Source organism: Rhinolophus ferrumequinum, chromosome 9 (assembly GCF_004115265.2).
Source record: "Rhinolophus ferrumequinum isolate MPI-CBG mRhiFer1 chromosome 9, mRhiFer1_v1.p, whole genome shotgun sequence".
In the NCBI taxonomy this organism is placed as follows: Eukaryota; Metazoa; Chordata; class Mammalia; order Chiroptera; family Rhinolophidae; genus Rhinolophus; species Rhinolophus ferrumequinum.
In genome coordinates, this window is record NC_046292.1 from 65,161,020 (window position 1) to 65,233,108 (window position 72,089).

General features: G+C 37.1%; 1 protein-coding gene across 6 annotated transcripts; it reads left to right on the top strand.

The window, feature by feature from the left end:
- The first annotated feature begins 12,324 nt into the window (after positions 1 to 12,324).
- On the top strand, positions 12,325 to 46,736 carry SH3GLB1 (SH3 domain containing GRB2 like, endophilin B1). Of its 6 annotated transcripts, none has more exons than XM_033113838.1 (11): positions 12,325 to 12,717; positions 22,830 to 22,971; positions 25,439 to 25,567; positions 27,899 to 28,032; positions 29,491 to 29,583; positions 33,227 to 33,313; positions 35,155 to 35,178; positions 39,005 to 39,094; positions 39,489 to 39,592; positions 45,676 to 45,904; positions 46,278 to 46,736. In XM_033113838.1, exons 1-11 carry the CDS (start codon positions 12,646 to 12,648, stop codon positions 46,383 to 46,385), a joined length of 1,212 nt encoding a protein of 403 aa, XP_032969729.1. In that variant the 5' UTR covers positions 12,325 to 12,645; the 3' UTR covers positions 46,386 to 46,736. The 6 variants fall into 6 exon arrangements, with proteins under 6 accessions (XP_032969729.1, XP_032969731.1, XP_032969730.1 ...); XM_033113840.1 differs by having other exon boundaries at positions 12,328 to 12,717; positions 33,227 to 33,265; XM_033113839.1 differs by having other exon boundaries at positions 12,338 to 12,717; positions 39,489 to 39,589.
- The last annotated feature ends 25,353 nt before the right edge of the window (positions 46,737 to 72,089 follow it).

Below are 72,089 nucleotides of genomic sequence, written 5' to 3' on the forward strand. Positions count from 1 at the left end.
TACAATGTATACATTCCTTTTGAAAAACACTAAAACTGTTTTTAAGTATACATGTGAAACTTCCTCTTTATCCTCCCAGTCCCTTTCCTTTCTTTGTCTCCTTTAAACTTGTATGTATCATTCTGTACCACTGTGGGTGTATGAATATGTATACATATATTCTTTCATAATAAGTAAATAAAATCAGACTATAGGTATGTTATATGACCAGCTTTTTTCACTTTAACAATATAATTTAGAGATTTTTTCCATTTTAGTACATATTTGTCTCCATATTTCTTTTAACAATTGTATAATATTCTACATTATGAATGCACTATACATCATAAAACAATTTCTTTTTTTTAGTACTAAAGTACTAAATTTATTTCCAGATTTTTAGTACTAAAATTAGTGCTGCAAAAAATATCTTTGTATTCTTATCTTTGTACAAACATGCCTTTGGATATGTTCTACAAGAAGAATTGCTGGGTCAAAGAGCTTATATTGGCCAGTGGAACTTACGCTTGCAGTCCCACAGAACTTTATATATTTGCATACTTTAAAAGATGCTGCCTAATGGTCTGGCTTCCAATCAGCTTCAATGTAGGTGCTGACTGAGATCGTCCCCTTTGAAATACTAACAGATTTTGGCACACCCTCAACTACTGTGAGCTATTAAATATAAAATAGGTTGCTTGGACAATCGCAAAGGTTTGCGAGACAACAAAGAGCTAGCACAGGGCTGAATGACAAGATTTATCTCCTACACGAAGACAACCCTTCAAGAGTGGGACAGGGGGTTGTTTCATCTAAAGCATACCTATCAACAGAGATAGTCAAACAAAATGAAGAAAGAAAGGAATATGTCCCCCCAAAAGGAACAGGATAGAATGCCCGGGGTTCTCCTCCACCCCCGGGGAGGGGGGGAACCCTTAATGAAACAAAGATTAGTAATTCACCTGTAAAAGAGTTTTAAAACAATGGTCATAAAAATGTTCACCAAACCCAAGAGAAGAATAAATGAATACAGTGAGAATTTCAACAAAGAGACAGAAATATAAGAAGGTACAAAACAGAAGTCAGAGCTGCAGAATACAATAACTGAACTGCAAATACACTAGAAAGATTCAACAGCAGATTAGATAAAGCAGAAGAAAGGATCAGTAAACTTGAAGACAAAGCAGTGGAAGTCACCCAATGAATCAGAGCAGCAAAAAATAAATAAATAAATAAATAAATAAATAAATAAATAAATAAATAAATAAATAAGAAAAAGAGAAGATAGCTTGGGAGACATATAGGAAAAGTAGAATAACATTTGTATTATAGGGGTCTCAAAAGAAGAGGAAGGGGGTAATAAAAATTATTTGAAAAACAATGATGTCAGAAAACTTCCCTAACCTGGGGAGAGAAACAAACATCTATATCCAAGAAGCTCAGAGAGTTGCAAAATGAAGAACCCAAAATGATCCACAACAAGACACATTATAATTAAAATATCAAAACTTAAAGACAAGAAGAGAATCTTAAAAACAGCAAGAGAAAAGAACTTTTTATATAAGGGAAGCCCGATAAGCCTATCAACAGATTTTTCAGCAGAAACATTGCAGGCCAGAACAGAGTGGCATGATATAATAAAAGTGCTGGAAGAAAAAAATAATTCCAACTAAATAATTACCCATCAAAGTTGTCATTCAGAATTAAAGAACAGATAAAAGAGTTATCCAGACAAGTAAAAGTTAAAGGTTCATCATTACTAAGCCAGCCTTCCATGAAATGTTAAACGGACTTCTTTAAGCTGGAAAAAAAGGTGTTAATTAGTAACAAGAAAATATATGAAATAATAACTATCATGGAAAAGCAAATGTATAGTAAAAGTAGTGAATCAATCACGTATAAAGCCATTAAGGTTAAAAGACAAAAGTAGTAAAAATAACTAGAATTATAATAATTAGTTAAAAAATACACATAATAAAAAGACCTAAAATATGACATCAAAAACATAAAACAGGGTGGGGTATGAGAGTAAAAATGTAGAGCTTCAGAATACAATCAAACTTAAGTTGTTATAAACTTTAAATAGATTGTTATAAATGTAAGTTGCCATGTGGGAGCATCACAATGACCACAAAGCAAAATCCTATAACTGATACATAAAAGATGAAGTGACAGGAATCCAAGCATACCAGTAAAAGAAATCATCAAACCAAAGGAAAAGCGTAAGGGAAGAAGAAAGAAAGAGAAACTACAAAATAGCCAGACAACAATTACCAAAATGTCAATAAGTACATACCTATCAATAATTAATTTAAATGCAAATGGACTCAATCTCCAATCAAAAGACAGAGTGGCTAAATGGATTAAAGAAAAAAACAAGACTCATCTATTTTCTGCCTACCAGAGACTCAATTCAGATGTAAGGACACACACAGACTGAAAGTAAAGATATGAAAAAAGAGGATGACATCATAGGAATGGCGGCAGCGGGGCGCACTTTCTGAGTTCTCCTCCGGATCTTATTACAAACGGGACCTATAACCCATCAAAGAACTCTTTGCTTATCACACAGAACAGCTAAGAGACTCGTGGAAGGATTACTTGAAGGTGCGCTAATTGGGCGAGCAGGGGAAGGAAGGAAGGGAGCGGAGTGAAAACGCGCGGGCCCGCGGCAGGGTCCCGGCCAGCGGCGGCAGCGGCGGTGGGGGCAGCGAAAACCACGGTGGCACCCGCAGTTCCGGGCACGCATGGGATCCCAGGGCGGAACAGAGAGCACAGAGACCAGGAGGGCCCAGCTTAAGAGGCACAAGATACAACATATCCAGAGGCCAACTCCAGACCAAACCAGAGTACCACCGAATTTGACCTACAAGTCACACACCCAAAGGGAATTCTCTGCAGGCACAAGAGCCCATAAAGGCCAAACCACATTTAAGTGGTCAACCCTCACGCAGCAGAACACCCTGCGCTGGGCAGAGCCAAGTCTCACAACGAGTCAGCCTAGGAGTTAACCCCACCTACTCACAAGCAAAAAGCAATTAAAGATCTTCTTGAACAGGACAATATACACAACACAAGAGTCACCTTTGGAGCACACACAGAGGAGAAGAACGACGTAGTGCAAGTCAAATATAAAGGACACATACTACATAAGATAACCTAGCAAGAACTAAGAACTCTAGGGGATCTACCTAATACATCAAAGCAAACACAGAGAGTCAGCCAGAATGGGGAAACAAAGATCCACGTCCCAAATAAAAGAACAGAAGAAACCTCCACAACTGGAACCAAATGAAGCAGAGGTAACCAACATTTCAGAGACAGAGTTCAGAACACTGGTGATAAGAATGTTTAAGGAGCTTAGAGAAGACATAAAGAAGGATGAAGAAATCATAACGAACAACCAGTTAGAACTAAAGCACACAATTTCTGAAATTAAGAACTCACTTGAAGGAATTACCAGCAGGTTAGATGAAGCAGAGGATCGAATCAGCGACTTAGATGACAAGGTAGCAGAGATCACCCAAACAGAACAACATAAAGAAAAAAGAATAAAAAACAATGAGGATGGCTTAAGAGACCTCTGGGATAACGTCAAGCACAACAATATGCGCAGCATAGGAATACCAGAAGGTGAAGAGAGGAAGCAAGGGATTGAGAACATATTTGAAGTAATAATGTCCGAAAACTTCCCCAACCTGATGAAGGAAACCAACATACAAGCCCAGGAAGTGCAGAGAGTTCCAACCAGGATAAACCCAAACAGGTCCACACCAAGACACATTATAATTAAAATGGCAAAGCTGAAAGACAAAGAGAGAATCCTAAAAGCAGCAAGAGAAAGACAGAGGATTACATACAAGGGAACTCCCATAAGACTATCAAGTGACTTTTCTACAGAAACATTGAAGGCCAGGAGGGAGTGGCAGGAGATACTCAAAGTGATGGAAAACAAAGGCCTACAACCTAGATTGCTTTATCCAGCAAGGCTATCATTTAAAGTTGATGGAGAGATAAAGAGCTTTCCAGAAAAAAATAAGCTAAAGGAATTTATTACCACCAAGCCAGCATTGCAAGAAATACTAAAAAGACTTCTGTAAATAGAAGAAAGATCAAAACAATCTAACTACAAATTTAAAAATGGCAATAACTATGTAACTATCAATAATCACTTTAAATGTAAACGGATTAAATGCTCCAATCAAGAGACATAGGGTGGCTCAGTGGATAAGAAAGCAAGACCCTTGTATATGCTGTATACAAGAGACTCACCTCAGAACAAAAGACACACACAGGCTGAAAGTGAAGGGTTGGAGTAAGATATTTCATGCAAATGGAAATGAGAAAAAAGCTGGAGTTGCAATACTTATATCTGACAAAAAAGACTTTAGAATGAAGAACATATTAAAAAACAAAGATGGGCACTATATAATAATAAAGGGATCGATCCGACTAGAGGACATAACCCTAGTAAACATCTATGCACCCAACATAGGAACACCTAAATATATAAAACACATACTGACTGATATAAAGACAGAGATCAACAGTAACACTATCATAGTCGGGGACTTCAACACACCTCTGACAACAAGGGACAGGTCTTCCAGATAGAAAATCAATATGGAAACAACAGCCTTAAATGATACATTGGACCACTTGTATTTAATCGATATTTTCAGAGCATTTCACCCCAATGCTGCAAAATACACGTTTTTCTCAAGTGCACATGGAACATTTTCCAAGATAGACCATATGTTAGGCCACAAAACAAGTCTTAATAAATTTAAGAAAATTGAAATCATACCAATTGTCTTCTCTGATCACAGTGCTATGAAATTAGAAATGAACTACAGGAAAAAAACTGGAAGACACACCAATTCATGGAGGCTGAATAACTTATTACTAAATAATGAATGGGTCAAGCAGGAGATCAAGGAAGAAATCAAAAGATATCTCGAGACAAACGAAAATGAAAACACGACGACCCAAAATCTATGGGATGCTGCGAAAGCAGTCCTAAGAGGGAAATTCATAGCATTGCAGGCCTACCTAAAGAAACAAGAAACATCACTAATCAACAGTTTATCTTCACACTTAAGGGATCTGGAAAAAGAACAGCAAAATAAGCCCAAAGGGAGAACATGGAAGGAGATAATAAAGATCAGAGCAGAAATAAATGAAATAGAAACCAGAAAAACAATAGAAAAGATCAATGAATCCAAGAGTTGGTTCTTAGAGAAGATAAACAAAATTGACAAACCTTTAGCCAGACTCATTAAAAAACAGAGAGAGAGGACCCAAATTAATAAAATCAGAAATGAAAGAGGAGAAGTGACAACGGACACTGCAGAAATACAAAAAGTTTTAAGAAATTACTATGAGCCACTATATGCCAACAAATTTGACAATCTGGAAGAAATGGACAATTTTCTAGAGGCGTACAACCTTCCAAGACTAACTCAAGAAGAAACAGAAAACCTGAATAGACTGATTACCACCACGGAAATTGAATCAGTAATCAACAATCTCCCAACAAACAAAAGCCCTGGACCAGATGGCTTTAAAGGTGAATTTTACAAAACGTTCAAAAAAGAATTATCACCTATTCTCCTCAAGCTCTTCCAAAAAATCCAGGAGGGAAGACTCCCAAACACTTTTTACGAAGCCACTATCACCCTGATCCCAAAATCAGACAAAGACACCACAAAAAAAGAAAACTACAGGCCGATATCTCTAATGAACATAGATGCAAAAATCCTCAACAAAATATTAGCGAACAGAATTCAGCAATACATTAAAAAGATCATACACCATGATCAAGTGGGATTCATCCCTGGTATGCAAGGGTGGTTCAACATCCGCAAATCAATTAATGTGATACACCACATTAACAAAATGAAAAATAAAAATCACATGATCATATCAATAGATGCAGAAAAAGCATTTGATAAAATCCAACAGCATTTATGATAAAAACCCTTAAGAAAGTGGGAATGGAGGGATCATATCTCAACATAATAAAGGCCATATATGACAAACCCACAGCTAACATCATACTCAATGGGGAAAAGCTAAAACCATTCCCCCTAAGATCAGGAACAAGGCAAGGTTGCCCGCTATCTCCGCTTCTATTCAACATAGTGCTGGAAGTTCTAGCCACAGAAATCAGACAAGAAAAAGAAATAAAAGGCATCCAAATTGGTAAGGAGGAAGTAAAATTATCATTGTATGCAGATGATATGATACTATATATAGAGAACCCTAAAGACTCCACCAAGAAGCTATTAGAGCTGATAGATGAATTTAGTAAAGTAGCAGGATACAAAATTAATATTCAGAAATCAGTTGCATTTGTATATACCAATTATAAAACATCAGAAGGAGAAATTAAAAAAACAATCCCATTTACAATTGCTCCAAAGACTATAAAATACCTGGGAATAAATTTAACCAAAGAAGTAAAAGATCTGTACTCAGAAAATTATAAGACACTGAAGAAAGGAATGAAAGAAGATATAAATAGGTGGAAACACATATCATGTTCATAGATAGGAAGAATTAATATAGTTAAAATGTCCATACTGCCTAAGGCAATATACATATTCAACGCAATTCCTATCAAACTACCAACGACGTTTTTCACAGAAGTAGAACATATAATCCTAAAATTTATATTGGACCATAAAAGACCCCGAATAGCAAAGGCAATCTTGAGAAATAAGAACAAAGGGGGAGGTATAACAATACCTGACTTTAAATTATACAAGGCTACAGTAATCAAAACAGCATGGTACTGGCATAAAAACAGACACATAGATCAATGGAACAGAATAGAGAGTCCAGAAATAAATCCATGGCCATTTAATCTACGACAATGGAAGCAAGAATGCACGATGGGGTAAAGACGGTCTATTCAATAAATGGTGCTGGGAAACCTGGACAGACACATGCAAAAAAATTAAGCTGGACCACCTCCTTACACCGTATACAAAAATAAATTCAAAATGGCTTAAAGACTTAAATGTAAGATCTGAAACCATAAAATACCTAGAAGAAAATATAGGAAGAAACTTCACAGACATTACCCGGAGTAAGATTTTTACAGATATATCCCCTCTTCAAGGCCCTCACACAGACTCACTCACTTGCAGGCACTTACCTTGGTCTCCAGAGGAGGGATGTTGAATCACAGGGCATCGTAGGCATACAGGGGGCAGACTGAAGTCTGTGGCTTCCAGACAAGGGCTAGAGAACAGTTCCCATTTTCCCTGTGTGGGGTCCTTTTCCCATGCAGCCAGCAGGCAGGCACCATCTTTCCTGTGCTGAACCCTCCCCCATTCCCCCATTGGCCAAATCTGAATCTGAATTGGTCTGGTGAGCTCAGCCACTCCACCCTGATGACTTCCTGGAACCCTGCCCCACTCAATTCCCCCAACACTGGAGGAACTTTCTCAGCCAGCAGTCAGCCACCTCCCAACACACACCCCCACACCCCACATTGCACTCTTCTTTGGAAAACTATTAGAGTATGTGGGCCCTAAGTGAGCAGTGACTGGACTTGGTGTGTGCTTTGAGACTTTTGCTACATAGCTCCAGGCTCAGAACTGGCAACAAACCAGAATCTACATTACCCTGGTGAACACAACTCTTCCCATTCTAGTGACTCCCTGAAACCCTGCCTCACCCAATTTGTGTACTGCACAAGGCTTTATCAGTGGCTGAATCTTAAAGGGGCCAGGTGCAGCAGGTTTCAGGGTATCCTAGCTTTTTGTGGAGCTATGCAGTGCCCACTACTGGTGGCAGCTATCCTCAGTTTGCAGCATGGCCTCTCCCACACACCTCCAGGTATAGCACAGTCAGTGAACAACAACAGAACACTTTATAGCTCTTACCAGGTAGTCCCTGGCCAGTCACAGGCGGTGGCTGACCTGGACATGCACCAGAGCCCCTCCCAAGAGGTCCCAGAACCAACACACTTGGAGGCTGTCTTCAGAGTACAGCAGAGCACCACCCAATTAGCCCCATAAGTGGCACATACAATGGGCGACCTCAATAGGCACCAGAGCCTGCTGGGGCAAATCCCGTTCAGTGGGGTAAGCCCCCTGCACAACAGCCCGTAAGCTGTGGATGTGGATAAACTGCACAGCCAATCAGGCTAAGGGTCAATCCCACCCACTGATGTGCCAGTAACAATCAAGTTTCAACTGTAACAGGAGAGCACACGTAACCCACACAAGAGAAACTCATGGAGCACCCAGTGCAGGTGACCAGGGAGACTGTGACACTGGGCTCCACAGGGTACCTACTACATAAGGACACCCAGCCAAGACTGCGAGACATAGCAAACCTACCTAATACATAGAAACAAACACAGAGAGGCAGCCAAAATAAGGAAACAAAAAAATACGTCCCAAATGAAAGAACAGGAGAAAGCTCCAGAAAAAGAACTAAACAAAATGGAGACAAGGAACCTACCAGAATACAGAGTTCAAAACAATGCTCATAAGGATGCCCAAGGAACTTAGTGAGAACTTCAACAAAGAGACTGAAAGCATATAAAATAACATAGAAACCATAAAAAAGAACCAGTAAGAAATAAAGAACACAATAACTGAAATGAAGACTATACTAGAAGGAATCACCAGCAGACTAAATGAAGCAGAGGATCGAATCAGCGATATGGAAGATAAGGCAGCAGAAAACACCCGATCAGAGCAGCAAAAAATTATATTAAAAAAAAAATCTTAGAAAATAAGGATAGTTTAAGGGGCCTTTGAGACAACATCAAGCACACCAATACTTGCATCATAGGAGTGCCAGAAGGAGAAAAGAGAAAGAAGGGATTGAGAACGTATTTGAAGAAATAATGACTGAAAACTTTCCTAACCTGGTGAAGGAAATAGACATACAAGTCCAGGAAGTGCAAAGAGTCCCAAACAAGATGAACCCAAACAGGCCCACACCAATTCATATTATAATTAGAATGGCAAAGGTTAAAGACAAAGAGAATCCCAAAAGCAGCAAGAGAAAGGCAACTCGTCACTTATAAGGCAGCTCCCATGAGACTGTTAGCTGATTTCTCAACAGAAACTTTGCAGGCCAGAAGGGATTGACATAAAATATTCTACATGATAAAAAACAAGGCCCTACAACGAAGATTACTCTACCCAGCAAAGCTATCATTTAGAATCAAAGGACAGGTAAAGAGCTTCCCAGACAAGAAAAAGCTGAAGGAATTCATTACCACCCAACCAGTATTAAAAGGACTGTTAGAGGGACTTCTTTAAGAAAGGGGGAAAAATCAAAATTATGAGTAATCAAATGATAATTGCTACATATCTATCAACAATTACTTTCAATGTAAATGGATTAAATGTTCCAATCAAAAGACATAGGAGGGCTGAATGGATAAGAAAACAATATATACTGCCTACAAGAGACTCCCTTCAGACTGGAAGATACACAGACAAAAAGTAAAGGGATGGAAAAAGATATTTAATGGAAACGAAAACAAACAAACAAAAAAGCTGGGGTAACAATACTTATACCAGACAAAATAGACTTTAAAACAAAGGCTATAACAAGACACAAAGAAGGACCCGGTAATCTCACTTCAGGGTATTTATCTGAAGAAACCCAAATGCTACTTCAAGGGAATGTGTGCATCCATATGTTCATTGCAGCATTGTTTACAATGGCCAAGATATGGAGACAACCTGGGTGTCTGTTGATGGAAGAATGGATACAGAGGAGCTTATACATATATATGGAATATTGCTTGGCCAAGGAAGGGAATGGGTTCTTGCCATCTGTAGTGGCCTGGATGGACCGAAGGGATATTATGCTGAGTGGGGTGTCAAACAGAGAAAGACAGATGCAATGTGATTTCATTTACATGTGGAATCTAAAGATCAAAACAAACAAACAAAACAGAAACAAACTCATAGACACAGAGAACATATTGATGGTTGCCAGATGGGAGAAGGGTTGGGAGTGAGTGAAAAAGGGGAAGGGATTAAGAAGTACAAATTAGTTGTTACAAAGTAGTTATGGGGATGTAGGGTATAGAATAAGGAATATAGTCAATAATCTTGTAATAAGTATGGTGTCAGGTGGGTACTAGATTTGTTGGGGTGATAGATGGGAGAGGGTTTGGGGCAGAATGAAAAAGGTGACAGGATTAAGAACTACAAACTGATAGTTACAAAACAGTCAAGGGAATGTAAAGTAAAGCACAGGGAATATAGTCAATAATACGGTAATAACTATGTGTAGTGCCAGGTGAGTCCTAGACTAGGCAGGGGGATCACTTCTTAAATTATACAAATGTCTAACCACTATGCTGCACACCTGAAATTAATATAAACTAATATTGAATGTCAACTATAATTGAAAAATTTTTAAAGGGAGAAAAGGTGAAGGGGAACAAAAGGTCCAAATCTCCAGGTATAAAACAAATAAATCACGGGGATGTAATGTACAGCATACGGAATATAGTCAACAAGATTGTGATAACGTGGTACGGTGTCAGATGGTTGCTGGACTTGTGGTGATCATTTCTTTAGGTATATAAATGTTGAATATATGGTGCACACCTGAAACTAATAATATTGTATGTTAGCTATATTTTAATAAAAATCTTTTTAAAAACTTTTTAAAAAGAATATAATTGGCAACCTCAAAAATGGTTTTTAGGTATAGTTACAGAAGTGGAAGTCAACTACGTGGAATTAAGCAGGAAATAGATGATAAGAAAATTGAGGCAGTACACTATAGTCGTGTGACTCTGTCAGTGAAACAAGAGAAACAGTATTACAGCTATAGTGGGCTCAACAGGAAGATGTGAAGGCGTCTTCCAAGTCAGGAAGATCTACACCTTTGAAGAAGAGGACCCAGAGTTTCTTCCTATAAGGGTGGATGTGATGCTATGATTCTTTTGTAGAAATGGACATAGATTATGGCAAATGTACTTATTGTGAAGATAGACATCTGTGAAGAGAGAGTGCTTTTCCACATATAAATCTAAAATGGACAATAAAAGAAAAACAAGATTACTAATTATATATTTTCTGTCCCATATTTCTGGAAAAACAGGCTTATATGAAAGACACATGTAATATTTTTGTCCTGTAGAGTCATTCTATTGGAGTTATCTTAAAAAGAAGTGGTTGTTTTTGTCACCACCATAAATAATAAAAGAACACAAATATTATCTGCTGTTCCTTATAATACCTTTAGGAACTAATCTTTCAGACTTTAACAACAGCCACTCTTTCTGTGGTTGCTGTTTCAGTAAACCAAGCATGAATCCAAGCTAATTTTATTGCCTGCTGGGCCTGCATTTTCCCAGCCCTAATGTAACAAAAGGGCACAGCAACACAAAAAATACAGTGTTTTCTTATTCTTGATATACTAATGTCTTTCTCCATGCTTGCACCTGTTCTAATTTAGTTCAACTATAGGCTGTATCATGAAGACTGGTTAGGAAGTTACTCGGAATTAGGGGGTTTTGAACAGATTTCACATCATATTATCATTTGTTATTAAATTCACTACCCTGAATCTTTAAGGGTTATTCTATCTCACTCACCATTTTATAATTCTTAGTGTCCCCCACTTGGCACTTTGTGTCCCAGGCACCATACTCTGGACAAAGCAGGCACCTAAGATTGGTCCTGTATCTCAGCAGGTGCATGCTGCCTTCAGGCAGTCACCAAGTCCTGTGGCGGCAGCAAATAGTTAAGAGCTTCCACTGGGGATGGAGAAATCCCTGAAGGTTGTTAAGTAAAGGAACGGAGAGCTTCTTGAGGGCAAGGACAAAGTCTTGTCCAGGGATTACCCCAATTTTATCTCAGCATGATATCTCCAACACTAGATTCAGTCCTGTACACAATAGATATCAATAATTTTGAAAGAATGAAGAAACAACAGGCCCGGCGGGGGCCTGCAAACATAGGCAACCGAATGCCATCCAGGCGTCAGAGAGCAGCTGGGCACAGGTGCTACAAGATGACGGAGCTGTTGTTTCTATTTCACAGATACTGTAATTCTTTGCTACAATTTCCATATTTTGTCTTAAAATAAAGAGGTGGGTTTGAGTTGTTTCTGCTCTTGGTTCTCACGGACTTAACTACAAGCGCGCAGCACTGCTGCGGCCCTGTGGCGCGCCCCTCGCAGCGAACACGACACTCCTTGGGGAGGAAGGAGCAGGCCAAGCTACCCGCACGCCCCGCGGCTATACCGCGGCGGTCCTGAAGGGGTCGCTGTTCCCGCGATAACCTCTATAAAGGCCCCGCCCCGCGGCCGGCGCCCGCTTGCTCCGTTGGGGCCCCGGCCCCACAGGGTCAGAACGCCAGTCTGTTCGTCTTCTGCTCGCCCCCCGCTGCCAGCGGGACGTTAGCGGCCACCCTCGGGACTGGACAGGCCCTACCTCTCGGCCACCGCCGCCGCCGCCCGTCGGGCTCGGAGGCGTGCGTTCTCGCCCCTCGCCCCGCCCTCTCGCTCCCCCTTGACGGAAACGACAGCTGCGGCGGCGGAGCTGGCGCCGCCTCCCTCCACCTACCACGTCTGCCCCCGCCACTCCCTGCCGGCGCCCCAGCCCGGCCGAGGCGCCTCCGCCTCCCCGCTAGGTCAGCCGGCAGCTCCGCCCGGCTGCCGCCCAGGATGAACATCATGGACTTCAACGTGAAGAAGTTGGCGGCTGACGCGGGCACCTTCCTCAGCCGTGCTGTACAGGTACTGGGGTTGGGCGGGTGGCGGTGAGCCGCGGGGCCAAGGCGGGGACGTCGGAGCGCCCAGCCGGAGGCCTCCGCACCCAGTCTAGCTGACCGCACGGCGGGAGAGCTGCGGCCGGAGGCCCGGCTGATGGGTGCGGCCTGGTGCCCCTGAGGGCCTGGCGTCAGTTTTCTGTACCCCTTCTGCCCACCCTCCGCTCCCGGAAAGCGAGGTGGGGTGGGGACGGAGCCTGGCGTCTCCTCCCGCCCCTGGAGGACACCTTGGGTTCGGCCTCGAGCCGAGGCACCGCACCGCCCGCCTTTCTGACCCCGACGCGGCTGCTCGTGTGACCTCCCTCCTGGGGCGGGCGGAGGCCTCGCGAGTCCCGCGGGGGTAGCAGAGAGACAAACTGTTCTTGCACCACCCCCACTCTTTCCTTTCCTCTCTTTCGCCCTCCCCGCCGAGTGAGTCTAAGAAGGAAGTTTTTTTCCTTTTCCTGCCCTTCAACCCAAAGAGCTGCCAACACAGTTCCTTCCAGCCCTCTCTCTCCATGAAAGGACGGCCCCTGGGCTTGGCAGCCCGCGGGAGAAATGGAGATCGCCAGTTGGCGTCCCGACTTTGCCAAGGCCAAGGGGAAACAAGGAGTTTGGGGCTTTCCACTCATTCTCAAAATGGGAAGCACCGGCAGTAGGGCGAGGAGAGCGAGGGGAGAGATTTATGTTGTGCCTGTAGTCACAGCGGTCTGTTTCAAACACACTTTAAGGGGCAAAGTTAAGCATCTCGAGGACCCCCACAAGGAAGTGTCAGTACTGGAGAACTTGGACAGTTTCCTACATCACCCACATTATGTCAACTCAGTGAAATCTATGAACAGATGTAAATTTCACCGCAACATGGGTTATAAACGATCTGGTGTTTAAGTTAATGACATAGTCACAGTAGCAACAGCATTCTCCTTTGTAAAGAGAAAACAAGTTTTCTAATACGGGTATCAAATGGATACTGAAATGTAAAACAGTTGTATTGCTTTACTACTTTCCTTGTCTCCATTACCCCAATTTTACTGGCACAGTGGATCTTACATTGCACTAGGCTTGGCAAAAGCATGGTAGAACTAGAACAAGGTACTAGCTGCCTGTGTTGTGAAAAAACTGTCACACATTTCGCTAGACATTTATCGAATTATCTCCAGTCCTTTCTGTAACTTTGCCAGATAGATGTTACTAACGTTAACCTCCTTTTATATATAAAGAAGCAGCCTCAGAGAGGTTAACTAACTTGCTTAACTTGCATGGCTAGTAAATAGCCGAGTACTTGCTGACCTACTACTTATTGCAAGCCACTTCTCTCTTCCTGGATAAACACTGCAGGTTTAGGATATATAGAATAATAGAATGTTACAGCCTAAAGAGACCTTCAGGATCATCTAGTACGATCTAAGCATTTCCGATCTAAGCATTTCCGTAACACTTAAGTAACAATTAAAAAATGGGAAATTCCTTCTAGTTCTTGATTTCCAAGTTTTAAAATCTGCATGGTGAATCTAGCTGCCTTAACCCTCTCTCCCCCATCTTCCATTAAAATATAAGATACATTGTAAAGACATTGAACCTTATCGTTAAAATAATTTCTTGATTTAAATTAGCCTACTTAAAATAGTTCAAAGACAAGGTACAAGAAGAGTGAGTGAATTGAGAGTCTGAAATTAAGTTTGATTTTGAGACTTAATGTTGACGGCAAAAGAGGCAGGAGAGAGGCAGAGCCTTTGGTATTGCTTTAGTGCTGATTCCCTATGATTCTAGATGCTGAATGCAGATTTTACACTATATAATGCCACTCTTTTAGATAGCTAGATACGTTTTCAGGTATATAATCCACACTGCTTAAATAGTACACATAGTAGAATTTTCTTTAGCTTGTCAGTAGACTCACTTTTTAAAATCTGGCAAAGCTCTCACAAGATGTACTACTTTCCAGATGAATTATAATTACTCATTGTTTCAAATTCTTTAGGAAAAAGCTTTTAAATTGTATTCTAATCTGTGAACTGTCGAATAATTTTGAGTCTTAAAAACTTAAGTGTTTACTTCATGTCTGCTTATCCCTACTATTTTGGACATTGGTGATACTGCAGTGAATAAAATCAACAAAACATCTGCCCTTCCAGAGCTTACAATCTAGCAGGAGATGACAAACGAGTGAATACATCAGGTGGTGATGGAGAAAAAGGCCAGAAGGGATTGGTTAATGGCACAGGTGGCAGCTGTTGCCATGTTGTATAGACATGATCAGGGCAAGCCTTTCTAATAGGAGGGGACCTCAAGGAAGTCACAGTTCACAGTTTTTTTGGAGAAAAGCACTTTAGGCAAAAGGAACAAGTGCAAAGACTCTGAGGTTACAGGGGTACTAGGCAGACCCGTTAGGGAACTATGGCCATAGGACAGGCAAAATGTGACTTAGTAAGAGTGATAGCAGGGAAGATTCAGAATCTATCCAGTACTCCTTAGACTGACTCGGGGGTATGAGAGGAAGATAGTCAAGGATGACCCCAAGGTGTTGACTTGAACCATTTAATAAGAAGGGAAAAAATTCAGGAGGAACAGGTTCCTTTAATATGTGTTTTTATAGTAAATCTGTATGTTAGAGATACATTCTGAAATATTTATAAACTATCATGTCTGAGAACTGCTTTAATAGATTTCAGAAGAAAAAAGAGGGGTAGTTGAAACAACATTGACAGAATGTTCATAGTTGAAGCTGGGTTATGGGTTCATGAGGTTTCATTATACTGGTATACTTTTATATGTGTTTGACATTTTCCACAATACTTTTTTAAATAAAATATGTTAGAAAAAATAAAAAAGGGTGGTTACAAAATGTAATGTGTGAAATTTGGAGTGCTGTGTGGTAATTTTCAACAAAACACTGCTTTTTTTTCTTTTCAGTATTTAGTCAATAACTGAATTCCCACTCTAAATTGAGTTGACATCAGTATAGTGCCAAAGTGCCAAGTTTCATGCTAAGAATAGCATAAGAACTATGCCAGTTACTCATTATAAGTAATAAGAACAATAAGAATGGAATTCAGCGTTCACATTTCTAAAGAACAATTTCTATTAAAATTATACCTTAAAGAATAGGACATTCTCCAGTTTGCCAACTGCCATACATTTTTTTATTTTACTTAAACATTTTTAAGTTAAAAATTAAACATGTTCCCTGTTTTAAAAAAGTAAAATCAAACTGTTAAAGTATCTAAATGGGTCTCACAACCACTCTTACCTTTCTAAAAATTGTTTATATTCCTTGGTACTTTAAAAAAAAGAATGTTAAGGTAAAATATATAAATAACTTGGAAAATCCATTACTTAACAGTCTATTGAGATGCCTTTGTTGTTCTTAACTCCCTCAAAACAATGGAATACAAAAGCATCAGGCAGTTTATCCTTGATCAGTTGTTCCTTTATTAGTCTTAAAAGCCATTTATTAGTTCTTAGAATCTGTCTTTAGTTGAGCATTAAATACTCCCTTCTGGCCTTGTCTTTTCTCTCACTTTCATATAAACACTATTTTTACCAAACTATTTTTTTAATTTCAAAAGTATCTTGTACTTTTCTAACTCTAGACTTTTGTTCATAAGCTAAACTCATCTCGAATGCCCTCTGTCTCCTCTCTGTGTAGTCTTTCCTTCGCTCATAATACAACTTCAAGTCCATCTCAGACCACAGAAGCTTGGTGTGAATTCGTGTTATTTTTCAATTCTGTATGATCATGTGGCATTTTTCTTCTAATGAACTGTTATTTAAGGTCCCTTGGAGCTCTAAAATTCTGTTACTTTTTGGTTTTCACATCTCTAATAAAGACTGAATGTCCTAAGGAATCGAATCTGTTTCTTTCTTATTTACTTCTCACACTATCCAACATGGTTCTTTTAGTTATTTATGTCATTTTAGCCAGGCAAGGTAGTTAGTATACATCAGCAAATTTCACTCTTTGAATCATTTAGCATGTTAAATAATTTTGTTATTTTTTTTAGTATTTTTCTAACATTATATATACTGACTTTGAAGTTGATTAATGCCAGTCTAAAATATTAAACTGTTTAATTCAATCTATATTTATTGAGTACCTGCTAAGTGCTTGGCATCGAAGGCTACTAAGATGAATGAGACCTACTTGCTGACCTCAAGGACTTCATAGCCTAGTCCGTTTGTCATAATTAACTATTAATAAATATCCATTTTATAGTAAATATCCATTTTGTGAATTATTTTCTTTGTTTAATCTTTCAAGTGGGCACATTTTTAATTCAGAATTGATATTGAAGTAAAATTTTGCTCACCATCTTTAAGAATGTATACTTTCTAAAAAATATATTCTCAAATTACATTACTTAGGGAGGGAGTTTATTTTAAATTTCTAACATTTTCTTTGAACTGACTACTAAAGTTACACTATAAACGTCATGACTGCCAGCTATTTCCTGAAAAGGAAATTCTTTAAAATTTAGTTTCAAGCTTGGCCTTGATCTCCCATTTAATTTAGCAAGCATTAATAGTGTGTCTAAGCTGGAGATCTAAAGATGAATACAATGCCACCCTCAAGTACTAGCTCCTGTCAGCTGCTGTCTGGATGGAATTCCAACTTGGCCAAATATTCTCGCAAGCCCTCATTTCCTTTATAGAATTTAAACTGCAGATAACTTCACCATGTCTCTCAAATTCTAATAGATAAAACATGTCACATTCAAGTCCATGTTTTCTCATTATGTAAAAACTGTGTGTTTAGTGTTACCCCAAACTGTTCTCATCCATTGATGTATTGACGTTAATTCAGTAAACACTAGGTAGAAGATGTTTTATTAACCTGATGATAAAATAATTATGTATGAGTTTACAACAGTGGTTCTCAGTCTTAGCTGCACCTTAAAATTACCTGAGGAATCTTTACAGGCTGCACCCCAGTCCAATTTAATTAGAATCCTTAGGGTTGGATTTGACATTTTAAAAAAAAAAAAAGTGCTTTTGAAAGCTGTCCCATGTAATTCCAAAGAGCAGCCAAAATTGAGAACGATCTACGTTAAAGTTTATTACTACGTTATATTCAGAATTTGTTACACATTTTCCCCAAGAAGTTTGTTACTTTTAAACTATTACTTTACCGAAAGAATTGATGGTTAGAATTTATATCAACAGATGTCTTTAATCACACAATCTTTTTACTTGTAGTGCAATTTTCTTTCTAGTAAGGAAGGATATGGAATCTGGGCTCCTTGGTTCATGCTATAGGCTACATTCCTATCCTGTAGTAAAGGAAGGATTACAGGGCCTGGTATAATGTGGCTGACTCAACGTCAGTCCTTTCCTTAAAGCAATATTTAGAGAAAATTTATGAAGAGAGAGGATTAAACTTTCTGTTCTGGTGTCATTTTACTGTATTACTAATGAAATATTGTGAAAGAATTGTATATCAAATTACATTTTAGAGAACACTGGATTTGGATTTCCATGACTTATTTGCCTTCTGACTTTCAATGTAAGTTATTTTCACAAATGGATTTAATGATTAAATGGTACTGCTGTACAGTCATTAAAATACATGCTTAAAATTAACTGTAGTTTCTAATTAACAACAATTATCAAGAAACTACAAAGTCAGCAATGGTTTTAGACTTAAAGATGTTGAAAACAAATTTTTAAGGGTAAAATTCAAAATTTTTGATAATTAGGAAAAGGATCTTTTTTAAAAAAGAAAGAATTAATAGGTCTTTTGTCCGTCTGAAAAGAGTACCGTTATTATAATTCTATGTTTGTGTTTAAGCAGTATTGTTAAGATCATAAAAGCCTTGAGGGCAAGAACCATGTCATATGCTGATCAGACATCTCATACAGTAGAAGAAAATACATACCATTTTCTCCATAAATATTTTTATTAATAATTTAAACCTTAATTTACTTGACATAACTCATCATTTCCTGCAGATTTATTTTTTAAAAATGTTTTAGAGAAAAATGTACGTATTAAATATTGTACTACTTTGTTATCTTAGCATGTCGAACCTTCTGATTAACAACGGAAACAATTCTGAAGAGTCCCCACAATGATAAAATCATGGGACATATTATATCTTTACAATTATACATTTAAGTAATAACATTTAAATTTACAATTTCAGCTTAAATGTATAACATTAGCGATATTCTGTGTCTTCCCCCCACCCTTTTTTTGTTCATTCTACATAGGATTAAGGTTAGGTCACCCTTAATTTGATGATGATTGACGATCATGTAGGAAGCAGATGTGGTCTGTAGGATACAGCTGACCAGACTGTTGTGAACAAAGACATAAGGGCAAGGACGCACAGAATATTTTTGGAAAATGGTGATAAAAAGCGTTAGTTTTTTTGACATCAGCAAGTATTTACTAGAAAGGGTAGTATAGTGTAATAAGACTATGATTCAAAGAGATGTGAGATTCAGTCTCAGCACTGACCTTGGGGAAAATGTTTAACCATTCTGAGCCTCACTTCATCATTAAAATTATGATTTTTACCTATATAACAATTTTTTTTAATGTTTGATATAAAATGCACAGCTTAGTATGTTGTATGGCATTTTCTAACATGTACTAAGCCCTGACACTGTTAAGAATGCAGAAGTATGAGAAAGGTTTTATAAATGGTTTTATTGAGGGTAAAAAAACATTAAACAAAAAAGTAGAGGATAAAATGACCATAACGTACTGAAATGTGAAGCACAAATGTAGGTAGAGTAAAAAAAATTATAGCTGTTTTCACTCAAAGTGTAAATAAACATCACATAGAATTTATTACTGATACTTAAATACATTGTTCATGTGGGCCTTTCTACAGAACTGCTGTTTTCTAAACAAGTTTTCTGTAATTAGACTATCTCTCTCATACTTAAGCATTCCTTATATTTTTTGCTTTTGTTTTTACCCCTCTGAACTAAAGTAGTAAAAACCTACTATGTTTGTTTGTACAATCTTACTTTGTAATACATATTTTCTTTGTTTTTTGCTCAGACTCCTTAACAAATAAATGACTTGTTAACAAATGCTCATCTTTGCTCTACTACACTTTCACACTCTGTTTGTCTTTTTTCACTAAAAAAAAAAAAAAATGTGTATTTAATGAGAGATACCTGTAAGGTAGTGTTATGAGAATCACAGAGGAAATATTATTAAATAATGAAATAAACAGGCCTTTTGACCTGAAGACTGAAGTATTTTATTTTCCAAATAATTAATTTTCTAATTGTTAGATTCTCTGAAATATTATTGGGAGAAGAGTTGCCCTGAAACCTAACTGTATCAGATAAACTCAGTGATTATTTCTTTAATCACTGCTTATAAACATTGGTTAGTAATTTTTAGCCCATATGTTTAATTCCAGTGCGTTTCTAATACATCTGTTAGATAAAGTTTAACATGATTTTATGTACTGAAAAAAAATAGGCCTGTAGGTTTTTACTGTTTAGATAATATTTTTCATTTAGCTCTCCTATAACAGAAACCATGTCTTCTAGTTCTTTGCAGAGTTCCTTTCACAAAGACTGAGCTAATAAATACTGATTTTTAAATTATAGATCTCCTTCATTGCTGTAGTAATCTGTTCTTGGGTATTAAATAAAATTAAGGACTTCTACCAAAAAATTAATATGCATAAAGGTGGTACTAATAATCCTCTAGAAGTGCAACTGGAAGATAAATTATCAGAGTAATCTATATTCTTACCTTGGATCTTTGTATAGCTCATTTCTTACCATTCGGTCTCAGGTTAGTTGTTACTTGCTCAGAGAGGCTAATTTTCTAACCACTGACATCTCTCAATCCTCAAACTCCTGCTCCCTCTTCCAGGCCCAGGTTGCATATCTTTCTCCCTTTGAAGCCTTCCTTGATTCTTCTGCTCCCTTGTCCCCTTGTAGAATGAGTTCTTCCTTCCTCTATACTTGAATTCATTAATTCACTCAGTTAATCATTTAGTAACTCACTCAAGAAAAATTGGATCACCTGTGTTGGTCTTGAGTCTCCACCATCTTTTTATCCTTGTATCCTTATTAAAAAATTATTGTTTATTGTCAGTCTTCCCCATTAAAATTTAAGCTCCTAAGAGCAGAAACCTTGTCTATTTTTCTAGTTGCTGAAAGCCATGTGCCTAGAATAGTGCCTAGCACATATGTAGGTGCCTAATAAGTATTTATGAAGGAATGAATGGAATGAACATATTAAGGTGCTAAATGAAAAATTTTTTTGGTAGATCCTCCTTTATACTTGTACCATGTTTCCCTGAAAATAAGACCTAGCCGGACCAGCAGCTCTAATGTGTCTTTTGGAGCAAAAATTAATATAAGACCCAGTCACATTTTACTATAAGACCGGGTCTTATATAACATTAAGATTTGTCTTATATTAATTTTTGCTCCAAAAGACCCATTAGAGCTGATGGTCCGGGTAGGTCTTGTTTTGGGGGAAACAGGGTAGGTGATGTTCACCTAGGTGTATGTTTTTCTTCCCCCACCCCTCCTATCGGCTACTTTATCTGGGAGATAATCTATTTAAACATTGGAAGTAGTAGGCTCTGAACATGGAAAATTCTAATCTATACTTCTGTAGGAGTCTGCTGCTTAGAATCTCAGGGATCTGTAGAGACAACCAGAGTTCTCTTAAGAATGACATTGCAGTTACCCAACTGATCTTAGGATCAGGGTTTTGACCTTTTGCCCAGTGCCTCGCCTGTCCTCAGTTACAGTATACTGCAGGCGTATGGGCTTAGGCAATAGCTTTGGAACTGCTTTTCTCAGTCCCACCCATTGGGTCAGGTCTTGGCTACAGGCCAGTCTCAAAAACAGACCTAAGGCTTTACAAAAACTATTGAAGCTGTTATTTCTAGCCCCTGAATAAGACCTGTGGTGGGGGATTGTAACCAGAAGTCTAAGAATAACATTCTAGAGAACATTTCAGCTGAAAGTTCCAACTGATAATTAGTTGAAAGTATTAGACCAAGGAGAAAGATGCTGAAAGAAACAGATAATAAAACTCAGAAAAATGAAGCAGCAGAAGATATTTTAAGAAGGGAGAGAAAAACAACAAAAAGTAAGGTGAACATTACATTTTGTTAGCCAGAAATGACTGAGCATAGAATCAGTGTTGGTGATATATCTCTGTTATGATGGGGGAGCGGCACATATTCTAGAAAAAAACTTATACATGGGAAGCAGCCTGAGTCATTATCACTTCTAGTATTTAATTACAAGTATCCAGAACTCTATAAAATCTACATGGAAATCTTTTTACTTCTTTGTTAGTGTAGGAACAAGTTTTTCTTTCCTCAAAAACCAACACACGTAAGAGAATAAAAAATAGATACACTGAGTATGTTTAACCACATTTTATGATCTTTAAAAGATACCTCCATAGTTTGAATAGGATATATTATAAAAGTTAGTCAACAAATCTGTTGCTGGAACATATCCTGAAGAAACAACTTAAATGATAGTTTCCCAGAACATCGCATGGAAGCCTATCTAACTAGGTGTGATTAAAATGCCAATAATACAAAGCCACATTAAACATAAACAGTCATTTTTAAATTCATAATAATAATTACCAGGCATTGAACAAAGTGATTTACATATACTTACTTAATTCTCAAAGTACTATATGATATGTATTGTCTCTTTTACAATAGAGGATACCTAAGAAAAAAATATTCAAAAGCTTGCTCAGGACACACAGCATTGCAGTCAGGATATGAATTCAAATTAAACTGACTCAGGCTCTTACTTTTCACCTCTATACTAACCTACCTTTATAAGTAAGAAATATTTGTATACTTTATATACCAGGCAGTATGCTAGATTTTCTATTGATTACCATACATTTTAGCAGAACTAAGGATACGTTTTTACTATAAGATAGGGGCATAATAAGTGTCACAAAGAGGTATAAATTACCATAGGGTCAAAAAAATAGCATTCATATGCAGTGGTTTACAAACAATTATTTGTATGTTTGGGATTGTTTGAATTTGAGTTTTCTTTTTAATTGTTGATGGAGGTTCCTAAAATGTATTGAGGTATATTTATTATTTTTTTTTTAATAATCGATAACAGTTCACAGAAGAAAAGCTTGGTCAGGCAGAGAAGACAGAATTGGATGCTCACTTAGAGAACCTCCTTAGCAAAGCTGAATGTACCAAAATATGGACAGAAAAAATACTGAAACAAACTGAAGTATTATTGCAGCCAAATCCAAGTAAGAAACTTTTGTTTACCTTATTGACTGATCTTATTAAAAGGTACTGTTAGTAGGTTTTTTAATGTTAAAAAAAAAATGTTTTTATGGTTATTGGAAAAATAGAGCTTTTTGGTTTGTGGCTTTGAGGTTTATGGTTATTTTTTATTTGCTTTTGGTGAAGAAATGGGTGATAAACACTTCTTTGTGTACCCTCTAACAAATAGGCAAATAATGTTTTTCAGGCATTTGTAGAGTCCTCTTGAAAACTCAATTTCAGACAGTGACTTTGAATTTTAAGTTATAAAGGGCTATGAAAATAAATTTTTTTCACACAGGAGAGAATTATCCATAAATAATTAAGGGAAAATTATATAAAAAGTTAGTTACCAATTATTTATGTTTATGTTTTACATTTTGACATAAATTATTCCATTTGATTTTTACACAACTCTTGAAGGTTTTTCAGATCACTCAACTCAACCTTGAAAATAAGGTGCACAATAATTGTTTATTAACTACAACTCACAAGTTAGCATTTTGTCCAGTGTTAATTAGAAGTGAAACTTGAACTAGAACCAGGTGTGTTGACACCCATTCTTTTCACTATGAGCTTTAGGTTTCAGAACTGAAGATCAAAGACAACAATGCTTTCCTTCCCCTTTTCCCTAGTGTTATTGTTACCATGTTGTGAATACCATAAACTTTTAGATACTAACTTAAAATTCCAAGATTTAAATTTTGTTGCTATTAGGTAAACCTCAAGCACTATAAAAAATATTAGTAATTCTGTACTATTTTTAAATTGTGGTGATCTTTTAAAACAGACCTTTTACACTATGAGGTCTATTGTCTTTGGATACATGTAGTACCTCTTACTCAGTTAAAGCTACTTAAATTATATACAATGGCACCTTAAAAAAAAGTATTAGACAGTTTGCCTCTTGTTCCTTTCTCTACCTACCCATCGTTCCTCCTAAATGGCAAATAAGCTCATACATGACTGACAAATGGGAATGGTGTCAGTATAAAGAAGTTACAGTGGCTCATATAATACTATTTTACATTAGTGTTTTAAGTATGAAGTAGTAATGATTATTTTTGTTTTTTCGTGCTCTGGTAATAAAGTTACATAGATTTTGAGTGGTCAAACCGAACTCTATTTTCTTGTTAAGTCCTATTATTTTTAGTGTATGATTTTTCAGAACCTAGAGTTTTTCAGAAATACATATACTGAATTATAGCAGAATTGCCTACATATTTTTAAACATTTTATTATGACTTATTGAAATGAAACACTTATTTAAAATATACCAAATGTTTTATTAACTGAATGAAATCAACATGGGGTTCAACTTTAAACTTTTGACCAGATAGGTAGAAAGCAGCAAAGCTAAGAATCACTCTCACAGTCAGAAAAAGAAATTCGGAAATTTACGTAACATTTTCTAAATAATTGTTTTGAACTGACTTATTTTGGTTTTAACTAATTTAATGGTTTTAAAATGCTGCTTAAAAACTCCTGATGCTGCACCAGAGACTACCACAAAAGCAAGTATTATTCCAACAGCCTACTTTATGTATTATCATTAACATTTTTCCAAGTTTTAAAGTGTTTCTGTTACTGGTTCAGCTCAATATCGAAATTTTCAGTGCATTGTATGAAACTTCCACTTGTGGAGGAATACCTCACTGTTAGGCAGCAGTGTAAATGTGAATTTCTTAAATATTATACTAACAAACTACTTATTTAGAGTTTACTGATGTTTTTTTCCTTTCCATTTATGCTGTTCTATAATTGCTTTTAACCTTTTGTATTTAAATTTATTTTAATGATGAAATCTTTTGAGTCAATACATGCTCAGAGATGTCTATATACTTTAAACATAATTAAATAAAATGAAGCCAAGGCATCATATTGCTAATTTCTGTCTATATAGACTATTCAAAGCGTGGATTGTTCTCTTCTTTATAAACTTCTATGCCTATATTTAGACTCTAGAAAGAGAGTGCTTGCAAGCAAGCAAAAATGCGAAAAAGGCATCAGAAGTATGTCACTTTTTAGTTTTGGATACCTTATGTCCATATTTTCATAGCTGTAAATTCCTGATTTTGAAAATAGGAACGTATACTCAAAGTTAAAAGTTAGACATCATATGAATGGGGCAAAAGCAACTTCACTATTCATACCAACCTTTTTCTGGAACATAGAATTCCATAAAATACTGATGTAGTAATAATAGTTTTACTTTATTTTAAAATATTTTTGTTCCAAAATATTTTATCATATTTCTAAAATATGTTTTTTAGAGCTGTATAATACTCTAACATATAAATAAAAAAATTATACAGTAAGATATATACTTGAAAGCATGCTAATTTCATGTTTATTTTATAGGGCGATAAAAGGCTAGTAGTAGACACAAAACAGTCTTTTAAACAGTTTTGCTTTTTTGAAATCATTGGTAATTTTAAACCTTTCTCTTAGATGCCAGGATAGAAGAATTTGTTTATGAGAAGCTGGATAGAAAAGCTCCAAGTCGCATAAATAACCCAGAACTTTTGGGACAATATATGATTGATGCAGGCACTGAGTTTGGCCCAGGAACAGCTTATGGTAAGTGAAAGTCAAAAAGATCTGTTTAGAAATATCTTTACTTTTAGATTTTTACTATGTAGAGACATCAACATTTAGTAGAATCCATTTTAAGTTCACATTTTTTATGTTAAAATTTTGGATGAAGTGAGAATTATAGACAACGAATAAATATGTACAGTTCAATTTAATACTTAGTATATGTAAGTACATATTGTTCTGAGAATTTACATGCTCTTTTAGGTAAAAGATTAAATGCATTCTTCACTTGTACTCCCTTTGAATCTTGTAACATCTCTGTTGTACTTCTTAATGATACATTGCAGTTTTTGTTTACATATGTCTCCTCTAGTTGATACATATTTCTTTCATATCTATATACATATATATGTACAAACATATGTACACACATGTATGTATACCTATATGTATATATACGTATAGGTATACGTATAGGTATACATTAGGTATATGTATATACCTTATTATTATTATTATTATTATTATTATATATTATTATTATTAGGTATATATATATAGGTATATATACATGTGTGTACATATGTGTATGTACACATATGTATATACGTATATACATATGTATACACACACACACACACACACACACACACGGCTTTCTTAAGACTTACTTATTTCTATGGGAAAGTACCTGGCACATAGTGTTTGAACAAATCACTAGTGCTTTCATTACACAATAATGTCAGTACCACAAAAATGTTCACAATGGTTATCTCTGGAGGTTTGGATCACATTTCTATTTTCTTCATATAATTTAATTTTTTATAATCATATCTTATAGTTATGCCAGCTTTGTTAGTTGCTATATTGACTTTTTTAATGTATAACTGAAGTTCGTTATATATCATTATCCTTCAAATCTAATTTTCTCAGAACATAAGACTAAGATTTCTGTAGCTGCTTTTCCTATTGTTCATGTCTAATAATTTTCTTAAGACTTCTGCTAGAAATTGGTCCTTATTTGAATATGAAATAGTTGGTAAATTAAGTTATTTTCTACATACAGTCCTGAATTATGAAACAGCTCATAAATTTTGAGACTAAATGAACTTAAACTTTAGTAGTTCTCTTTATGTCAGAAGAAAATAACCTAAATATTGTGTAATGAATGCCGTTAATCCATTGACTGGCTTTTAGATATACAACTTTGAAATTTTACATTGTGTTCTTCAAAATATAATTATTTCAGAAGTTGGAAAATGCTTAAAATTTCTCTAGTTTTATTTCTAAATTTTAACTATTAATTTTAGAAAAACTTGACACATTAAACAGATTTTTTTCTAATTTTTTTTTTTTTTGCTGGCTTGTGCCAGACACAGTTAGATGCTGGAGTCATAAAGTACATGAAGGAGACCCAGCCCTTTGCTTCACCCAACTGAAAGCCTGGTGGAGCATGAACATCTGAAAGGCTTCTGAATTTTTTCCTTTTTTCATCCACTTAATCTGTTTGCCTCTGTAATATTTCCATTCAATGTACACTGATTATTAGAATCAAGCTTTGTGAGTCTATTTATTAGTAATTGATAATAGCTGAAATTATTCCAGGCTGTGGGGCTAAGCACTATACAATATCAGTATTATTTCAGTAAATCCTCACTTAAATCTACTTACAGTGTAAATTTTATCATCTCCATTTTAAAGAAGCTAAGTCTTAAGAGAGATTGCATAATTCATCACAGCTAGTAATTCAAATGCAGATCTGTATCCAGAAATTGAGCTAACTACTATGTTATATTATTACCTTCCTTACCAATCACATCTAATCTCATCCTAACAAGAAGGCATTAAAATCCACAGACCTAAAGCTTATTAGTTCCTTTTCTTTGTGGTTCCTTTTCTTTCACTCTATATTCCACAGTACGTGTCCTGGATTATTTTTAACTTAAAATAACAAATATATACTATTATTTATAGAAACGAGATAAGTGCATAAATATAGAAACAGAAGACAAATTTTGACTTGATCTACTTATTAAAATATTTTAAGCATTATACTTTTATAAGCATACCTACACTATTTGAGCTGTGACCATAAATACTTTTTAGTGTATCCATCCTTATTTGTCCCATTGGTAGAATTAGTACAATTAACTATAAGGGGTTCATCTTTGTCATTTTTATTTAGATATTTATAATCTTAAATTTATTTTCAAAATAAAACTACCTTAACTACAGTTAATTCTTCTTGATTTTTACTTACGTGAACAAGTGACAACTAACTTTAAAGTAGATTAAGTTGCTGATTTATCTTAACATGATTCTATTTTCTGACACTACCAGACAATGGTAAAAAGAAACTTTTTTCCTTTGCAGGTAATGCTCTTATTAAATGTGGAGAAACACAAAAACGAATTGGAACTGCAGACAGAGAGCTAATTCAAACATCAGCCTTAAATTTTCTCACTCCTTTAAGAAACTTTATAGAAGGAGATTACAAAACAATTGCTGTGAGTTGAAAAGTGTTTCCTTTTTTTTAAAGTAAACTATTTAGATATAACAGTTTTTCATTTGCCTTCTTCTTGACTGTAGATGTAGCTGATTAGAAAATTTTAAAAATTGAGCTAAGTGTTTATTCAGTAGAACACAAAGCTAACCAAAATAAAGGACTGTTTATGATACAGACTCCATTTTTGTGTCCCTACAATGTTATTGAGATACCCTAGCATCCATTTTTGTTCATTATCAGCACTAAAATCTATAGAAAGTTTCCTGGAATGATTATAAAAATGTGGCACAAAATAACAAGATAGTGTAGTCATGTAACTATTCATTTAAACTGGGATCCAGAAACCTAATTATTAGGAGCTATATTTCTGGCTATTAGACTTCTTGTCTTTTTGCATCCCTAAAAGTCCATTATCTTCTTTTCACACAGCTATGCTTTATTGCTAAAGTATAAGAAATAAATATTATCACTTTCCCAAACCTAATCGATTAGTCTGTTATTTTTTAGTTTAATTTGTTTTTTAGGTGATGAAGAGTGGAGATGTAGGTGAATTTTTCCCCCACAATTATTGCAACACTGCTTTTGTTTTTAAATACTACTTCAAACTCATAATTTGCAGATTTCTTGTTATAAAATATGATAGAAAATATGTTTACAATGAATTTGTCTCTGGGTGAAAAATATTTGGCCTGAGACAAAGGGAAAACCACCAAGTTGAAATACGATTTAAAAGGTATTAGATTTTCAATAGGATGAAATCTATCTAAGGATTAATAAAGCCAACTGAATTCTTATGATCTTAGAAGCTTGAAGTTCCAATGAAGAATTCTAAGATAACATACTAATGTTTATTTGTTATTTGTTCTATAAATTTGAAATTCCATTTTGGAATAGTATAATTGCTTTCAGTGCTTGGGCATGTAACATCACATAGGGTATCAACGAGCTTTACCCTAGGCCCATACCTCCTCCATCATAGGCACTTTCTAGGTAAACTGTAACAGTTAGAAAAAGTTTCTCAAACCTGGGCGCTACTGACATTTGGGGCCGAGTAATTCTGTTGTGGGAGCTGTACTACACTGTAGGATGTTTAGCGGCATCCCTGGCTTTTACCCAGTGAATGCTAGTATCATTCCTCCCCAGTTGTGACAACCAAGAAGATATTGCCAAATGTTCCCTGCAGTGCAAAATCACAACATTGAAACTAGTATTCCTTTGTTTGTACCATCGCCTGCCATCTTTCCTAGATATTCAGAATGTCTCAATCATTTTAAAATTGAAAACAGTAAGAAAAGGGAATCAGATAACTGAATGGTCACTTTACAGCCAATTTTGTAATTATAAATCTTTGTTTATTAGATGATTGATGTATTTAATGGAAAATAATACTTTAAATGTGTATGTTCTTACTGGATTTTAACATCATCAGACTTTGTATTTTTCTTTCCTAAACTTACAGAAAGAAAGGAAACTATTACAAAATAAGAGACTGGATTTGGATGCTGCAAAAACCAGACTAAAAAAGGCAAAAGCTGCAGAAACTAGAGCTTCAGTAAGTAGTGTTTTTTAATAGAAAAATATTTTAGGTTAATATTTAGACTTGTAAAATATTTTACTCATATACATGCAAGCTACAGTCTGTCATTAAGACTAGAATATGACGTTAGAGTATTGTTTTTGTATTTTTAAACTGATCAGAACTTAATACATCCAGATCAGTGCAAAATAGTCATATCAAGAGCCAACATCCTTATTTTAGATATACACCTGTTGCTAAAAAACAAAATTATAAGAGCTTCTCAAACTGTGTCATCTTTAAATTTCCTCAGTGGCAATGGCAAATACATCTTTTGGAGTTAGGTTTATTATATTTGAAATACAAAAACAAATAGTTAAGATGAGTGAATAAGTTTGAGAATGCTGTTTGTGGCTTAAAAATTAGATGTGACTGACTCCCTTTCCACATGTGACTCAAACTGACTAAAGGAGTTGTCACCAGAAATAGTTCCAAAACATTCAAACAGTGGCAGCAGGGACTGACAGGTGGATAAATAAGTTGTAGTATATTTTTCATAAAATCAACCTTAGAAGAGCCTTTAAAACTGAGTGGGTATATATTAAATATAGTTATTCAGTGATTTTATATATATACACATATATAAAACTTTCTTAAAAGGTTTAATTTATAAGCTTCTTATTTAATCTAATATTTACAGTTTACATCTCCATTCCAAAGTCTGCAGAGATTAATCACATATACACAAGTCTGAATTTATTAGAGGAAGCTAATAAGCTAATTCTTAATTTGAGCTAAGAGATGCGTTTTGTTCAGAGCCATGACATTCCTACTGCCTTGACTGTTCCCAACTCACTGCCATGACCACCATTAAGAATCATTGCCTTAAAGGAGCATATTAGCACCACATTGGTAGAAGTCTGTTGTAGTTCTCTTGTTTGGGGAAAGAAAGGGTTGAAACTTGGTTTTGAATGAAATTCAAAAGTGGTAACTTGGTGTTGGACAGTGATGTTGTATGCGATTGCCCCAATACCTTATATGAGCAAAATAAATTATTTTCTTTTAGATGGTTCCCCTTTTGGAGATTCTGTATTAGCTTCTACAGGAGAAAAGCTATCTTTGACAACACAGTAATTGCAGTTGTGGGAGCTGTACTACACTGTAGGATGTTTAGCAGCATCCCTGGCTTGCTATTGCAAATTCACTGTCTATTTCACCTCAAAATATATCATGACATCATTATCAAGAACAGCCTAACTTCCTTAAATAGGCTTTTTGCAGAATCAGACAAGATTGGACATGTTCAGGGTGGTATTGCCGTAGACTTTTTGCAGAATCAGAACTTCAAAATTGAACAATGGCAAGAGATTCAGGATATGCGTTTCTAGTTGCTAATAATAAATTTATATAGTAAAATATAAATTGGTTTTTAAGATACTAATTTCATAATTAGGAAAAAATGTTAAGATAAATAAGAATCATTTGGAAATAAATGTTTGAACTATGACAGAATTTCTTTATTCAAAATGCCTACATGTGTCCAGTGATGATTATAGATTAAGAATATGGTTGACAGTGTTTTGTACACATGAAACTAATAATAAATAAATAAATAAATAAATACAGACAAACAAAATGGTTTACCTAAAAAAAAAAGAAAAAAAGAACATGGTTGTCAAGTATCAGTTTAACTTTCTTTAACAACACTATTATAGGATAATGATAGTCTACTTTTTCACCTGGAAAAGTGCCAAAAATCTCATAGATTTAATAGTATACGAGGTCCTTTGATTATTCTAAATTGTTTTACCACTGCTATTAACATATATAAAAACTAAATACAATAGACAAATTTTGAGAGATGTTGCCTTTTGATATATCCAGAGAAGATCTCGACAATTTTTCTGTGCTGTGTATTTTTGAGGACCAAATTTTTCCATGAGAATTTACATTTAAAATAAAAATGAAAGATTATACAAATAACTTTATTCAGCAATCTCGTTTATAAACAACTTTTCTAGGATTTGCGTATTGCATAAAACTAAATTTGACAGTAGTCAAATATTAAAAAAATCAGTCTGGACAAAAATTTACATTTCCTGATTTTAGTTGTGTTCTTTCCTCCTAGATAACCAACTCGTTTTTCTTCAAACTTTATAGTAGTAAGTCTGAAATACTTCAGAAAGGAAAGATCCTTTTAGTTTGTTATTACATAAAGTTTTGAGGCATGCCTGTATTTTGTGAATATTTTTCTGTATTTCTCTTCCATTTCCTTAAGAATACAGAAAAATAGAAACCACTGAGAGTTAGGGTTGCTTTTTTTTCTTCTTTGACACATTTCCTGGTTTCTAGTTGGCAGCTGAAGAGGTTACTGTAACCTCAGACTTTCTTTGATTTCACTTATTTATAAATTTCCATGGAGTTTTTTTTTTGTTGTTTTTTGTGGGGGTTTTTTTGTGACTAGTTATTCCTCTGCAAGTACGGTTTGGGACCTGAGCATATCGTCCCTTTTTTTTTTTTTTAATTAATTTACTGGTTTCTTGTTACCTCTTTTAAAATTCTGTATTTACTGAATTCTAATTTTGTACAAGGTGCTTTGCTGAGGAGTTCATAGATAAATAATGCAAAATCTCTACTGTCCTTGGTTCCCAGTCTCATATAGTAGATTGAATTTTTTGAGAGTTAGCCCTATCAGTAAAATATTTCTGCTTGTCTCCAATAATGCTACTTTACTAACGTGTTTTATTAGTTAGCATTAGTAACTAGTGGTTGCTAACTACTAATGAAGAATGGTAAAGCTACAGCAAAGCTATTTCTCAAATATACCAATTAAGTAGAAAAGAGACAATCTACTTGAATGTTTCACAATGAACAACAAAAAAAATATAGTTTTGAAAATAGTGTAAAACTTATGTCAGAGAAGCAAAGACAAATAGAACTTCTACATTTACATTTTAAGGCACTGACATTTATTAACCTAATCTTAGTCTTATGTGAACTTAAAAAGTTGTTTTAGAGTTTTGTTAATGGGAAGAAACAAATCATCTGGCTTCAGAGCTCTCTGATATTTGGAGGTTTAGGCCTCTGGCACTTTTGGGTATCGAAAAATGATGGAAGATACGTCTTCAACATAATATAGTTAGTATGTCCCTCTGCCCATTTAAGCATTTCCATAGCACTCTCAGGTCTTTATAAAATGAGTGAATTTGTAACACCATCAGGTAACCTTAACTTTAGGGTACACGTATTAGAATACAAAGATTATTAAAAACACCTTTCATATTTCTTCAGAGTATGCCAAGACCTGGCTGAGGCTGATTGAAAGAGAACATAGATGAAAGCATCAGAATTCATAAAATAGAAATGATCTTTGAATAGGAAAGCTGTGGGTAGGCAGAAGGGCTTTTATAGGTGGAAATTAATAAAAATTACAGCTATTAGTGGCAGTTTTTAAAGTGATGCATTTTCCCTAAATGATTCTAATTTAAAATCAAGCATCAACCATATTTTTGTCTTTGAAAATTCCATAGAATAATATACTTGTGTTTTTTTTTTTTGAGAGTAGAAAATCATTTTATCACTTGTTTTCTACTTGTTTGTGTGTTCTTTATTGTGCAGAAGTAACTTGTTTCACTGTGTTCATTGGTATAATGTGTTCTTTGTCTCTTATATACTTAAGCAACTAAATTCAGCTCGCCTTGAAGGAGATAACATTATGGTAAATTTCTCTCACATGCTCAACTTCCTGCATGTAAAATGGCTGAAGGTTTGTTGGCCTACTGTGTTTTCTACATCATGAATAAAGTGCATTCTCTTGCTATTATCTGCATGTAAATATCTAAAATATTCGAAGCCATGAATTCGTTAGTCTTAACAAAAAATATAGGGAATACTAGCTGAAATAATATTAGAACTTAAAGAAATTGTGGTTCTAATTGCCAAATATATTAGCTAAGCCAAATCCAGATTTTAGAATCTGAATTTATACATAAATAGATTGTGCTTTTCATGTCCAATAAAAGATGTTAATTTAGCTGGAACTTGGTATTTTCACTGTTGGTGAAGAAAATTGATGAAATTAACAACTTACAGAAAGCTATAAGGTACACAAATTTACTTTGCTTCTTGGTACCTTTGTTTCCTTAATTTTCACCCAAACTCAATATAGAATTACAGTGGTACCTCGGTTTTCAAACGTAATCCATTCCAGAAGATCGTTTGTTGAATTCCGGAAGATCGTTCGAATTCTGAAACATTCAAAAACCGAGGTGCGGTTTCCCCATAGAAGGTAATACAAAATGGATTAATCTGTTCCAGACCTTTCAAATCAACCCTTAAACTGCAAATTTAGAGTGAATTTTACTACCTAATGATACCATAGATCCATAAAATTTACAGCATTCATAAACCGAAATGTTCGTGAACAGAGACGTTTGAAAACCGAGGTACCCACTGTAATTTCTTCTGCAATTCCAGGCCAAGAAAACTACTGGGGAGTAGTTCAGACATTTCTGTACTGACAAGGCATATTATTCCCCGTACAGTGTTAATATACTTAGGAAAGTTGCAGTATAGTGATAGCCTTGTGCAAGAATTGACAGTGAGAATTGTTACATAGTACCCAATGTGTGTATTGAGCTTGAGGAAGTTTTCAAGATGTTAGGAATTTTTAATTTTTTAACAAAATAGAAGTTTGTAATTTCTGAACATAGCCTAAAAACTTAAGTTAGCCAATAAAGATTTATGGAGTGTTTACTATTATACTCCTACATTACTTCCTATAGAAATGGCATGGAACCTGCAGTACAGTTAATCATAAATTGATAATTGATTGTTTTTATTCCATTAGCATTGAACTACAAGAAGGGGAGGGGGGAAAAAATCTATGAAGCCCTGGCTAACTTAGGGCTTTCTTTAGATAGCAAGAGAATGCATCCATTTATTTCCATTGTGCTATTTGTAGGTAAATAAAAAGCGTGAGACTTATTTCAATCATTGATAATTCAGCACATAAATTATATGTTTTCTTTTAGGTAAAAATATCCTAAACAATTAGCAAGACTGTTTTCATTTATTAGGCATTTATTTTACTACTGTTGTCATCTACTTAAAGTAAGATGCATTTAAGTCTGGTAATTTTAAATTCATTACAGCTCTGGTTTATTGTGCCCCCTCCAGATGGTTATATCAGTGTTCAGTGTCCATTTATCCTTGTTTTGTTTTAATTTCCTAAAATTCTAGAATTTTAGACCTAAAAAGGAATTAGAAATAATTTAGTCCAAACCTCTTATTTTACAGATAAGGAAACTAGAACTAAGAGAGGTTAAATATTCCCAATTTTAGAAAACTGTTGTTCTTATTAATCTATAGAATTAGTAAAAGATTCAAAAATTGATAGTATTGATACATATTAAGACATACTTTCACAGTATATTCAGCTGCACTAATTTAGTTACCACTATTTAATCTGTTAGTGTAATTCTGGAAAAGGAGTATGCCATTTGAATTAAATTATTTACAATTTTCTGTACTAAGTTGTAGAAAATGTTAAATTCCAGCTTTCTTTCATGCTCTATATTTTTTTCTCTAATTTTTAATGCTGGCTAGATTTGGGCAGAGGAAGTGACAAAAGTAAGTAAATTATTAAACTACAGAATTATGAAACAAGAATTTGTCATTCATTCAGTAAATATCGGGCAATAACCATGGGGCTAGTCACAGTCTTTGTTACTATATCTTATTAAAATCTGACTGATTATGGAAAGCTCAGGTCCATTTGGCTAGTAGTAACTCCACAGAGCAGTAGAACAAAGCTACAGAAATGTGGTTTGCACGCACTCTTGATACCTTTTATATTAAGTGGTAATCTTTACAATGCCTTGTCAGAAGACTTGGTTTATTCATATGACAACTATGTAAAATATAGCTAGCTAACAGCATGTTCTTTATCTTCAGAGAATTGAATGTATCATATGTCACACAAATGAATTTTCTAGGTCACTGAAGCTTGTTCTCTCCAGCACCAAAGCTAATTTTTCTCACTTTAGTTGAAAATATTTGTAAAAAAAGTATTTTACTGCATTAATACAGGATAGCATACATTCAATTTTACTTACAGTTAGGATCTTTATTATGAATATCCATTATTATACTGTATAACAATTGGCTCTGTTGTTTGTTTTTAAAGTATGTTGTCTTCTCCCTCAGTGTTAGACTGTCACTTTTAGAAGCTGTCCATATGCCTGCTACTAGCAGTCCCTCTGCCTGTGTTGCCATTTCTAATCTTTCTGAGCTGGGAAATAAAATAACTAAGCAAGAATTTAATAAATAAAATTACGACTTCAGTGCTGGTTTGTTTCAAATCCTACTTGAGGTCTTCAGAAGCACTTTTCATTTCCTTTTTATGTTCGGGCCTACCAAAATCTGACCTCCAGACGAGGACTGTGAGGTGTTTATGGCCCCTGGGTATTAATAGTTTTACAAACTTTAACTTTTCATTTTCTGACTTTGTAGGATTGCTGACTATTTCATGTGTAGGTTTTAGAGCTACTGAGTCTATGACTTGGAATACCAATGTGAAATTCTTGACTTATGCTCTCATGCCCCTTTGTGGAATCCATTCATCAACTTAATTATGGTTCCACCCTGGCCTCTGATTTCTTCCTGAACCTCTAGCATGAAAAGGTGGCAGAGTAACCTAGAAGAGAATATAGGTTAAACAAGAAAACCAGGGTCTCTTCTACTTTGGTTAGCATGCAGGTACATCTCAAAATTTCTGATTTGATTCTGCAGTCTCTTCAAGTTTGGGAAATATTTGATATGATAGGAAGAAACTCATGAAACAAGTATTTACATTATTTATGTATGAGAAAAACTTAAGAAAATATATCAAAATGGATTTGAGGAGTTTTCTTCTATAATTCTTCTGTTATTCTTATAGTTAAAAAATGTTTAATTTTAAAACTTCCTATTCCTGGAATATTTTAAGATTTAAGCCCATAGAAAAAATAACACCGATTTAAGTTTGTCATAGCAAATGCATGATCTAAATTTCTAGCTTATAGTTAGATAAGCTTATAGTTAGATAAGCCCAGTCCTGATATCACAAAGCAACAAATTCTTGACCTTTTTCCAAGTTACATCCTAAAAGAACTCTTCTTGCTTTCCTAATCCAAGTTATGCTGTCATACATACTGTAGGTCATTTAGCCCAGTAACAGTAATTCTAAGCATCTTAATTGTAAAATTAAGTCCGGGAATGAGATCTTCTGGAGGACAGATTAAAACCCTTTAAATTTATTGCCTTTCTTTAAACTCTTTTTACCTATCTAATAATGGGTCATTTTCTTCCTAAGTAAATTGATTATACTGAACCTAATTTCAGTTAACCTTAGCCTCTCAGATTAATTATTATGTGTCAGAAGTAGAAATGTTTTGGGACTTTTAACTGTTTGCAACCACCCAAAACATATACTGAAACTTGTTCAAACATGAGATTTATTTCCTTCCTGTCATTTGCCTTTTCTAAATATAAAATCTAGATTTTACAGAATGACTTCTAGGCTTTGCTACATGGTGCCTTTCTTCACAAATAATTTTGCTCAGACATTGAAGACAGATCTCTTATCCTTAATAAGGTCATTTTTTTTTTATTCAGTGTTTTAGCTTTAAATCATTATTTCCACGTCAGACTCAAGTTTCCAGGTCACTATTAATTTGCTGCCTAGCTTACTTGCTTATACCTTGTACAAAAATACTGCCATTTAAGTACGCTTTTCTGCCATTTCTACTAAAGGTTTTTAAATCAAGTTGTACTTGTACAATCAAAGTTCTACATGGAAATAGCCTCGTTTACTTCTGAAGTTCATTTATTTTTGATTTGCTATGGTTACTTCTATTAACCACAACCTTTTTGTATTCAACCAAGCAGAACAGTAAATAGTGCTGATGTAACATTGAAGTGATTGGTTTTCCTTAACATTTTCCTTAAGAAGAACATTGATTCTTTTCTTCTCCTGGGATTTTTTTCCATTCCATACTAGCTTCCAGATGAAGCTTACTTCAATCCTGTTATAAAAGCACCGTGTATTCTGGTTTCAGTGAAGTAAATTTAATTTTAACTCAACTTATTGAGTAATTCAAGCTTATTTCCATAAATCCAATCCAGTAATCAATTCTCAGTCCTATCTGCCAGGTCTGTTGCCAGTGAGATGAGAATATAACAACTGATTATCTGTTTTGCTGCTACTTCCTTGTTAACTAGTTCACTAGGTTAACTATCGTCAGGGCAAAGAAGAGGGAGGTGGGGTGTGAAAGGAAAAAGTTCAGACCTTGTTTTTATACTACAGTCTCGGAACTATTGTAATTATTTGGCTGGGGGAAAACAGTTTCTTCTGGAGAGGTAGTAGAAATTATCATTATAATAACATTATTACCAATGATGATTCCCAATGAGAGAGAAAGTTATTTTGAGTGAGCTATCAGATTTATTTTCTCCTCCTCACTTACTACTAACCAACTCTTTAAAGGTTTGAGAAGATGGGTTTTTTTTGCCAGTATTTACTATTTTTAGATCATGTTGATTTTTCAGTGAACTGTTTTGCCCCAGCATTAAACCTGTATCTGACGATTGAAGCTAGTAGTGGTGTGCTATTATACACACTGCTTTCCAGCTCCAAGGTCTTCAGTTTGGTAACTTGAAATCAGCTATGGTAGAAGTATTTATACCATGAAAATCAACACATTAATGCCTTTTTTTTTTTCCTGGAGAGCTGATTTACCAGCATACCACTGATTAAATGTCATCCATACTTGCAGAAAAACCCTAGCATGTGTTACAGATAATATTTCTGCTTAAAGCATATTTTATGCAAAGTTTGGAAAGAAAAACTGAAAAGAAAAACATAAGGAAAAAGAGTACTTTGAAGGTACCTAAGAACCATATACCTGAAAACAAGTATGTGATTGGTAACTAAACACAAAAGGTTAAAATGCTATGGTTTCATTCTGAAGTGTTTTATTTGAGATTAAAGGCTATCTTTAACTTCAAAGTAAAGTATGATAATAATTAAGAATTTTTTTGAAATATTATTTTATACATATAAATTGGTAATTTTAAGACATGTAAAATGTTAAAGTTTAACAAAATTGATACTTGGAAATATATTGACTGTCCCATAAAAGTTTTTCTAGGTTTTTATGTGTGTCATTAAGCTTTGGCACTGATAAATTCTTTTGACTCAAGTACTGGAGGAATCGGTTCTATCTAGGTTGAGTACTATAAGAAAACTAAGATCTAGAAACCAGGGACCAGTTTAGATATAAAGCAGAATCAGAGAATTGCTAGATTAGCATTTGCAGTTTGTTTGGGAGATTTTTTTTTTTAATGGTCTAAATGAATATACATAAAATGGACTAAGTTGTCTTAATGAGATTCTAAAACTGTGTTCCAATTTAAGTCTGAACAGGAATTGAGAATAACTCAAAGTGAATTTGATCGTCAGGCAGAAATTACCAGACTTCTACTAGAGGGAATCAGCAGTACACACGTGAGTGTTCGTTCCTTCATTGGAAATTCATTTGGAACAAAAGACTTTGATAGTCCTAAGGCAATTTGGAGATGAAAAAATGAACTTCCTTTTCAGTCATTTATCAGGGAGACTTAAATTGTGGCACTTTCTAAAATATATGAAGAAATATTTAAAATTTTTGTTTATACCTCATCACCTAGTTATCCCACCATCATCGTAGTTGTTGGTTTTTGTTGGCTAAACGGTTTATTACACCATTAAACCAAAGTCAATTTTATTAAGTTTTGTAGTAAAATGTTAGATACTAGTGATTCTCCCTGAGTGTAGTATTGTATTCTGTCTCCCCTTACTTAGCATTTGCCACTTTAAGTAGATTATAAAGCTAAGAAGTGACTATAACTTTCCTTTACAGGCCCATCATCTCCGCTGTCTGAATGACTTTGTAGAAGCCCAGATGACTTACTATGCACAGTGTTACCAGTACATGTTAGACCTCCAGAAACAACTGGGAAGGTGGTAATTTCCTTTCAGACATGAAATTCTGATAAGAGAAGAAATTCAGATTTTTGCATATGAACTAATAATAGAGGTGAAGACTAAAAGAATTAAAGGCTTTTATTAGCTTGCTTAAAATCAGATTTTTTTTTTTTTTTTTTAAGGAAAGTAATTATCAGACTTCTGAGGTTACAACATTTTGAGCTCTCTGGCACAGAAGAATATTAACAGGATGAGAATTTAAATGAATACCTTTTTAGTGCTGTATAAAGAAAGCTTTACAAGTGTTTGAAGTTCAATTTTCTATTGAATACCTTTGCAGTTAGTTGAAGAAGATATAGTTACATTGACACTTAGTTGCCCTTAGAGATAAACTAATTTATACTTATTCACTACTCACTGTTCACTGTTTTTAAAAAATGGTTTTAGAATATTCTGTAAGACTTCAAACCCATTAGTGTTATTATTTTGATTGTGGTCATATACTTTAATGCAAAATGATAGAAAAATCATAGAGCTCAATCATTCATTCAAATAATTTATTGAACATCTGCCAAGTGTTCATTCAATATTTAAAATTCAAATATTATTTAACTGTTCTATACTCTAAGATTATATCAACAAATAGAACAGTCAGAATTGCTTACCCTTATGAGCTTATGTTGTAAAGTGACATTGGAAATAAAATGGTGTATAGGACAAACCTGGTCTCTGCTCTCACACTTTAGTCCAAGTAGAAATACAGAATACAGGTGGACAGGACATGTGGTGAGTGGTAAGGTAGAAGTGCAGGTTACTGTCAGGGACATCTAACTGTGACTCACGTGGGTCTAGCAAAGGTTCACAGATCATTTTAGTAGGAATAATCTGGATGTAGAACGGGGCAGGGATGAATATTCCACGCATAGGAAGAACATGTATAAAAAAGGGCCAAAGGAAAGAGTGTGGCAAGTTCAGGGAACTGACAGTAGTTCATTCTGATTGAAGCCTAATGTTCAATTTTAGAATGGGATGGTAGATGAGGCTGGAAGGTAGATTAAGCAGGATCATGTTGTGAATGCCCTTTAAGTAAAGGTAAGGAGTTTGCAATTTATATAGTAAGAAACTATTAAAGCAGGGGGATGATGTGTAACATTTTATGTAAGACTATCAAGAGAAGTTATTTCAAGGAAGAAGGCAAAAAAAACAACTCACCACTTTGGTGTTGCTTTCTCATATTAATCATTCAAAAGTCGACCTACAACAAAATTAAGCATATTCACAAAACCAATTTTAGATCTTAAAAATGAGTTCTAACCTAATACCATTAGTTATTCTAGTAGGATTTACATAAGGATTTATTTACGCTTCTTGAAGCTTTGTTAGTGGTGGTAATATCTGAAAGCAGAACACCACTTTATCCCCACATCATTACAACTATTTTAAGCCCACGAAGCCTTAGTACTTCCCTTTTCAGTTTGCCTTAATACTCTGGGAGTGTAGCAAAGGGATTGCTGCTGTTACTGTTCATACTTGTATTCTGCTTATAGCCACACAGATGCTTGGAACTCAGCCATTCAAACAAAATCTAGTTATTCCTGCACTTCAGGATAAGCTCAAACATTACAGAGTGAATCCGGTGCTGTTATTCTAGGGAAGAACGTCCAGGTTGTCCCTCTGCCCTTCAGAGAATTCTGTTACTGGTAACGACCAATGATAGCGAGTAGGGGAGTTTTAGGCCTTTCATTTGTTGCAGGTTATGTTTTTTAAGACCATATATAGAAACTTTCAAATGCAGAACCTGAAAATCACCCAGATGCTCACTAGCCCATGGAGGAGCGGTTTCTGAGGGTAGCACCAGGCGGTAAATATGTCAATGGCGGGAAATAGCAGTGTTGGTGGTGGTAGTAACCGAACAACAGCGTCACTTAGGGCTTCAGTGTCCCAGCTACTGTTCTAGACACCTCGTCTGCGATAATGTTACAATCCTCACTCCAGTGAGGTAGACACTATTATTATCCATATTTTACAGATGAGAAAGTAGCACTAATCGCAAGATGAGTAAATATATTTTACTTTTAAATAATTGGGAGGTTTTAACATATCAAGTTACAGTGGCAAGAAGTCTGTAGTTTTTTAAATGTGTCAGTAAAAGTTCTTAGAGGGTGAAAAATGTCCTTTCAGGTTTTTTGTTTGTTTGGTTCGTTGGTTGATTGTTTTGTTTTGTTTTGTTTTTCTTTTTACAATTCCCCAAAATTGACATAGGCAGCTCTTAGTGACTAAATATACTACTAAATTTGAAAGTTAAATTCCATGGTTAGAGATTTTTAAAAATCACATATGTTGAAAGAAAAGTCTTTTTTTTTTTTTTTTTAATCTTCAGAGATGTATAATTATTGCTGCTGAGGACTGAGTTCACTGAGGAAAGGATGCTAGGAAATGTGTTCTTAATTTTGGAGTGAAACCTGAATTAGAAAGTCATTCTTTTTATCCTGAGAACCCTTTTAATCCATCAGAGAAACATTTGCTTTTAATTTTTAAAAATGTGTTATTCTAGGTACAAAGGACACAGTGTAAACAAAACTGATCAAATCCTGGCTTTTATGGAACCTCCTATATTCTGTTTGGAGGTAAAAGGGAGTAGAAAATCAGTGTGTATGTGAATTACATAGTATATTAGAAGGTGATAAACACTATGGAGAAAAATACAGCAGGGAAGTACCTTCATTAGGGGTGGAAGTTTGTAGTGGTCAGAGAAGACAGAGACTTAAAAGATGTGAGCACGCAAAGCATGCAGGCATCTGAGAGAAGGTATTTCAGGAGAGGGTACAGGAAGTACAAAAACCCTGAAGCAGTAACATAGCTGTTATGTTCAAGCATCAGCAGGAGGTCTTGGTTGGAGATGAATCAAGGAGACTGAGCTGGAACACATAGGGCTTTGGAAGCCACTCTTTGGACTTCGGCCTGTAGTCAGAGATGACAAACCAGATTTTGAGCTGAAGAGGGACATGATTTGATTTTAGCCATTAACCAGATCATTCTTGCTGTTCTATTGAGGATAGATGTTAGAGGGTTAGATGGTAGATGGGTACAGGCTGACAAACCTGTTTGGAACCTATTGGAATAATTTAGTCACCTAGGAGATGACGGTGGCTTGAGTCAGGGTGATTGTGGTAGATGTGGAAGTGTTTAAACCCTGCGTGTATTTTAAAGGTAGAGCCAGCAGGATTTGTTGACAGCCTTCCCGTATATGAGACAGAAGAGTCAACAATTACTACTAGTGTTTGGCCTGAACAACTCGAAGAATGGCCTTGTGGTTAATTAAAATCAGGAATGCCCCAAGAGGAAGAGGTTGGGGTAGGAGGGCATGTCGGGTGTATCAGAAACCCAGATTTAGACATGTTAATTTGAAATGTGTATGAAACATCTAAGTGGAGCTATGCAATTTTATGATCTGCAAGTCTGGAATTTGGGGGCTGAGTTAGAGATGTAAATTAGAGTCATCAGCATGTCAAGGATATTTAAATATATGAGAGTGGATGAAATCACCAAGGGAGTAAGTATGGGTAGAGAAAAGAAGAGGAGTAAGGACTGAGCCTTGACATACTTCAACATAGAGAGAGCTGAGGATCCATCTAAGAGGATGGTAAGTAATGAGAAGTGAGGTAAGATGTAAACTAAGTGCGCGGCCTGGAAGTCACATGAAGATGATAGAGAAAAGTGGAGAGGAGTGATCCACTGTGATCACTAGATAGATCAAGTGAAATAGGACTAACAGTGGATCACTGGATTTAGAATACTGAAGTCATTGCTGACCTGGACAGGAGTAGATTTGGTGGAACAGTAGGGGCAAAAGCTTGTTTGTATTGTAAGAGAATGGAAGGAAAGGAACTGTGAAGGTATGAAGGTAAGTGTAGGTAAGTCTTTCAAGGAGTTCTCATATAAGGAGGAGCAGAGAAACGGAGCAGTGGCCAGAGGAGAAAGTGTGCTCCAGCAGATGTTTGTTTTTTAGGATAGGAGAAATAGCGTGTTTGTAAGCTGATGAGAATGATACAGTAAATGGAGAAAATACAATGTGGGAAAGAAAGGGAAGAATTGCTAGGGTTGATGTGCTTGAGAGAAGAAAGATGATGGGATTTAGTGCACAGGTGGAGAAATCAGCCTTAGGAGCATAGACAGCTCATCTGTAGTGAGAGTAGAAATGACCAAAAGCATGGAAGTTGCCTAATTGTCCTTTTTTCTCTGTTAAAAAGAAAGAAATTCATCAACTGAGTATAAAAGTTAGGGGAATTTAATGGACTAAAGAAATGTAATTTCCAGGCAGCATTAAAGACCCATGTGAGGTTCCTTCTCATAAATTGAATGTACAACCAGACAACATGGTTTTGTATTTTTCTCCTGTCACAGTAGGTACATAGATATTAAGTAGGTAAACAGGGACATTTTTACCAAATGAGTACAGTGACGTAAGGGGCATAGGCAGTGAAGACGTGGGGTGTGGGGTGATTATTAACCATGGACGTGAAGGGTGTGTGGGTAGGATGGTAGGTGATAGGTCTGTGGTGGGACCATAGATCCCAGATAAGCTTGTTAAAAGTTAGAATACCCGGGATACAAATGGTGAGAGAATGAGGTGCTGGAAATTATGATTATTAGAAGGATTATAGTGTTTAGAATTGATAAAGTGTGCATGAGGCGGGAATGGGTAGCTGAACTAGGGTCAGGTACAGAATCACTAGAAGAGTTCGTGGATCTGAGAGGCCAAAGTGTTGGAAGAATTACCTATATGGTATTAAAACCTCAAGAATTAAGATATAGTGTCAGTGAGCCAGGAGCTAAAATCTTCTAGAAATGAAGAGAAAGGAATGAGGCATCTGTACATAATTGCTGTAAGAGATGGTGGGTAGTATCTAGTCAAATAACATGAAATTCAAAGATTGGGGATGATTGGTTACGGCGGGGGAGTGTAGAAATGGTCATGAGGAACATAAAACTCCTGTCCACTTCTGGGCTCAACGATTATGGGAGATAAACCCCAAGCCTAGATAGGGAAGGTTTAGGGAAGAGGTTAAGGATGATGGGAATTTTGCTGCTGGCTAACTGGTTTCCAGGTGGCACAATGGTCATGAAGAGAAGGAAATTGTATTTTATGGAGGGATGACTTTCACCTACCCTACCAAATGAGGCCTTTTATATTTTCACTTAATGGCTTTATTAAAATTTAAATATGAATTTTCATAGGAAACTTTCATCCTTAGAAATGGTTGGATTAGAATGATGATAGGCCAGCTATTTTTATACTGTTTTCCATTTAGTATTGGAGAAACAGTAGCCTTACAATAAATTAAATATTCTAATTATCTGTAAATTATTTATACGCACATCAATCACAGTGATTTCATTAATTTCTAATAAAAATTTTCCCCTAAAAAATAGAAGACAAAATGAACTTAAGAAATTTCCCCTTTTCTCTCATTGAGTCTACATTATGATAATTATCAGTCATATTATTTTAATATCCATCTCCTCACTTGCCTATATGTCCATAAAGGAATGATATCATTTTATCTTTATGTCTTCAGCTTGTGGTGGTGATGCTAGACAGGTAGATACTCAATAAATATTTGTCATTTCAACAAATAGGAAATGTGATTGGATCGATTTTATAAAAAAGGTAATTCAGTTATTCAAATGTTTCTCAAAGAATTAAGTATTAGCTACTACCACAAGAGTAGTTTTCATTGATATTTGTATTTAACAATTCATAATGAGGAAAACACCAATAAAATATGTAAATAGAAGCTTTTTGGAAGTATTTTAAGGATAAACTCACTTTTTTGGGGGAGGAAATAGCCATTCTATTTTTTAGAAACTTTTCTAAGTTTATAACTGTAAAAACAGCTTTGAAACAAACTTTCAAGGATTTATAATTTGAAAACCATCTGAATTTTCCCTAGTATAATTGGCCCAATAGGGATAAGCTAGACAGCAGGCTTTGTCACTAAAATATTAACATCTGTAAATCTTTCTTCCTTTGGTAGAAAACACTGCCACCAGGTGGTAATATTCAGGAACTTGCGTTACTTGGAAATATTAATATTAATCAGCCATTTTCTTTTCAACAGTTTTCCATCCAATTATCATTGTAACAACAATCAGACTTCTGTGGCACCTATACCATCTGCTTCATCAAATGTGGCTGGTTCTCCTGCCTTGACTTCAACAAGTGGCCTAGTAATGACCTCTCCTTCCAACCTTATTGACCTTAAGGAGTGCAGTGGCAGCAGGAAGGCCAGGGTTTTGTATGATTATGATGCTGCAAACAGTAGTGAATTATCACTTTTGGCAGATGAGGTGAGTAAAAAAGAAAATTACATCGTAGATTGACATATCTTGTAATATAACAAAATTCAAAGTTCATTATTTATTTGTAAATAGTTTATCATGAATGCTTTCATAGATTTCAGATGGTAATACTAACATTTTATAGAATTTTAACTACTATTTAACAAAATAGAACATTACAGAAATATCTAAAGCTTTTAACTGCTAAATAACTGCAAGATTTCTAAAACTGCCTCTAAAAATATCCTTTACCTTTCAACAAAATGTGTAATGTTGAAGTCCTTTGATAGTGAATAGCTTAAACAAATTAAATACAAACCTTGTTAGTTTCCCTGTGTGTGTTTATTTTTAACATAGTAACTGGAAATATTTTATTTTATAGGTGATCACTGTGTTCAGTGTCGTTGGAATGGATTCAGACTGGCTAATGGGGGAAAGGGGAAATCAGAAGGGCAGAGTGCCAATTACCTACTTAGAACTGCTCAATTAGATAGGTGGACTATGGAAAGTGTCCATCATGACACCGTATTTATATACAATTAACTCTAAATAAAGCAGGGTTAGTATCTTCCATGTTCACGTCTTAAGAGACTGAAAGAAAATACCAGCCATCAGAAACCAGCCATTCTGCCAATAAAATTGCATGGTAAAGATTTCATTACAGAATTTATGTTAGAGCTTTCATGCTAAGAATGTTTTCTTACAAAATTCTTTCTACTGAGGTTTAACTAATAAGCACTACTTTTGAGCCCCAACTTAAAGCAGAAAAACTGTTTTCTACTGAATTTTTCATTAATGGCAAGCTTTTTCTTTTATGTAAAATAAATTTATTGTGAAATGACGTCAGTGACTCATTTATTAGGTTCAATTAATAGCCAAAGAATAAAATTAAAATTTGTTTTTAAATGTCGATTTAAAATGAGATCTAAGCTATAAATCCCTTTTGTGAAAAATATAATGTTTTTGAATGTTTCCATAAGCAGATGCAATTATACCATGTATACCTTGTTTTCCAACAGAAATTGAATTACTTCAATACTGTATTTCGATGCGTTATGGTGGGGGGGGTTGTTTGTTTTATTAACACTACTGATTGGTTTCTTTTAAATTTAAGAACTAGTCTTTGAAAAGCATTACTGTATTTCTTTGGTATATTTGCAGTTAAGGTTCTAAAACATCTGGAACAAGCTCAGTTCACTAAACAATATTTTTAAGATTGTTCAATTGGCACAATTTAATGTATAATCAGAATTGGATTCATTGAGAGCGTACTGCAGTACAGTAGAGAGAATTTGTTGTAATGTACCAATCTTTATAAAAATATGGATTAGTGCATATACATTCATCATAGAGTAAATTGTATACAAACAATACACTTTTGGTTACTCGGAACTTACTAGTAAAGTTTTGAAAATTTATTAATGAACTTAGGTTATCTTGATCAGGATCTCTAGTTATGAAACACACACTAATAAATGGTTAGTGACACACTTGGCATGAGAAAGCTGCTATTTGGACCATTGGTATGAATCAGCACATTGTTTCCATGTTAGGACTTCTGTCTTTTGTATCCATTCATTCATCTAGCATTTTTGAGAGCCAGACACTATGCTGATCAACTGGGATACTACCCTTCACAAGACACACACAGTCCTCCTTGCACCCCTTAAAGGCCAGTGGAGGTTACAAAAAAATAAAGAAGCGTTTGTCATATAACAGAATCAGTGTCGTGATAGAAGTAATATAGGGTACTGTGTTTGGGAGTTACCTAATTCAGATTTGGGGAGTGAGAGATGGTTTGGAGAAGATGGTTTCAGACAGAGGGAAAAAGATGTGCCAGGCCTGGAGCCAAAAGCGTGTAGCTCATTCTGACATCTAAAAGTAGTTCAGTCTGGCTTACACATGAAGTGCAAAGGTGTAGCCCATTTTTTCAGGAAATGTTAATGTATCAAAATGAAAATTGTTTTTGGTACTTTAAAAAATGAATACTTAACACAGAAGGATGTTTTAAAATGATATTTAAGAGTTCCTAATGACATGGTTGATAATTTAGTTCACAATCCAAACTTTAGTCATTACCCTTTTATTTTGGTGCTATGAGACAAATTCCTCCTCAATTTTATAGTTGCACAAGACGCTTTGATTCACACTGTGAATTGCCATACTCTTAACCCCAAAAGCTGCTCAAGCTGGTTAGTTAGCTATAGAACCAAGTGAGCGAAGCTTCCCCCTCCCCAGAAAGGAAGTTCTACAGCCAGCCTAGAGTACCATCTATTATGTTATGTGAGACCAGATTTAGGCTTCAAAAGATCATACAAAAAATCAGGTCAACTTGAAACAGCAATTATAAATTAGGTATATAGGAAGTAGAGTAGTAAAGGGGAAAGAATATGGATACTGAATGAATTGGTTCTGGGTTCAAATCCAGTCTTCCTCACATACTGTGCTCTTTGAGCTTCAACTCAGATGACATATAAAACTGCTGTCTCCTTATTAGTGAAATAGGGATAATTATTCCACCTTAAGGTTATTGTAAGGTTTATATAGCAAATGTTATCTTGTACCTGTTAGGTAATTTTTAGGGAAATTCTTGGCACATGGTAGAAACATTCTGTAAATCCCAGTTTCCCCTTGTTAGCCCTTGTAGAGTCCTGACCTGCCGAGACTGTAGGCTTCACTCATGCCTGTACCAGAGATACACCTCTTTGATACATGTGATCTGTTCTTTTTACCAATCCTATCTTACACTCTCTTTAAATCAGACTCAGATCTAGGTTTAACCTTACCACACTCAGTGTAAATTTTTTATCAAACTAATGCTTTCCATTAAATGAATATTGATTATAGTAACCCAATAATGTATAGTAGCCCCTAATAATGTTAAGGTTCAAAGGCTTCTTGTGCCTTTGTCTGCCACAAATCTACCACAATATGTGGACTTGTTCTTCTGTTTATTCCTCTTTATTTCATGAGGTTTTTTTTTTTTTGATTGGTTGTTTGAGGGGAGGGAGGTTGGTTTATTTTAGTTTGGTTTTGGCTTATTTTATAAAGTCATAGGTATAATTTTACTCAGGTAAGAAGAGCCCATAAAAATTCTTAGGCATGGAAAAAAGGCTTGGGAAGCCTATTAATTCATGGCGCAATTCAGAATTATTTAAATAAGCTCTGTGCCCCTGAGCTTAGGTATAGTAACTTATGAAGGATACACATATGAACGAAATAATAAACTTGGAAATAGGCTCTTTTACAAACAAAAACATATGATTGGCTTGTTTCTGCATTTGTCCTCAAAGTAATCTCAACTAAAAGGTCATGGTGTTAAATCATTTTTTTTTATGCTGCTAATCAAAAGAATTCGTATTGTAGGAGATTAGGTCCTAGAAATGGGAATGTGCCTCATCCCGAGTAACATGAGAAATAAGAAAACAGGCCAGGGTCCCCGGTGGGTTAGAGCCCATCCTCATAGTCTGCTGTCACCCTCTGCCAGAACAAACGGACAGAATGTGAATGGAGGAGCTGGTCTTGGGAGGACATTTCTCAGATAAACTGGGGAAGGTGATGGAGCGCAGGACAAGCAACAGATTTGTTGACTGAGAGAGGCTCAGCTTCGTTCCATGCTTTGTAGACAGGATTCCTCAAAAGTCTCTACGCTACCTCCCAAATGCCTGACATTTTGAAATACGTTGCCCTTGTATGTAGCGCTTCAAGCCGGAGTGAGGAGCCATAATAGATGGCTTTGAAATTTGACCTACAGCCAGTTTTGCCTCAACCCCTTCTCCACATGAGTAAGTAGCTCTTACCTCATGAGACAACGGGAGGAGGGAGTTCCAAGAGCACACCTACCCTTTCTCCCACATTGTCCTAATGAGAAAGCCTCCTCAGGGCCGTGCTGCTCAGTGTGAGACCCCAAGACGGGCACTATCAGCATCACCTAGGAACTTGTTCAAAATGCTAATTCATATTTTCAAGTACTTTCTACCTTTATTTGTACTGATTTTTTTTTCTTCAAGGGGCTGTAGAACTAGTGTTAGTTCTTCCATGTAACATTTAAAAAAATATTTTAAAAACTGTCTTCTGATTCCCTCTACTGTGTTCTAGCACTAATCAAAATTATGTATAGTTAGGTTTATGATTGGTTTAGTATTTATCTGTCACTCTAAAATGTAGGCTCATTGAGACGGACTATAATTCTTTTGATCAGTTAAATTCCCAGCTCCGCACAAGACCTGGCACATAGTATGTACTCAATAAATATTTGTCGAATAAAAGGAAAATGCAATTCCTAAGCCTTATCCAAGATCTACTGATTGGAACTCTGGGGGTAGGACCCAGCAATCTTTTTACAAGCCATTTGGGTAATGGTCACACAGTAAAGGTAGAGAACCACTTCAGTAGAACACAGAAAACTTGCCTCTCACCTTCAGGCCTATTATCTGACATCACTTGAGAAATTCCTGCCTTCTGGACCATCACCAAGAGCAGTGCTATCTTACACTAGAGGAAACTTGCGGGGCTGTATCACCAGCAGGTGTGACGGTGTAAGCCGTGCTTAGTTAAGGGAAATACTGCTGGAAATGCCAGTACTTAGTGGCTGTGGAGGGTTTCTAGGGATGTATTCCTTAGTCTGAAGAAGGGTAAACACTACTACCACCCCCATTTCCACTCAGCACTGTGACAACTTGACATCAAAGCACCCTGACGCGCCATTAAAGTGGCATCAGACTAATGTGCGTCCCTGTGCTCAGGCTGCTAAGCTCTTCTTCCTATTTCAAAGGAGAATTTTTTTAAGAATTGTTAATGTTTTCTTAATAGTACAAGTCATAGATGTATTGTGAAAAAGGAAAACAAATGAAAAATATGATTTAAAGACTAAAACCACCTATAATACTACCATCCAGGGAGAACTGTTACTTAGGTGTATAGGTGTATAGCCTTCCAGACTCTTCTGCACATTTATAGATTTTTTTAAATGGGATTAACTTGTATATACTGTTTTGTAACTTGTTTTCACTTGACGAATACCACAACTATCCTGCCGTGTCAAATGTATTACTACATCTTTTTTAATGGCTGCATGGTATTCCATCATATGTGCCATATTTTATTAAACTGTTGATTTTTAGGTTGTTTCCAATTTTTCATTAATAAACTGCTTTAAGGAACATTGTGTTACTAAATCTTTTATGTGTTCTTAATATTTCCTTAAGATGAATACTTGGAAGTGGAATGGCTAATGGAGAGAGCATGCCAGTTTTTAAAAGCTTTTGTTGCTGCCCCTTTGTCCCCTAGAAAACTTATCAGTTTACCCCCCCTTTTTTTTTTTTTATCAGCAGTGTATAAGAGAAATTGTTCCTTTCTGGAGGGCTTCCAAATGAATGTGCTTAGAGCCTTCGGTTTAAAACTAAAGGATAAGAGGAAGATAAAAAGACCCTGCAAAATGAAAACCAAGATCAGTCTGAAATTATTCTGACATTACATCGCCTACTGTTCTACCTTCTATTACGTATTTTGTGATACTTTGGGAATGTTTGTAGCACTAGCTTGCCTCTTGCTTTTATTCCTTCTCATGGAAGCACAATCACCTTTCTGACTTTTGCTGAAATGGTAGGAGAACACTCTCAAGTAGACGGGTAATTTTGATGCTGGTTGGTTTACAGTTGGTTTTAGGGAGCATGGTCATAATAGGGAAAGTAGAAACTTGGGAAGTTTGGCCGAACACTGATTGGCTGTCTCATTTAGTTGCCTGGCTTTGTATCAGTCACCGTCTTTGAGTCTATTTGCTTACCTGTAGAATGAGAATAAAATAACTCTACCTTGTAGGGTTGAAAGGATTAGCCATATTATGGACAAACTGCCTGGCACCTAGTAGATAATAAATAACTTACTAGGATCTCCAGCTAAGTACGTTAGAGCAGTTGCTATTATCAGTCTCCGGGGAGTAAATATCACTGCTATCGCCAGATAAAATCTTCCTTGAAAGATGTCACAATAAATGGATATTGCCTTGTACATCCTACTGTACCTACAAAAATCTAGTTCTAAAAGAATCCGTCTTGATTTTTCCACACTCGGGTATTCACGTAACCTAACCAGATAAAATTCCGCGACAAGGTGTCTTAATAGAAGATTTCAATTACTATGCTTTTCTGGCAGTGTATCAAAGTGATAATCAGATTCTAACATGGTGAGCTGGACATGACAGCCATGCCAAACTTCCCCTTCAAATTAAAACTGTCCTCCTTTGCCCCCCAGCTGATTGTGCTTTGGAGGGCTTGTCCTCCATCTACAAGAACCTGACACAGAGGGCTCAGCTCAATAAAGGTACTAGTAATTAGCTAAGACCCAGTAGTATCTCCAGAACTAGAGAACAGAATTGATAAGGGGTCCATAGGAAAGAAATTTATTTAGGGAAGTATCTGAATTCTAAAATCTCAGCAATATTTCCAAAAGATAGTTGTGCAGGGTTAACAGCTACATCGTCATAGCAGACAAAGCCCCAGATACCAACCCATTTTCACATTTAGGTGAACACTGGTAAGCATCTGGTTTATTGAGTATAACTCGAAATTACTCAGCCAATAAAAAGTGAGTAACGAGGACTTAAGAGAGACGAAAATAAGGAAGGTTATATAGTAGGCTTTAGGTTTGTGAGAACAAAACAAATGAAATGACTGATTATAAGGTGAAAGAAGATGGGCTACTGTTACAAGCAATGTTTTGGGAAACCTGATGCTCTAAGTTTCAGGCATGTGTTTCTGCCTACTCCCATGTTCTAGTGAAACTTGAGCTGTAGTTGGTAGTCCCCAGCATGCACATACTTGACACCGGCCTGCCTTTTGTGTAGTTTCCTCTGTTCAGTTTCACCTGATGACCTGAAGACTAAAGGCTCCCTCCTCTATGAAGATATTCTGGACCCCCTCAGGCAGAATTAACTATATATACATATATATACACACACATATATATATGTGTATATATACCGTGTTTCCCAAAAATAAAACAGCCAGACAATCAGCTCTAATGCATCTTTTGGAGCAAAAATTAATATAAGACCCGGTATTATATAAGACCCAGTATTCATATTATATATTATATTTATTATATTATAGACCCAGTCTTATAGTAAAATAAGACCGAGTCTTATATTAATTTTTGCTCCAAAAGACACATTAGAGCTGATTGTCCGGCTAGGTCTTATCTTTGGGGAAACACAGTAGTAAATACTTAGCAATTTCTCTTATTGTTGTTGCTATCAGAATTTGTAAAGTAATGAATGAACTACATACCCTTAAGGCAAAGTTCCATATATATATTTCTCATCACCAACTCTTTTCATAAGAGTTTGGCAACTGAAGGTTTGAAGTTAAGTTCTCTGATGAGAAAATGGAGTACAAATACCCATACTTTTACCAATCATGTACAAAATGAGTTGAAATTTTACCAAAAATTAACCAACTGAAATCTGCACAGAAATATATCCTATCTCTGTACAACAGTTCTAGAACTTGGAGAAAGGGTCAAGATTTTTCTCAGAAAACAGTCCAGAATATGCTTTCACTCCTCAAGAAATGATACAATGAAGCTCCAATGTTTTGTAGAATGTTCATTTAGGCCTGAATTTTTTCAAAGCATATGTTACCAATCACATGTTGTGGTTATGAAATAATTTCAGTCATACACTCATAAAATGGCTAAGTTTATTCCATGTAACCTCCTGATAAATGCTTCTAAATAAATTTGTTTCATAATGTAACCCTACGAAACTAAATGAATTTTCCTTTTATGTAGGGTGTTTGGATATAAACCAAGTACATGTTGCAGGAGACTAAAAGTAATTGTTGTCTTAGAGTAGTTCATCATAAGCCATTGTTTCTGAGAGCATTTAGATAGCAAGTCCGATAGAAATTAAACCAGTGGTAATGTACCCTCAGGGAAATTATTCACTTAACCTCACAGGCCCACAGAGTTCTCATCTGTAAAATAAGAGGATTAAGCCAGATGATCTCTAAGGTCTTTCTAACTCTTACATGATAAGATGTTCTAAACAAGGCAAAGTTGTTCATGTTTTAATAGTAATAAATGCTAACCCCTCAATTATTAAACAGCATGCACCATTTCGCAGGTAGTTGATGGGGTTGTTTCCTTTATATTTAGAGAATAAACTCTTTAGTCTGAATTTTCTTGAAGAGACTGAAGGATAACGTGTGGGAGCTTCCTTAGGAATTCCCTCCCTCTCTACCTGAACTGAAGGAGCCTACCTGCCCTACACCTCAGAGGGAAAGGACTTACTTTGTGCTCGGGCTTTCCAAAGGGTTCTAATAAGCAAATAGGAACAGTGGCACTCACAGTCTTAGGCACTATTGAGATTTTACATCCCCGTGGGAAAAAATCACTAACATTTATTGAGCAGTTTGTGTGAGTGACCTACAAACCTGGCAAGAAGGTAGGTATACTTGACGCCATTTTACAAATGAGGAAATAGAGTTCAGAGAGCTAGGAAATGGCAGAGTTGGTCTCCTTCTTTGTCTTCCCAACTCCAAAGCCCAAGCTGTTAATCAATGTGTAACACAGACACCATTTTTTTAATAAGTGCCCCTAGTGGCCCATTATTTCTTGTAATCTTTCTGGGCTAATAACTTTTCTTGAGGGCAGAAAAAAAGGTTCTTCACATAAAGTAGCTATAAACTACTGCTTAATCAACTAAGAAAAATCTACAGAGTTCATTAAGCCAAGCAGGACCTTCTAGCAGATTGCCATCACAGCTAAAGTGCAGAGAAATCAGCCTTGGCTTAAATCTCAGGTTCTCAAGTGCAGTCCCCAGAATCTCGGGTGCGGGGCTGGCGGGGGCAGCGGGGGGAGTGGGATCCAGCCATCTTGTGTTTCACAAGATCTCCAACTGACTCTGATGCACATGTTTGAGAATCACATGTTTAAAAAAGCAGAGACTAAAACTACCTTTTCGTTTTTCACTTTAGAGCTGACGTACTTGCAGAAACAATAAAAGAGAATAATGGCAGCCTCCCCTCCCCAAATTACTGCAAGCTATTAAATTAAGCTGGATTGTAATGCCATTTTACTGATTCTATTAATTAAATAGGTCATTGCTAATGAGCGATTTGATGAGTGAAAATGCTTAGAATACAATTTTGCCAAGGGGGAAGCGCCCACGGATTGGAAGAATTTATTCCATAATTCAGCTATAAGGCAGTATGTATTCTATACATTTGTCTCTTATTAAAGTAACATATCTATGTAATCTATTGTTCTTACTAGCCATAGTTTTAGTTTCCACTGAAGGGCTTATATGCCCTGTTTGGAGGACAAGAGCACACCATGAAAAAAAAAAAAAAATAGGTGCCACTCATTGGCATTTACAATACGCCAGTCACTGTATGGAGTGCTTTACACACATTCTCTAATTTCATTCTTGCAGCAACACTGTGAGGTAGAGATTGTTGCCCTGGCTCTGCAGGTGAGAAAACTGAAGCTTCGATAGAAACGTTGAGTTGTGAACCTGCTACACTCATTTCCAGGTCCTGAAGTCTCTAGAGACTGGAAATTCTCTAAGCTGTATCTCCCGTTTCCTCTCCCTTCTCTCACACTAATCCCTCCCATTCCTTCACTCCCAAGCCTGTCAGGCACAGGAAGCCTTCCTTCACAGCCCTTTCCTACTTTTCCTTTAACTTCTAACGGGATGTCCATTGTAGCTCATTTTAAACCTAATTTCTGCAAACTCTAGCCTCCAATTCCCAGACAGCTGACCTGGAAGGGCTGCTGAGACTCAAGGACCCATGGGGGCTGGGGGACAAGAAATGCCCTCTGGAAAGAAAAAGGAAGAAGAGCACTAGTAGTAGTAGTAGCAGCAGGAGGCATGACTTATAGAATGTGGGAAAATGTGTCAACACTGACGCTGAACAGAAAGATACTAAACAACTAGCAAAGAGAACAACTAAGAAATATGATTGGTCATTAGGCAAATCATAGAAAGTACGGTCATTTTTATAAACAGCTTACCGTATCTACTTTACTAGCATATGGCAAAACAGCTAGTGTACAAATTATTAAATGGCTTGGAATAACTTTGTTTATCTGTTGGAATAGTGACTTCTTTACTACCATGATAATGCTGCACTTCAGAATTTGCTGAACAGGAAGCACAGTTGCCTGCTCACCACTTCAGAGCTAGAGGAACCATTGGTCATATCTGTATTTCCCTAAATTAGAGGATATATAGCCACCAATGGTGCATACATTCTAGTGCAAAAATGCAAAAGAATTCCCCTTAGTTTGGTAATGGACAAATATTGGTACTGCCCCTGAAGCTTGTTAAGCACTTCGCAGCCATGTGTCTAGCTCAGGAACCCACCTGGCTGCGGGGGAGAGGTCCCCTTCCATTTGTGGTCACTTGCTTCATTCGTGGTAGCTGCACATTACTGATCCCAGGAACCACAGGTGCTGGGCAGGGATTCTACTGTCTGGCTTCCCTACCCCTTTCCCAGCCCCCTTTCCTTTAAAAGTGCTATCCACAGAGACCTTGCAACTTTAGGGGGGAAAATTAAATAATACGTACAATGATTTAAGTGCTGCCTGCATGCCATGCACTGTGCTAAAAGGGATTTACACCCATTATCTCCTTCTAACAACCTGTGAGGTTGTTAGACTCTTATCTCCAGTTCACAAAAGGGGAAATGACAGCTCTTACATCACACAGCTAATATAGTGGCAGAGCCTGGGATTTGACCCAGGGCTCCCTCACTCCAAAAACCTTTGCTGAGGTTGATTTCTACATTGAGGGGTCCCCAATAAACTATTATACCATTTAGCCTAACTAACGTTTGAAATGAATGGGAACAGAGACCCTTTCTATAACCAAGATAGAGTGCAGCTCCTCCAATGCTGCTAAGCAAACTACTCAACCATCTGTTGGATGGTTCCTGCCCAGGGGTTGTTATTCTAGGGAGCAGTTTCCCTTGTCTCCTGTTTCTTGCCCTATGTGCTGCCCACTGTGTAGGTACTTCCACAGGATGAGAAAGCCCCTCACTGGGGGTCCGCAGGGACCCTTGCTAGCCTCATCATTACTGTAGGAAATGAGTGCCTCTCTGGTTCTGTCTCCAGTCTACTTAGCTCATCTCAGCAACTGAGCTTTCAAAGACCCTTTGAAAAAGATCTTTTCAAAGTCAGTTGTTTGAACCTCAGCACATTGATATGTTGTAAATGGGGAAGAGACTTCCAAGTCAGCGCACCAAAATCCATTTAACCGGTAACGTGCCTAAACCAGCACTAGGTTAAAGCAGCCCAGAAGAATGTAGGGTTGTGGAAGGCCCCTACATTTCTCTGACCCCAGACTTTCTCATGCCCCTTTAGTCCCAGAACATTGACAAGTATGCAGTAGAAAATAATAATCGCTAGTATTTATTGAGCTTTTACCAAGTGCTTGGCATTGCTCTGCATGCATTTGACCTTCACAGCAGCTCTAGCCAGTACGTATGATTATTAGCCTCAAGAAACGGAGGCACAAACCAGTTAAGTGCCTTTCCTACGTCAGCGAGGGGACAAGCTATAGAGGCAGGAACAGAGCCCAGGCAGTCTGGGTCTAAAACCGTGCTACTAACAGAGTGCGGAAGCACCTCAGTGGATCTTTATTTACCGTCTGAGGGTTGGGGACAGGACCCGTGGAGGTTCTGCCATGCAGGCAGCTGCGACGACACGCGCAGGGAAATCGCACACGCAGGTGGGGAATGGCTGGACGGGAACCCTGCTGAAACCCTCCACAAAGGTGGAAACGGGAGAAGAGGGCACGGCGGGGGAAGGGGGAGGGGAGCAGCCCCACGAGATGATGGAGCTGCTCCTACTGGAGAACAGGTTGCCCTTCTCTTCACAATTTCTACTGCGGGTCTGAGCCGTGACTTCGCGCGTTACTCACCGCTTTGTAAAACAAGCACCATAACGGTTGTCACCACTAGGGTCGCTGTGGGGGTTAAATGAGAGAATTCACCAGAAGCACCACTCACTGAACATGTCCTCTTACAATTTGACCATTATCATGATCATTTGACTCTGAAAAAAGCCAAAACCACTGGGAAGCCTTTCTTAATAATACGGCTAAGGCAAGCTTGAGGGGGAAGGTTTTGCCCTTAAAATATGATGTGGTACCGAATGGCAGCGGCGGATCCGCCCTCCCATGGGGCCGTAATTCCTGACTCCTTTCCCAGCAAACCTCCTACCAGCACCACCAACGTAAAAGGCATGATGAATTGGCTTGAGGCCCTCCTCTTCTTCTTCTATACTCTCAGAGGTGAAGGCTAAGAAGCTGTGAGATGGGAGGAACTCAGGTTGGCAGGAGGAAGAAGGCAGCCAAGCCAAGCAGGCCCAGAATAATCAAGCTGAAGAATAGGCCATAATTTACTCCTTGAAATGGTCTCTAATTGTGATTGGGGGCGGCTGGGTGAGAACATGGAAGGGAAAACAGATTCCCCTTGAAGTTTTTCATCAAATATCTAATGAACCATACTTTATGGTGTTTTACTCTGCAATTCTTTAAAATATCTAGGTCCAAAGCCAGCTCTCTGCTCGTTCCCATCCTGTTTCCAGGAGAAGCATTGCTATCTTTGCCACCACTGATGTTATTCTTTGATTGACAAAAAAAAAAAAAAAAAAAAGTAGAGCCATGATAGATGGGTCCTAAACTTAACATTTGGCATTGCCTTCCTGTTATATATTAGCTGAGGAGGCTTCTGGAAGACATGAAAGAGACATTATATGTAAATCAATAACAATTTTTCTTTTGTGTTCAACCCATGAATACTGACTAGCTAATTTTCATGGCATCTCTAGAAGATAAGTGAGTTTTATTATCCTGTTCCAACTCAATTCTTTTTCAGCATTTTAATCAGCCTAGGCGATTTTATTTTAATTTATCTCCATGAAATGATTTTTACCAGCACCCTACATTTTCATCAGATTTTCTTGTCATAGCCGGATACAGCTGGCACAAGCAGTTAAGTGCTGCAGAGTGGGGCAGACTGATGAGGATGGAGACTCAAACAAAGCACTGGCCTGGGCCACTGTGGATGGTTGTAGGGGCCAGGTGAGGGGGCATGACCTAATCGGAAGTGCTGGGAAGAACAATCCAGTTGATGTCAGTACAATCTACAAAGATATTAGCACAGAAAAAAAGGGGGAGATGAGGCAATAGTCACAACAGTTGAGAACACAGGGCATTTGACACAGGTAGAAGATTGGTCCCAAAAGTGGGTATATCCCTTTCCTTCACCTCCCTGGGCTGTCCTGTTGATGCTCCATTAATGTTGGGCTTGGCCATGTGACCTGCTTTGTCCAATGGGACGCAAGCAGGCATATAAGCAGAGGCTTCTAATATGTTTGCACAGTTGGGCTTGCCTTCATGGGCTTCTGCCAGCACCATGAGAAGAGCTTGCCATGGCAACACTAGTTCAAACAGGATGAGAGCCGGTGGAGCAGACCTGGACCACACCCTCAGCTCTGAGCAAGCCCGGGCAGACACACATTATTGGGTATGTTACACATAACAAATTCTTTGGTGCTTAAAGGCCTTCACAAGTGCTGTCACCTATGCCTGCAATATGCTTCCCTGTATTCTTTCAACAGAAGGTTAATGCCTTCTCATCCTTCCAGTCTCAACTTAAATGTCACTTTCTCAGAGATCCCTGCCCTGGCTCTCCTCCAATCTAAATTATGTCCATCTATTAATTCTTTCTAAATGCACCTGGTTCTTTTCCTTCATTGACCTTACCACCATTTATTTGTGTAATGTTTGTCTCTTCCACTAGATTGCATTTCTTGAGAGCAAGGAGCATACCTTCGGCATCATTTAGTTCAAGCACTGTCCCTAGCATATAGTAGGTGCATAGTAAATAGTTGTAGAACGAAATATACCAAGCACTCTGCTGGGGGAATGGCACTCTATTACTGTGATGAACATAGACCCTTCTCTCAAGGAGTTTTGAGTCTATAGGGCAAGACCATCAGCCACTGCACAGCTACTTAATCATTTTCTGCCTCTGGTCACAATTGACCTGAGAGATTGAGGCAAGATGTCTGAGTAGCTACTGTTGCATAACAAATTGTGCCAAAATATAGTAGCTTAAAAGAATGCAGACCCTCCAGCGGGTGGGTTAGGCGGGGTGGTAGATAATTTGTATCCACTTCATCACCTACCTCCTCCTTGCCTTCACTCATGGCTCTGAGGCCTCCCCACACAGAGCTCTCAGTGCCTTCTCTTTTCCTCCTGGCAGGCAGCCTTTCCCCCTTCCAGGTTTATCTGACTCCCATAGCACTTCATAAACTGGTCTTTACCCCTTTTTCCCTCTATCCAAACTGAACCACTCTGTGTCCCGTCTCTTCAGGCTCAGACCACTCTCCAACAAACCGGATAGATTCATCTGGCTTTCAGGGAGATAAGGACCATTTATGTCTTAACAGGGACTTATTATGGCTAAAGTGGATGATAACAAATGCGTGCCAAGTTTTCCATACTGAACTCACAGGGGTACTCTGGGACGTTTTAAATTTAGAGGGAAACACAGATATCTGTCAGACCCTACACAAACTACCACAAACTAAGTTATTTGTACTTGACTACTTAATAAACAGACTTGTTAGATATTTCTGTTGGCCTAGAAGAGCCGTGAAAAAAATAAATGTGCCATGAACTGAGAAAGTTTGAAAAATTCTGCCTTAGGGCAAAAGAGTAGGCAAGGGTAACATTTGGAGATCCTTAGCAATCTCTGGGGAAAAGCATTTGTGGGGAGAAGTACCCTTTCAGGAGCTCTAAGTCACACATGTGGGTGTCCACTATTCCAGCGGCTCAAGATATCAAGCTTTGTCACCAAATTTCTGATTTCATCCTAAGTGACATCTGACTCCAGGACCATCTGCCCCCCTAAAAAAGCAGCTTGACTATAGCCCTATGGACAAAGAAGCATGTGCTTAAGAATTAGGAGGTCCCGTGCTTAGACAGGGAGAGCCTTCCCTTTTTGCCCTTTTTGTTGGGGGAAATGAGCAGAAACCAGAAATCCAGCCAGGTCCTAGATCCATTTTCATATGGCCTGACCTTCCCAGACCATGTGAAATGGTTTCCCCTACCCTTCTACCATCCAGATCCCATTTTTCTTCAAGACCCAGGTAGAGCAGACCTGAAACTAATATATGTATGTCAACTGTAATTTAAAAAATAAATGGAAAAAAGACCCAGGTATATAGCATACATAATGTTTATACAGTTGACCCTTGAATAACGTGGGTGTGAACTGTGCAGTTTCACCTACATGTGAATTTTTTCCATTGACCTGCACAGTTCAAATGCGCATGTATAGTTCAAACCTGCATTGTTCGAGGGTCACCCAGCGGTTGGGAATCCGAATATTCGAGGGCCAACTTAAGTTATATATGGATTCCCAACTGTGGGATGGTCAGCAACTCTAAGCCCCACATTTTTCAAGAATCCACCACAGTGTAAGTTTCGTGAAGGGCAGGGATTTCACTGCTGTATAACAATACCTATAAGAGTGTCTGGCACATAGTAGGTGCTCAATAAATACACTAAAGAAATGAACTGCAGTTCCATGAGAGAATTAGGTCCTAATTCCCTGTCATCCACTATATGAATGAATTTCTTTCCCAAGCATCAAGCATGGCACTAGCTATATACCATTCTTAGAGTGAGAAAATAGTTGAGAAAAGTCCTTCTGTGTGCTTTTGGTTCAGATAGAGGAACTCTGGTTGAGAAAGGCCGACTTCAGGAGTGAATGGATGGATGAAAGTCCCACTTCTTCCAAGTTGCCTCCTCTGACTATCCCGTTTCAGGGTCAGTTAATGACATATCAACAGAATTAACAAAATATTTTATTTCCACAAAGATTTAGTAACTCTCCTTGCATCTATTAAGTATGACTTGGGTTGGAAATGGTTAAGAGCGAAAGACTCCTGCTTAATGATCGGTGTGCACTTAGGAGAGGGTTGCTCAGCCATCCCTGTAAGGTGACTTTTGGGACCCTGCAGTTAATGGCTCTGTAAGCAGATCCAGCCTTTTAAAGATTTCACAAAAGGACACACACACAATGGAGGCTGCAGTTCTGGGTACTGTCTGGTCCTGATAAGACCGGTTGGGAACGCCCTGTTCTATCCTTTCCCCAAATCAAATACTCTTTGAGAGCTGGCCAAGCATTTGAGACCAACCAAGCAGTACTAAGTGCATTATCTTGTCTGAGCAAAGCATGAGAAATAAATTAAGATCCTTGCTGACCTCACCAGCTTAAAAAAAAAAAAAAAATCTGCTTTACCTAATGTCAGGTCAATACCTTAAAGAGAATCTTCTTTTCTTTCTGCAGTAAGTTCCATTCTACAAGGATGTTTCTATTGCAATATTCTCTGGTCATTTCTAAACCAATCACTAGCAAGGGGAGTGTGATTTTCATAATTAGCTTACACCTATAGAATCTATCCTAGAAGCTGGGGAGGCAGTTCCCTAAGTCATACAGGGGAAGGGTAGATACCTATAAAGAGAATCAGGGTTCTCTTAGCAAGCAAGCAAGGAATGGGCACTGAGTGTGCAACAGAGGTGTCCATTATGAAGGATTTCATAGACAGGACAGACTTTTAGGGTGAAAATCATTTAAGTATTAAATAAAAGAAAGAAATTTAAATTATTTTTCTAGGGTTGCCATTTCAGATGTTCTGGCAGCTACAATGACCCAATGGTTAAAGGGGGGGAAATTTAAACCTAGTTGTTTCCTTGAAGTGTTACTTTTTAATTAACTATTTTGTGCCATCTACCAGTGAAGTACATGTATTACACTTCATATACATAACAACATAGTGGAAATTAGTGACAAAAAAGTGAATATAGACAAGTTGAAACTACCATTCTATGGACAAAGAGCAAACACTGGTCAGAGGAGACAGTGTTCGTTTCCAGCTGAGGTGACTTGGCAGGACTAGCTCGGTCCCTGGTACATCGAATTACAGCTGTATTAGTCCTCTCTTCCTGTCTCATTCCTCTCTACCTTCCATTTGGATTTCTTTTGTTCATTATTTCATTCATTTTTTAAAAAAGTTTTAAGATCCTGTCGCTTGAGGGCTGATGTGCTAAGCAATAGGGTTACAACCATATATGAGATATAATCCACGTTATTGAACGTTCACAGACTAATAATGGAGGAGACAAATATGTAAACAAATAATTGCCATGATATGAGAGATATCCATAATAGCAGAATTGAAATAATTTTAGGGGACTTCAGAGGCGCGACATACCCTGCTCAGAAAACATAAGAGATGAACATTGATTAAATCCTAACATGACTTAAAATCCAGATTTCTTCATAGGGCATTCATGCTTTTTCAACCTGTCCTACTGCCCATTCACCAATGTACCGTGCTTCTACTCCCCAGCAAGAAAGATGTTAGATCTTTTCAGGCTGAGACAGGTGGCCAAAGTTACTGTTCCGCCATTCCATTAGTTTCTGTCCTAAGGTAAGGCTGGTCAAGTCACTGCCAATCCTGCCAATAGACACATTTGGTACAACCTCAAAGCCTTGCACATGCTGTCAACATTGAAAAAATGACCAGATATCCTTTCCCTGCCTTTTCCCTTTGAGTTCTTCTAGCGTACTCTAACACCCAGCCAAGTCCCACTCCAATAAACCTCCTGAGATTGCTCCAGCCTCACCTAATCTCCACTGAATGCCCAGAGCATTTGTCTTCAAATTTTCTCACATGTTCTCTTACAATTGTTTGCAAAATAATGTATGCACACCCTACATATTACTTATGAATGGAAAATGTTCATTTCATTATATGTTTAACTTCCAACATATTCTATGATGCCTATGGACTCTGAATACATGTTTGTCAAAATCTTGGAGCTGCCTACGTAGTTCATTCAATTTACAGACAACATCCACCACATAACTTGGCAAACCCAGTGCTCATGGCCAAACCAATCATCCCAATCAGAATCCCTTTCTGTCAGAAAGTCTTACTTCATTTTTAAGTTCACAGAAGCGTGCCAATGTCCACTGCTGTGACAACCATCTCACTTTTGAATTCTAACTTCAAAATGCAAAATGAACGAATGGATGGATGGATGGATGGACAGACGGACGGATAAACAAGCCCTCAGAGCCTTGCCAAGATTATGCTCCTTGGATGATAAGGAACTGCCCTTCAGTATTTTCTGCTGGTGCTCATAGAACTGCCCTCAGAAGCAAGACATCCTAGAATTGCCCTTTGTTCGGTGCCTTGAGTCAATCATGTTCATCAGACTTGGAATGGGTGAGAGGTTTGTTTGTCTTTCATTTGTAAAGGAGGAGATTTAAAAGAAGATGTGAGAAGAACCAGCAGACCGAGACTCTGCTGGTCAATTTTAGGAAAGTATACAGTTGCAATCTGAGAATCTAGAAATTGACTGCCTTAAAATTAATTTCAGGGCCCCATGGAAAGTCACCTGTTCTCCCCCAATGCGTAGTCATTCCCTGGGCTGTATGTCACAACCCTGAGGTCCCACATGGAGGCTCGAAGGCTAACTTCACACATGGACTTGGGGGTATTAGAGCATTAGAGCTTGCCAGCTTTCCAATCCACATCTTGGTTTTAGGAAACTTTCTCATGGTTATACACTTAATTCCTCTCAGTTTTCTGTTGCCTATGAACTGTGACTTTATTTTGTTTCCTGAATGGAGGTGAAACGTCTTGCATGAAAAAGCTGTGCAAACTTATTTTAGCTTCTCTTCTTTTCTCTGAAAAGAAAATCCTGACCAGGGCATCACCTTAGTGGAAAGTAACCTGGAAAACTACCTTGTTAAGTTAAGGGTGGGTTGGTGAATATAAAAATTGAATTTGGAGCGGAATGGTCTTAGTTATGAATGATGGTCAAATAACATGAATTCGAAGTTATTTGATGCAGCTCTGAAAAAGCCAGAGCAACTTGTCTTGCCCCAACCCAAACCACACACCCCTCTATAGGGATAGGAATATTTATTATAAAATATGCTTCTTGTTTCAGGGTGATTTTTCAGCCTTCTATTTTATGCAGGTTTCCTACTGGACTTGCTAGAAAAATAGAAAACGCTGTATTTATTTTAGTCTACAACAGTGGGACATGTCAAGTTGACCACTGAGTTTAATTCAGTTTAGCCACATTTATTACACTCTTACATAAATAAAAAAGACAGGATTTCTGCCCTCAAAGAGCTCACAGATTATAAGTGAGTCTGAGGTTCATACGTACAATTACAGTTATAATGCCTACTACTCTAACCACCTACCCAAGGACGGCTTAAAAATGGTTTTCAAGAGGCATTGGACGTTGACCACTTGGCTTCACTCTCTGGGACTTGCCTGGGTCTTGCCCAGTTCTACCCACCCCAACAAGCATCTGAGTTGAATTCTCCCTTCAAAAGCAAATAACTCCATGAAGAACTCCCCAGCTGCCCCTTTATTGTTGGCACATTCCTGGGAAATTCGTCTCTAATCTATCTTGATAACAAGATACTATTTCTTTACCATTTCCTAAATCAAATCCAGATTTTCATCCTGCTCTATTATATGAATGATGAGTAAAGTTTTCCAAGTGATTTCTGAAGCACTTTCTCTTTCCTAAGGGCTTGAGAGAGTCAGCGTTGGGACAGAGTTCTGGAGCTTCTGGGATAAGCATGTGTCCCCCACAGGTTTTGATGTAATGACAGTTTAATTTGACGTAATGCTTTAGTTTTCATGGTCCTGTGAGCAAGCTGACAGGGAGGTTGCTGTCCTTCCAACTGGGGGCACCTGCTTATCCCTTGAAGGGGAGAAAGGTTTGAGAAAGGTAAAATCCTCTTATTTTAAGAACCGAATCAGTAACTGAATCAGAACACCATTTGGCAATAACTTCATGCACGATTATCTAAGGCTAACAAAAATTTTTTTGAAGAAACAGGTGAATAGTGTGTATTTCCTATCTAGATAACGAAAAAAATACTGAAGTCATAGTGCAAAAAATAGAATACAAGTATTTATGAGCCTGGATATTATATATAAAACAAGATTAGTACTAAGGGCAGGAAGAAGCATTTGTACCTGAAAGATCTGAAACATCAAATAAATGAGAGAGAATTTGGGCCTTATTCTGGGTGTTGTTTTGTTTTTTGTTTTAAATATATCAGATTATCTTAGGCTAAATCGATCTGATTCGAGCAAAATGGAAAAAGACAAGGGGAAAGGTGTCATCTAGGAAAAATCTTAGTTTTCCACCAGATTAACAGTTTGAGAACAAAAATGATATTTTTCCCCCATTTCTTGAAAATAAACATGTGTATCTGAGGGAGAAAAAATAATAAAAACATTCTTTACCAGTAATGTCAGCTGAGAAGGAGCCAGGTGCAAGCTTTGGCCAACAAGACAAGCTTTATTTTTCTCCTCTACCATCATCCTTTTCCAGCTCCTGCACCCCTCTAACACTTACCCTCCTCCATTTCTATTAAAAATCAGCAAAAAAAAAAAAAAAAATTGCTATGATTGTTGTGCGGGGAAGCCTGCGGGGTCTCTGCTCCTGCTCCCCACATAAGAACGCAGGACATGGCGAGGCCAAAAAGGAACACCCACGGAGCCATAAGTAGGGGAGTCATACCGCTATAGTCTCACTGGAGGCTGGATTCACACGACGTGCGACCTGCTGTCCACTTCTCTCTGCCAACCAACCTCACTTGCTAACTGCAATCCTCCATGACAACTGCAATCCGCTCTTACTAGCTCAGCCCCCATCTTCTTGCTAGCCCCCATTCGCTGCTAGCATAGCCACAGCAGTTATATTAGTGCCCAATGGCTCACTGGTTACAGCTGCCGGCCAACCAGCCACAGCTGATGGCCATCCAATCACAGTTGATGGCCGTTTACTACCCGAGTGAGCACCTTTCCACGTGAGGCCGAGAGCCTGGAAACTGCACTCCTGGCTCTGTCCCCACAATGATTAATGGCTAAAGGATTAAAACAGATGTACAATCTTCATTCGTTTTAGGTTTGGATCAAATTGACTCTTCAGAACTCCTCGTCCTAAAGCCAAATGATAATCCTTTGTCATCTGCTTCCCTCGTCCCTTTTCCTTTCCCAGGCATGTTAATTAAAGTTCAATGGCCAGGACTGAAGGATTTGAACTGGCTCTTTCTGATGGGTCCCTTAACTATCTCAGGCCTCTGCTTGCTAATTGGACGTGCCAGCCGAAATCAATGCAAAGTAACTTCTGTAGGAGCAGCTGCCAGGGCGCCTCCCGCCAGTACCCATCACTCCTCCTCAAAAGGGGATTATTTTTCTGTTGTCACATTCTTGGGCAATATTTCAAAAGCTTACTCATCCTGCCAAATACTTCCCTCACCCCCATACCTCTGCCCCTAAAACAAGACATTAGGAAGGAAACATGAGAGATTTTATTTTAGCCTAATTGAACAATAGCCCTTATTTCATCTTGAGTAAGACAAATGGGCTGTCCAACTTCACTTCTTACTTTATCTGTAATGAGGTTTCTCTCCCAACTGTTTACTAGAGTATTAAAAAGCACTTTGCAGCACCTGCTGGTATATTCCATCAAAGAGAGTCAACAGAACAGATGAAGACATATGAGAAAGTCAGGGAGATAAGGTGCCTTTTATGAAACTTCAGATTGCAGATCTATTAGAAAGAACTGCTTCCTCTTCTATGAGTTCAGTGGCACACAAAAAAAAAAAAGCCTTTTTCTCCTTGGCAACAAAGTGGTTTCTACAGGGCAGGACAGCACCTGGCAGGTTTTTCCAGGGTCAGACCAAGGTAGTTAACTATGCGTAATTGCAGCCATCAATGTGCAGGTGGTAAGAAATTTCCTGAATTGTGAGGTCCTAATAAGCCATTAGCGTCTATATACTGGATGTAAGTTTTTTTGGACCCTTCTCTCACCCACGGTGATGAAACACGTCTGTTCCTGCTCAGACTCTATCTCCAGCTGTTCTTGAAGAAACAGGCACATGCAGATGTTGATTGCTACAAAGGCAAGCACCAAGGGATGGGAGCTCAGGAAGCAGACCCTGCTCAGGTTTTTGACACGGAATGCTGTGTGACTTTATACGAGTCACTAAACTTGAGTGCCACATAGTCTCTTTCCCTACAAAGTAGGGAGGAAACATGTTACACTGACAAGTATTCCAGTGTGGGTAATGAACAACCATCTGTTTGATGTAACGAGATTTTTATGTAAGAATTAAGTGTGGCTACTTTAGTGCATTACCGCCACAATCTCATTCCAAGCTTTCATTCAACAACAATCTAATGGTTTACTACACATGTCCATGTAGTGGGGAGGTAGATAAGACATAGAAACATGAAAAATGAAATAAAGGTATAGTTGTATTAGAATGGGAAGTCAAATTTCTACTCTTCATCCAAGACCCCACCAGTGTCCCTTCTTGACTGCCTCCTTTGGTATCCAAGGTAAACTGTTAATTTGATACCAGATCAAAGACTGTTACCTTGTACTGTCTGTCATGTGTCTTTTCAGTCTCCTCTATTAGACTGTTGGCTTCAAAAAGAAAGGGCTGTGTCATATTCATTTATTTATCCCCTGTCCCTACTGTAGCTCCGGAAATACAGTAGGCATACAATGTTTGTGCACAAGTAAATAGATAGGTGAATAAATAAATGCAAAATACAGACTGTTGGGATGGAGTCCCAGAGAGCAGTTTCCAGGCTCTCAGCCTCACATGGAAAGGTACTGGCTCGGTTATATGACCCACACGTGCGCAGAACTCATCCCTGTGTAAGCCCTTATGTAACTGGTTGGCCATCAGCTGTAACCAGCTGGTCGCCAGCCACTATTCTGTATGCTTATAACTGCCATGGCTACATTAACAAGCATGGGTGTTACGGATCTTGCGGATCCTACTTCCTGTGTCTCCCCTGGCCACCAGTGAGTCTGTGGTGCAGAAAGACCCCTTGTTGGGGTACTGGCGGATGTTTGCTTCTTGTGTCTTGACCAGCCACCATTGAAAACAGAATATAGTGGTATGAACCCCCTGTTCATGGCTTTGTTGTTGTTCCTTTTCAGCCTGACCATATCCTGCGTTCACATGTTGGGAGCTGAGCCCCTGCATTACACAGACCAGAAGTTCTAAAAAAGAGGCAGTTGTGCTATGGTAGGAAAAGTCCTAGGACAGGAGCCAGAAGACCTCAGTACATATCACCAACTTGTCATTCTATAAAAGTGTGACTTTGAGCTCTCTGAGCCTCAGTGTCCACCTGTGAGAAAGAGGTATGCTGATACCTGAACAGAACAGGATTAAAAGGGGGATGAGGGCATGTGTAAAGAGGAGATCAGGCAAAGAGAACAGCACATGCTTCGAATTCATCAGACTATAAACTGAACTGACTGTTGCCACATCTCGTGGCTGGCCCCATTCCCAGATCTTACTAAAATACTTGTCAGGGTAAAGGCTGGGGAGTTTATCAGGGAGAGAAAATGTAAGGCTTTTAGCTCCTGTCCAATCAATCAATTTCTCTCTCTCTCTCTCTCTCTCTCTCTCTCTCTCTCTCTCTCTCTCTCTCTCTCTCCCTCCATCCTTCCCTCCTTCCCTGCCTCCCAGCAATACATAACGGAAAGATCACCAAACTCCAAAGAAAACACTGGGCTGATTCTCTGACTCAACATCTTACACCCCATGACCCTGGACATTCGACCTCTTCTCTGGGCCTCTGATTCTTTCTCTGTAAAAAAAAAAGACAACAATTCCTACTTCAAGCACTATGAATTCACTTTAATAAAATATAAAAGTTGTGTTAACCTACTAAGGTTGAATTTCCAGCTTTACTGTTATGTGACCTAGAGTAAGCTGCTAAACTACTCTGAACCTCGATTTTTCTTATCTGTGAAGTGGGGATGATAAAAAATGCCTCATAGGGTCTTTCTTCCCAAGGTTTTATTTTAAAAAATAAATCTATGAAACATTTAAATAGTACATTTATAACTTTCATATAGATTCACCAACAGTTAACATTCTGTCATGTATTTGTTCATTCTGCATATGTGTACGTGGGTGTATTGCAGACACCATGATATTTCCCCCTTAAATATTTTAGCATACATCTCGTAAGAACAAGAACATTCTTCTATATATTCACCATATCATTATCAAACCTAAGACATTTACCATTGATTTTAAATAATCAGTACATGTCCAAATTTCCTCAATTATCCCCAAAGTGATTTTTATGAGTTTTTAAATTCAAAATCCAATCAAGCTTCATGAACTTCATTGACTATCATATCTCTTTTGTCTCCTTTAATCTAGAACAATCTCTCTGCTTTTTGGGGGGTGGTGGTGGGGAGGACTTTCATGACATTAACATTTTTGAAGTATTCATGCTAGATTTCTTCAGATTGACCCTGGATTTGTTTGATTACTTCCTCATATTTAAATTCAGGTTAAACATTTTTTAGCAAAAATACTTAACATAGGTTATGAAGTGACATCAGTAAGTGGGCAGAATAGGAAGCCCCAGACATTGTGCCCCCGTAGAGACACTAACTTAACAACAATATACAGTTAAAGTGCTTTATGAGAACTCCAGAAACCAGTTTGGAAGTCACAGTATTCCAGGTAAGTTCAAAACTAAGAACAGCCACATTAAACTGGGTGAGAAAAGTTATTTCTCTTCAACTGCATCAATAGATCTAGTAATGATGAACCCCCTCAGCTTTTGTTTATCTGGAAGCTAAAAGCAACTCATCCCCTACAAGGGAACTCTCACAAGATCAGGTTTCTCAGCAGAACTATTCCAGGTCAGAAGGCACTGGATTGATATATTCAAAGTGGTAAAGAAAAAAACTGTGAACCAAAAATACTATATTTAGCCAACTGTCCAAAAATGAAGGAGAAATAAAGACCTCCCCAGATAAACAAAATCTGAGGGATTTCATCATCACTAGACCTGCCTTTACAAGAACTGCTAAAGGGAGTTCTTCAAATTGAAAGAAAAAAAGATGCTAGATAACAACACAAAAGTATATGAAAATATAAATCTCTCTGGTAAAGGTAAATATACAGACAAATACTGAATAATATAAAACTGTAATGATGGGCCATAAATCACTTTTAATTCTGCTATTGAATTTAAAAGACAGAAGCATAAAAAATATATAATTAGTTAATTGATACAAATTTTAAAAAGATATAATTTATGATACTGATAACATAAAGTTGGGGGGAGATGTAAAGGAACAGAGTTTTCAAATGCAGTTGAAGGACCTTTCAATACCCCACTTTCAATAATGGATAGATCAACCAGAGAGAAGGTCAACAAGGAAACAGAGGACACAAAATACCAATTGGACTTAACAGACATAACACTCCACCCAACAACAGCAGAACACATGTTCTTATCAAGTACACAAGGAACATTCTCCAGGATAGATCACATATTAGGCCACAAAACAAGTCTTAACAAATTTAAGAAGACTGAAATCATACCAAGTATCTCTTTTGACCACAATGGGATGAAACTGAAAATCAGTAGTGGAAGGAAAACACAAAAATCTATAAATATGTGAAAATTAAACAACATATGTTTGAGCAACCAGTGGATCAAAGGAGAAATAACAAGGGAAATTAGAAAATGTTTTAAGACAAATGAAAACCAAAACAAAACATACCAAAACCTATGGGATACAGCAAAGCAGTACTAAGAACGAGGTTTATAGTAGTAAATGCCTACATTAAAGGTGAAGAAATTTTTCAAATCAACAACTTTACTTTCTACCTCAAAGAATTAGAAAAAGAAAAACAAACAAAACCCAAAGTTAGCAAAAAGTAGGAAATAATGAAGCTTAGAGCAATAATAAATGAAACAGAGAACGGAAAACAATAGAAAAAATCAACAACGTTAAGAATTGGCTTTCTGAAAAAAATTAAATTAACAAACCTTTAGCTAGACTACCTAAGAAAAACAGACGTCCCACAAAACGAAAATCAGAAATGAAAGAAGACATTACAACTGATGCCACAGAAATAAAAAGGATCATGAGAGGCTACTTTGAAAAATTATATGCCAATAAACTGGATAACCTAGAAGAAATGGGTCAATTCCTAGAAATATACAACCTACCAAGATTGAAATATGAAGAAATTAAAAATCTGAACAGATCTATAACTAGTAAGGAAAT

Bases quoted from the DNA above. Each gene is read 5' to 3' on its own strand.
- SH3GLB1 (XM_033113838.1), top strand. From the start codon at position 12,646: ATGAACATCATGGACTTCAACGTGAAGAAGTTGGCGGCTGACGCGGGC. The intron at 39,095-39,488 runs GTGAGTGTTCGT...TTTCCTTTACAG, and splicing joins AGGGAATCAGCAGTACACAC to GCCCATCATCTCCGCTGTCT. The intron at 45,905-46,277 runs GTGAGTAAAAAA...TTTATTTTATAG, and splicing joins TATCACTTTTGGCAGATGAG to GTGATCACTGTGTTCAGTGT.